Source organism: Piliocolobus tephrosceles, chromosome 3 (assembly GCF_002776525.5).
Source record: "Piliocolobus tephrosceles isolate RC106 chromosome 3, ASM277652v3, whole genome shotgun sequence".
In the NCBI taxonomy this organism is placed as follows: Eukaryota; Metazoa; Chordata; class Mammalia; order Primates; family Cercopithecidae; genus Piliocolobus; species Piliocolobus tephrosceles.
Window position 1 is genome coordinate 46,401,377 of NC_045436.1, and position 70,489 is coordinate 46,471,865.

Below are 70,489 nucleotides of genomic sequence, written 5' to 3' on the forward strand. Positions count from 1 at the left end.
CTGGAGCTGTTCTGTGGGGAAAATGGAACATGAGGGAGCTGGTGTTTTGTCCTGTTGGCCTCTTGCTTATACAATTGCAGTCAGTGAACAAAAGCTTAATGGTTACTTTCAACTTGGCTTGTTATCTTAATTGGCCACATGAACACCTGTCAGCTCGCACTGTCCAACTCAGTTCCTGACGGTAATTAGATATCAAACTTTGGAACAGAGACACAATTTACACTTCTTATTGTGGGTGAATGGATATTCATCCATAAAAATCAGGCAGCTTCTCTGAATTCCAGAGTTCCCCTGCTATCGAGGAGACTTGAAAGTCATCATCGTTTCATGTACAGGACACAGAACAACAACAAAAAAAGTCAGAGATCCTGAGTTCCAATGTAATTGAACCTTGTGTAGTTTGGACATAAACCCATTGTCCACATTTGCTTGGTTTTTGTTTTCTTGATTGTAAAGAGAAGAACTCTGGATGAGTTGATATCTAAGATGCCTTTTACTCTGGTTTTATGAAGAGAGTGCTCACCTGGGTCCTCACTTGAGTCCTCGTCTCTTCACTTTTGGATGCAGGTTAGAGTATCTATCCAGACTTAACTACGATGTGGGAGCAATGGAGTGGGGAGGTTGAGGCTGGTATGGTTTGAATGTGTGTCCTCTGCAAAATTTATGTGGAAACTTACTCTTCATTGTGATAGTAATATAAGGAGGGGCTTTTTGGGAAATGATTATGTCTTGAGGGTTTTATCCTCATGAATGGATTAGTCACTTATGTAAGGGCTGGAGGGAACTAATTTAGGTTTCCCCTTTTGCCTTTCTGTTCCTCCTCCGTGTGAGGACACAGCATTTGTCCCCTCCCAAGGTGCAACAACAAGGTGCCATCTTAGAAGGAGAGATTGGACCCTCACCAGACACAGACTATGCTGGTGCCTCCATCTTGGACTTCCAGCCTCTAGAACTGTGAGAAATAAGTTTCTGTTGTTTATAAATGCCCATTCTAAAGTGTTTTGTTATAGCAACACAGAAAAGCTAAGACAAAGACCCACAGCATAATCCTTAGTGCCTTCAGGAACAATTGCCCCAGTCGTGGGTCATCTGGTGGGAAGCTGTAGATCTCAGGTAAAAATTTGGTTTGTCTCTAATATGAGCACAGGAGTAATTTGGCCTGGGAATTATAATACTTTATGCTATTTCCCAGAGGAGACAAGCCCAATTTTAGGGCAGTGGTCCCCAACCTTTTTGGCTGCAGGGTCCAGTTTTGTGGAAGACAATTTTTCCAGGCACCGGGGGTGGGGGTGGTTTTGGGATGATTCAAGTGCATTAAATTTATTGTGCACTTTATTTCCATTATTATTATATTGTAATATATAATGAAATAATTATACAACTCACCATAACGTAGACTTAGTAGGAGGCTTGAGTTTGTTTTCCTGCAACTAGATGATCTGATCTGGGGCTAATGGGAGACTGATCATGAGGGATTAGATTCTTACAAGGAGACCACAACCTAGATACCTTGCATGCACAGTGCACAGGAGGGTTCCTGTTCCTATGAGAATCTAATGCCACTGCTGAACGGACAGGGGCAGAGCTCAGGTGGTAATGCAAGCAATGGGGAGTGGCTGTAAATACTGATGACGCCTTGCTTGCTCTCCCACCACTTACCTCCTGCTGTGTGGCCCGGTTCCTAACCAGTACTGGTCCATGGCCTGGGGTTTGGGGGCCCTGTTTTAGGGCATTCTAACGTTTCCAGACTCTTGGTAAATGAATACTTTTCTCTGTATATGGAATAGGGGCTTACCTCTAGAATAACCTATTCTAGGGAATTGGCAAATACCTCTATAAATACCCTGTTATCCTAGTATTTACTACATATGTAGATTTTGAACAAACACAGGTGTTATGGATTGAATTGTTTCCCTGCTTCCTAAATTCATAAGTTGAGTCCTAACCCCTAATGTGACTATATTTGGAGGTGGGGCCTTTACTAGTGTAATTAAGTTTATATGAAGTCATGAGGGTAGGGTCCTAATCCCATAGGGCTAGTGTCCTTAATGGAGAGGAAGAGACATCAGAGATCTCTCTTTCCATGCATTATAGAGGAAGGTCCATGTGAGGACACACTGAGCAGGTGGTTGTCTGTAAGCCAGGCAGAGAGGCCTCCCTAGGAACTGACCCTATTGGCATCTTGATGTTGAACTTCCAGCCTTCAAAATTGTGAGATAATAAATTTCTTTTGTTTAAACTACTTAATCTGTGGTGTTTTATGACAGCCTGAATAGACTAATATAACAGGGGAAAATAATCTGTACAAAATGCATTGTCTAAATATGAAGAAACAAAAAATCTGGCATGGCATTGAACAATTGATGGGATGTAAGAAGAGAATACCCATTTGGCTTTGACTTTGGAAAAAGTTCATTCAAGCAGTATACGATTTTGACCTATGATTATGTTTCACTCTTTGTGGGCCCTAGTATATCAATTGTTCTGCTAAGAATAGTATTTCCTGAATCATCATATTTTAAATATTCATAATTGTTTTTCAGCTTTGGCCTTTAGAAAAACTTTAGGACGTTTATTTGTAATAATTACATGTATGTACCTATGTGTAAGTCTACATAAAATAAAAATATTATAAACATTAATAGTGTAAGACTTAGAGCTAATAAACTGGAAGGTGGTAGAGGGGAAATTTTGGAGCAAAATGTAGGGAACTAATTGCTCAGTTTATAAATTGGAGCACTGAGAATACTATCTGAAGTAGATACAAAAAGAGAAGATAAAGAGTTCTTTAAAGTTACAAAGATTACCAGTGGTGTAACCACTCAACAAGTTCTTCCTGCCTGCTGTACAAAGACCACACTATTGCAGTAAAGAAAGTTTAATTGACCTGAGGCCAGCCATGCCATGCAGAAGACAGAGTTATTACTCAAATCAATCTCCCTGAAAATTTAGAGACTGGAGTTTTTTAAGGATAATTTGGTAGGTAGGGGGCCTGGGAGTGGAGAGTATTGATTGGTTGGGTCAGAGATGAAATCGTAGTGAGTCAAAGCTGTCCCCTTGCACTGAGTCAGCTCCTGGGTGGGGACCACAAGATCAGATGAGCCATTTTCATCAATCTCGGTGATGCCAGAGTCTGAAAAATAACTTGAGCACCAATCTTAGGTTTTCTAATAGTGTTATTACCCCTAGGAACAATTGAGGAGGTTTTGAATCTTGTGACTTCTAGCTGCATGATTCCTAAACCATGATTTCTAATATTATAGCTAATTTATTAGTCCTACAAAGGCAGCCTGGTCCCCAGGCAAGAAGAGGGCTTGTTTCAGGAAAGGGGTGTTATCATCTTTGTTTCAAAGTTAAACTATAAATTAAGTTCCTCCCAAAGTGAGTTTGGCCTACACCCAGGAATGAACAAGGACACCTTGGAGGTTAGAAACAGGATGGAGTTGGTTAGGTTAGATCTCTTTCACTGTCATAATTTTCTCGCTGTTAACATTTCTGTAAAGGCAGTTTCAGTGGTAGAGCTAAAACTAAAAAATGCTAATTTTTTGGAGAAGAAGTAGCCAGTTAGTGAGCTAGATCCCTCCTTATTTACAAAGTAGGACCAATAGATACTCCAAAAGCTGACACATCAAGAAATAGAGTTGTAAGTATATTCTTTTGAATTGAAATCTCAAACAGTCATAAATAGGTGTTATTGAAGCCTCTGAAGGGAGCCAGTCCTCTTCCACATTCAGTTTCTGAACAAATCAAGGAATAAGGCAAGGAATAAGGTTGATAGAAGATTCAAATGTTTACTTTATTATTAATAAAATCTAAGTTCGAGAACATGACTTGCTGTGAGAGCTAAAAGGCATAATAAGTTCCTTTAGTAGAAGGAACTTTATCCAGGCAGTTATAAAAGTGCTGAACCAGGGCAGCCCTTCCCACATTTTGGGAAAAGCCTGCACCTGGAAAAGCAGCAAACATGTTCTCCCTCGGGGTGCCAGCTCCCAGGTGAAAGAAAGGAAGGAGCTGAGCCAGGAATGCACGGGTTTGGCTTTTTATTTTCCCTGAAGTTTGCTACTCAGATGAAGCCACATTTTAAAGTGAATTCCATTGTAGAATGGAGAGAGGCCAGGAATATCACATCTCCACGTGGAAGGAAGCATTAAGACTAAGGAGTTTCCCCTTCCAACTTGCATGAGATGTGGGGTAGATAGGAGAATAATTTTACTTTTCATTTTATATCCCTTTGTCTCTTTATACCTGTGTGAAGCTTGTAATTATATTTTAAAAAAACTTGGGAAGAATATGAATAGAAGGTGGGAGGTGAATGAAGGTTTACTGTGTGCCTTACCTTTTCTTTGGCTTATTTTTGTCCTTATTCTACCCCACTTTCATTCCCCCTAGAAATTTAGTTTGAACCAAATAAGAAAGGGAGATTATGAAAAGAGTAAAGAAGAAAGGATTAAATGCCAGCCCAATACTGTAAGTCAGTTCTCCTAAATTTTATCTTCAAATGCGCATTGTCTCTAATGCAGCAGCCACATCTCAAGCCACTCCTATAGCGTTATTTTTATTTTGCCCACCAAGACTTAGGCCTGAGATGACATCTCAGCCACCCTGTCCTGTTTTTCGGATTCTCAATACCTTTTTCTTTTCTTCTATGTGAATAAGTTCTAACAAGAGAGAGAATTTGGGAAGGCTCTTAGGGCTCCCCAGACTCCTGCAGTTTACTCCAACAGCACTGATTTGATGCCCATGACTCCTCATTCCCTTTACTCTCCCTACTCCATTGCACTGGAGAAAAATTTCTCTAACTCACTCTAAATATCCCTTCTTCTTCCATTTACCAGGTGATCAAGAACTTGGGATTCATGGTGTCTTGATCTGTGTGGTAGTTACACAGGTATATACATATGTGAAAATTTATTGAGTTGGATACTTAAGATGAGTGCCCTTTATTCCATTTGCTATATGTGTATTACTCATCAATTAAAAAAAAAAAAAGCTAGCCTTTAATTTTTTGGCAGTTTCTACCTCTGCCTAAAACCAGCACAAGAACAAGTGAGGCCTTTCCACTAACCTTTTATTCTGGCAGCACCTTGAAAGTGGGGCTTTCAAACACTCCATAATCTACCAGTGTTTCTTGGTCTTTTAAATATTTCTTTTCCCCCAAACTTACTAAATATTTTCAGTGCACAATTAAATTTTATCTTCCCCAGATATTTCTAATTGTGACTGGAATCCAGAAAATCTAGAATCCGGAAAAAAAGATTGTTACATTTTGCTGCATTACAAAACAACAACAACAACTTCTGCATGGCAGAAACACCATGGGTAAAATAGAAATATGCATGAAAGGTAGATAAAAATGGAGAAAAGTATTCACAACCCAAATCACAGGCAAAGGGTTCTGCCCCTAATATAGAATTCTAACCAGTTTATAAAGGAACAACAACCCAATAGAAAAATGGGCAAGGGATATGAACAAACAATCTCATGAAATATAGAGCCCCAAATACATAAACAGATGCTTATCCCCACTCACAAGAAGATAAATGAAAGTAGAAACTACACTGAAATGTTATTTTTCAAGCTGTCAGACTGAATAAAATCCAAAGGTTACATACCACGTGGTGTTAGCAAGGCTGGAGGAAACAGACTCTACCATGCATTACTTGGGAAGGTACATTTTCTTGCTTTCATAGGGGGCAGTTTAATAGTACCTATCAGTATTACAAATATATATGCCTTTGACCCAGAGGTTCCATTCCTAGGAATTTAAGTGGCAAATACACTTTAGACAGGCAAAATTATGCTTATTCAAGGTAGCATTATTGTTTGTAATCGTAAAATATTATCAATTACTTAAATGTTTATGAAAGTGGTCTGGTTAAATAATGATACACGTTTACAATAGAAAACTAGTCAGTTACCAAAAAAAAGGGGAGGAAAGTTCTTTTTGTTTTAATATGAAAACCGTCTAAGTTTTTGTTGAGTGAAAAAAAAAAGATTAGTAGAACAATGTGCAAGGGTATGGTAATACTTGTGTAAAGAAGGAGGGTAGAAGAGTATATGTGTATATCTATCTTAACCCATTTATGCCTGAGGTTGCAATTTTTTTGAATTTTTGCAATCAGACCTTGTCAATGACCTTAAGCAGTAGGATGTAAATAACTCCCACATGCTTAGTGTTCCAATAATGGAACACTAGGCATAAATGAGTTTTAATATGTGCATAAAATTACTCTGGAAGTATAATGAAGAAATGAAATAAAGGTATTGCCCATGGGGGTATAAGGGAAAGACATTTCATTTAATTTTTTAAAAAATATTTAAACCATATGAATGTATTACCTATTCAAGACAAAAACAAACAAAAACTATCTTGACACTTGTAACCCTCCTTTGTGGCCCATAATGGCTGAAATATGTGCAGACTTATGTTAGGTTCTAACTGAAGTCTGAGAGGAGTTGGTAGGTGAGTGGCAGGTAGCTGGAAAAACACTTGAGGAATCATAGACAATTTTGACAGGGCTTTACTCTCTGGGCACAAGTGAGCTATATGTACAGCATTAGCAGGGTAATTATACCTTTTACAGACGATAGTGACTCTGAGCCAACCACAAACCCACATGGGTGATCACCTAATGCACTTCGCGTGGCATGGTTACCTGGTGTGGGGGGTTGTGCACCTGTACTCCAAACCCGCTGAGTCATGCTTTGCTGGAAAGCAGCCTTGGACTACTCCTGATTAAAGCACAACTTAGTTTATCACCAGAAAGCCCAGCCTGGCCAACATGCTGAAACCCTGTCTCTACTAAAAATACAAAAATTATCTGGGTGTGGTGGCACATGCCTGTAATCCCAGTTACTTGGGAGGCAGAGGCAGGAAAATCACTTGAACCCAGGAGGCGGAGGTTGCAGTGAGCTGAGATCGCGCTGCTGCACTCCAGCTTGGGTGTCAGAGTGAGACTCTGTCTCAAAAAAAGCAAAAGCAAATGCATCACAATAGACCATTGCAATGCAAAAGCACTCAGCAAGCCCGCTGTATTTATTATTGTTTGTTTTTGAACTGTGTAGTAGAAGGTGTGCTTTACAATTTTCTCCTTGCAAATACTTATTCCTTGACTTAACCCACTACCACAATGACAGCTATCACTCACTGATTCACCAAAAATTGGGTAAATAATTATCTTCCTTTTAAAAATAATGTTTCTTAAATGTATTTATAGCTCACATTGATTTCAATGTTTAATATTAGAAGTGTTTTGGATCTTTATTTAGAAGTTTGCTAATTTTTTTTGACAAGAAATATGCTGTAGGAACTTACCTCTTGTTTACATCAACTAACCTATGGTAAAATTGGTTTTATTATACATAATTTCCCTTAAAATTGCAGTTTCTGGCTGGGCGCGGTGGCTCAAGCCTGTAATCCCAGCACTTTGGGGGGCCGAGATGGGCAGATCACGAGGTCAGGAGATTGAGACCATGCTCGCTAACACGGTGAAACCCCGTCTCTGCTAAAAAAAAAAAAACACAAAAAACTAGCCGGGCAAGGTGGCGGGCGCCTGTAGTCCCAGTTACTCTGGAGGCTGAGGCAGGAGAACAGCGGGAACCCGGGAGGCGGAGCTTGCAGTGAGCTGAGATCCAGCCACTGCACTCCAGCCTGGGCGACAGAGCAAGACTCCGTCTCAAAAAAAAAAAAAAAAAAAATTGCAGTTTCTGAGAACCTATCAAAAACATTAAGTGAGAATTAACAGTACTACTATTAACAGTACTACTATGGAATTAGTTCCAAGATATACGTTTAAAAAGGTAAAGTGGGTAAAATAATGTATAATGTGCTACCATGTATCTAAGGGAGGGCTATAATTACATATATACTTAAAACAAAAACAAAAACAAAAACAAAAAAAACCCAAGAGAATTCCCTCTGGCCAAGAGAATCAACTAGAAAATTAAACAAAATGGTTACTAATGGAGAAGGAATAGAAATTGGTTGTCTTTAAATATAACTTGTTTTGACGTTTTTTATTTTGGATTCATGTATGTTTTATACAATTTTAAAATAAAAATTATATTAAAAAACAACTTCTGGCCAAACACGGTGGCTCATGCCTATAATTCTAGCACTCGAGGAGGCTGAGTGTGCAGGTCGCTTGAGCTCAGGAGTTTGAGACCAGCCTGGGCAATATGGCAAGACCTCATCTCTAGAAAAAATACAAAGATTAGCCAGGCGTGGTGGTGCATGCCTGTAGTCCCAGCTACTCTGGAGGCTGAGATGGGAGGATTGCTTGAGTCCAGGAGGCCGAGGTTGCAGTGAGCTGAGATTGTGCCACTGTACTCTAGCCTGGGTGTCAAAGTGTGACCCTGTCTCAAACACACACACACACACACAGACACACACAGAACTCCAAAAAAATAGAAATTAAGAAAAAAAAAATGAATCTAACTCTGTATCAAATTAGAGGCATAACCATATAGCAAGTAAGATTTTAAGTATCTTACTAAGAGTCATCTGGTTATAATCTCTACAGGATATATTCTACAGGAAACTATAGAACAAGGAAACTGATTTCTTCGACAATGATGACAAAATCGTAAGAAAAATAAAACAGAGGTCGAGCACGGTGACTCATGCCTGTAATCCCAGCAGTTTGGGAGGCCAAGGAGGGTGGATCAGCTGATGTCAGGAGTTCAAGACCAGCCTGGTCAACGTAGTGAAACTGCATGTCTTCTAAAAATACAAAAATTAGTAGGGCGTGGTGGCAGTCACCTGAAATTTCAGCTACTTGGAGGGCTGAGGCAGGAGAATCGCTTGAACCCGGGAGGCGGAGGTTGCAGTGAGCCGAGATCATGCCATTGCACTCCAGCCTGGGCGACAAGAGTGAGACTCCATCTCAAAAAAAAAAAAAAAAGAAAGAAAAAGAGAGCAAGAGCCATACACTTAAAGGGTCCAAGGAGGCATATCATTTTGTTGCAATATATGGACCATCCATATTTGGAGCCTGATACAAACAAACTCTATAACAATGAAACTGTCTAAAACAATTTTGGAAATCTGGATGTTAACTGAAAATTTGATGGTGTTAAGAAACTGCCATTAATTTTTTAGATGTGTTGATGTGCAAATGCATAACCTACTGAAAAGGACACAGTCCCTTGGAGATGTAAACTTCATTGGCATTTTGGAAAGTCTAAATTCTCTATGCTTTGAGAGTAAATTTGCTATGCTCAGTAAGAGGTTTAACCATTTGAGGCAAATACACTTAATTCATTCCATTTAAGAAGCACAATTTAATTCAACTATCCTTTTAAAAGTGAGTTTTACTTGACTCTTGAATAAAATTTTAAAATCAAAGCTAGAAAATATTTATTTGTGTCTGTACATTTATGTGTACATGTCTGTATTTGTATATTGTCTACATGGTATCAAATTGGCTTATAAACAAATGAGTGCTATAAATGAGTAAGCCCAACTATTTCCCAAGTTCATATAACTTAAATAAATTTTTGCTAAATAAGGCTAGTTTAATATTGTTGATTTAATAAAAACAACTACCTTCTGAGTTATCTGCAAAATACCATTATATTTAAGTTTCTTAAGTGAACACGTAATGTTCACAGATTATAAAAATGGCTAAAAGGAGTATATTTTGAAATGGTGACTAGCTTTGATAAATATCTCAGTTCCCGTAAATAATCTAGGGAAACTGGTAAAAATTAATAGATTAGGTAAATGTAAATGAGATAAATGTCTGTAAATGGAGTTTTCCTGTAATTTAAAATCTTAAAGTTATGTTAAATTAAATAATAGATGCTCGTTAAATATCTGGGTCATTTCCAATTAAGATAAAAAATTATAAGAAAACATGTTTCTGAAAATTATAAAATGGTTCTTATTTATAAAATACTGAGATGTGACAGTTTAAAATTGCTTGCTAAAATGTAAGGTTACTAAGAGTTAAAAATTCTTTTTTTTTTTGGTTCACTGCAACCTCCACCTCCTGGGTTCAAGCAATTCTCCTGCCTCAGCCTCCCCAGTAGCTGGAATTATAGGCATGCATTACCACACTGGGCTAATTTTTGTAATTTTAGTGGAGACGGGTTTCATCGTGCGGCCCAAGCTGGTCTCAAGCTTTTGGCCTCAAGGGAGCTGCCTGCCTCAGCCTCCCAAAGTGTTGAGATTACAGGCATGAGCTACTGCTCAGCCTGAAAATTCTAATTTGTATATAATTTCATATGTAAAATGTGGCCAGAAAAGTAAGTTTTTTTTTTTTTTTTTTTTTTTTTGGAAAATAATTACAAGATGGCATTAAAATGTGGGCTTTATTGAGAAAAAATAATTTTATGTAATTTGGAGGTTGTTTAAAGGTTGCTCAAAATATGGATTTAGGAAAGAAATAGAAACAAGATAGAAAGAAACCAGTAATAGGAAAGAGAGATGTAAAGAAATTTATGGATATGACACTATACGTTTGCTTAAAAAAGTGAAAAAGAGAAAAATAATTTTACAGGAAAATAAATCTTGTATGATAAATTTCTGTCTTAACTAAAATGAATGGTTACTGAAGAAAGAGGAAGCATAGCACAGAGCAGAAAGTCCAAGCATGTCATTGGTGCACTAAGTCAAGATAAAGTTCATGAAAAAACTTTATGAAATAAATTTTGTATGTGATCCAGTTGGCTTTAATTAAAAGGAAATTATTTATGTGTTCCTAAAGATTGAGTTTTGATATTAAAAGTACATTAATACGAAACTAGAAATTTTGGTCTCCTATGTTAGAACGGCAAGATTTTCTTAAATTATTGATTTGATCTTAAGAAAACTGCAAGAGGTTTTGTTTTCTTTTCTTCTCTCTTTTTTTTTTTTTTGAGATGGAGTTTCACTCTTATTGGCCAGGCTGGAATGCAGTGGTGTGATCTTGGCTCACTGCAACCTCTACTGTCCACCAGGTTCAAGTGATTCTCCTGCCTCAGCTTCCTGAGTAGCTGGGATTACAGATGCCCACCACCATGCCCTGCTAATTTTTGTAATGTTAGTAGAGACGGGGTTTCTCCATGTTGGTCAGGCTGGTCTCAAATTCCCGACTTCAGGTGATCCACCCACCTCAGCCTCCCAGAGTGTTGGGATTACAGACGTGAGCCCGGCCGATGTTTCAATTTCTAATTCTGAAATCTATTCCTTTCTGAAACTTGTTTTTATCAAGATAATTCCCACATTATCTCTGTTAGATTTTTGATTAGGAAAATGAAGCTTTAAAAGGATTGATTTTTACATCCATGCAACTTTTTGTATTGCTTCTGAAGTCTTCTGATTATCACCCTGATTAAATGAATAACTATTATTTAACAATAAGCTGTGATTCTGTTATGGTCAACTGTTTTGAATCTTTTGACCTCTTTGGCAGGTTTCCCCAGGATCAAAATCCTAAGTTAAGCCTTATTGGCTTAAACTTAATTTTAAGATTATCTAGTTGGGCCCCTGGAGATTTTCAAAGAATATATCTCTCATCTTATAGAGAGAGCAAATGATTTGACTTATTTGGTAAATTGTATGGGAGACATTGTCAAATGATAAATAATACCAAATTTTCTCAGTTACATTTATCAGTATGTTACTGATGTCAATGTTATAAAAGTATGCAGATTCATAGTAATATAATGTAATATTAGTAGTCATAATTGTGGTTTTGTTAAATCTTTTCTAAAGTTATATTTGTATGGCTATGTTATTAATGTGAATATTCAAGAGTATGTGAAACTTATTAAAATCTGATAGTCCTGATGTGATGTTATCAGTTATGATTCTGGGTATTATCTGAAAATGCTGCATGTAATAGAAATAACTAAATTTCCTTGTCAATTGGGAACTTTCACCAGATTTTAACCATGACTCTTTTAGGTTTTTGTCACCCACAGTTATTGTTTTGAATTCTTATCTAAAAGCACTGGCAACCAACTACAGTCCAAAATTACTTTCATGAAAAGACTGACAAGTGCTCTTGAATACAGGCTTCTGGTAACTTTGGAAATGATATCATTGAACTAGATAAAACCTTCCAGAACTCTAATAAAAAAAAAAATGACGTGTTCATGAAGATTGCTAACACGATACCAAGCAGAACAAGAAGTACACGGGACTGAACTGATGAGGGAATAAAGTGATTTTTATGACTTTTTCTTTGAAATATTGCTGATTCTTTTTAAATTTTGTTTTTCAGAATCAAGAAAACTTGTCTTTTGAGCAATTTGTATCTTATAGTAATTGGTATTCTTTTGCAAGCAAAATTGAAAAATTTACCTTTCTCTCTCTACCTGAATTCTCCAGGATTTGGAAAGTATTCATAAGCATTCTTATTTTACTTCAATATAGTTACTTGAATAAGTTCAACAAGAAACTATTTTCTTTTGTTATAGGACACATTAGAAGCACTGGTTATTTTACCAAGGCTGTGACTGGAATATTATATTTTCAAATATGGCAAGACTGCTTTGAAAGACTGAGAGTGAAATTATAAAGCCAGTATAAAGAGGAAGACTGGCCTGATACCTGGTCTGCACAGTTAACTTACAGGGTCCCTGACCTCGCGGTAAGTAAAGAATGTCACTTTCTGGGTGGGCACAGTGGCTCACGCCTGTAAGCCCAGTACTTTGGGAGGCTGAGGTAGGCAGATTATTTGAGCCCAGAGTTTGAGACCAATCTGGGCAACATGGTGAAACCCTATCTGTACCAAAAAAAGCTTAAAAATGAGCTGGGTATGGTAGTGCGTACTTGTAAACCCAGCTACCTAGGAGGCTGAGGTGGGAAGATCACTTGAGCATGGGAGGTTGAGGCTGCTGTGGGCTGTGACCACACCACTGCACTCCAGCCTGGGCAACAGAGTGAGACCTTGTTTTAAAAGAAAAAAATAAGGCCAACCACAGTGGCTCAAAGTGCTATAATCCCAGCACTTGGAGAGACTGACACTGGAGGATGGCTCAAGCCCAGGAGTTCAAGACCAGCTTGGGCAATGTGGTGAGACCATATCTTTAAAAAAAAAAAAATTAGCTGGGCGTGGTGGCATGCACCTGTAAGTCCCAGCTACTCTGGAGGCTGAGGTGGGAGGATAACTTGAGACTGGGAGGTTGAAGCTACTGTGAACCATAATCATGCCATTGCACTCCAGCCTGGGTAACAGAACAAGACCCTGTCTCACACACAAAAAAAGATGTCACTTTCTGATAGGCCCAAGAATGTCAAGATATTTGGGGGACTTTAAGAAGAAAGGAATTCACCCCATTTGCACAGGTATTACATGCATGTTCTCATGATGAATCCTTGATACGACCTGCTAGCCTTGAGAGGCTTTTAAAAGTCTAATCCAAAATCCCTTATGAAAAAATTCCAGCAAAGCCAACTTAAAAAGGATCCTATGTGGGCAATGGCTATTCTTTTTATGCTTTATGCAAATAATCAGGCCAAGTATAATAAGACTAAAATGTATATTGAGAATAAATCGGTGTCGCTATGATTTCTCTTTAATAGAAAAGGGGGACTGAAGAAAGAAAAATAATGTTTCAGCAGAAAACTATAGCACACCTGTTATTAGATTGTAGCCCTCACCATTGATTTTGAGTTTTTTATTGCTTGCCTGCAATTTGAACTGAATACTAGATCATTTTTTGGCTATAAGAAATCTCTAAAGAAGAACCTGGATTTAATTTTCTTCATGATGTTTTTAGTTGACTCCCTAGTGGAATCAGTTCTTTTTTTTTTTTGTTTTTTTTCATTTTGGCATACAAATTCTCTTTTTGATTATAATTCTTATGTGCAATATATTCCTACTATTCAAATTATTAATGCTGTGTATATCTTGTTGTTTTGCTTTCACAAGAAAACAAAAATCATGAAATTCCAAAGACTAAAGGTGATTCAACAAATGATAGCAGCTATAAATTGATGACTTGTTTAGTCATCCCTTGGGACTAAGTTCTGTATTTTGTTCTGGTTTTCAAGTTCTTATTATTAAAATCATAAACATGGTTGTGATTTTTCTGGCTACTTCGTGTTATCTTTTTTTTTTTTTTTTTTTTTTTTTTGAGACGGAGTCTCGCTCTGTTGCCCAGGCTGGAGTGCAGTGGCCAGATCTCAGCTCACTGCAAGCTCCGCCTCCCGGGTTCACGCCATTCTCCTGCCTCAGCCTCCAGAGTAGCTGGGACTACAGGCACTCGCCACCTCACCCGGCTAGTTTTTTGTATTTTTAGTAGAGACGGGGTTTCACCGTGTTAGCCCGGATGGTCTCAATCTCCTGACCTCGTGATCCGCCCGTCTCGGCCTCCCAAAGTGCTGGGATTACAGGCTTGAGCCACCGCGCCCGGCCCTTCGTGTTATCTTTATGAGAAAGACCCTGGAAGGGTTTTCTCACCAGGTTATACTTAATAAACATAATGAACCCACCCTGAAAAATCATAGGCTTAACAGCCAACCAAACTAAACAGAGGTTACAAAAATGCATCATGCTAAAGGCCAAAGAGTCCATGAAGTAAATAAATGCCAAAAGAAGTCCACAGGAATTTAAATATAACTAAAAGTGGCCAGGCACAGTGGCTTATGCATGTAATCCCAGCAGTTTGGGAGGGTGAAGTAGACTGATTGAGCCTAGGAGTTTGAGGCCACTCTGGGCAACATGGTGAAACCTGTCTCTATTTTAAAATAATAATAATAACAACAACAACAATAATAATAATAAAACTAAAATTGCTAAACAAAGGGACCCCTCCTCTATGGATTTTACCTCTGTACTGTAATTAAATAGATTAAGGCACAGTTGAATCATATGTTTTCTCTAAAAAGCCTAGTGCCTATTCTTCACAAATTGACATTTTTATACCTTGTTGTATTCTGCCATTTCCAAATGCTATAGCCCTAAAAAATCCAATATATATATTTGATATTATTTGCCACATTGTGGGAATCATAAACTATTTGATCTGATAGAGATCTCTTTCCAGGGTTTTTAATTCAAAATTCAAGAAAATACATAAATTATAATTTAAAAAATTACAGGGTTATCATTGGATTCTAAAAATGTCTCCTGTCAAGAGCATACTCTGGGCTCAAAACGTTTTTTTTTTTTCTGAAGGGAAGTATCCCAATATTTTGCTTTAGGACTCTGTCTTATTTGCACAAGTGCTGTATCTTGCTAAATTAATCTTTCTCCTGCCCATGCCCTCTATCATAAGGGTATATTAAGATGTCATAGTAACTCTGTTGTCCTTCTATTATGTGCAATTGTGTTTTGCAGCAATGGTATTGCCTGCAGCGGACTCTGAGGTGTCTCTAGGGCCAACATTTGGTGTTATAAGTCGATCTTGGATTTGTGTTTTCAGTGATTTCACATGGTAGGAAAGTTATCACTACGAATATATGATGTGAGAGAATCAATGCTTGGCATTTTGGTTAAGATAAAATTTCATTAAAACAAACTTTAATGCTGGCTTACAAGGGAGAAGAAGACATAGAAGCCTATACCAGTTTTCTCTGTACTTAATCACGTATGTACCTGTGTCAAGGGATATTGGTGGCTCTACCTACTCAACTTGGTGGAGGAAGGGATAGGTGGGAAAAGTGGGGTAAAGTGGTTTTCTAAGACAATTCCATGTATTTATATGATCCTTAGGCTTTTTTTTTTTTTTTTTTTTTCTTTACCAGTTGTCACAGTTGCTGTTTCACTTTGGCCAATGTACTTTATTTCACCTAGCCTCAATTATGGTGTGTAAACTAGGAATAATGATACCTGTTAGAGTGATTGTATTGATAGAATTATAAATGTAAACCACCTAGCTGATCGGTTTAGTTGAAGTTATCTTAGTGCAAATATTAGAAACTCATTGAAATAACTTCAGAGGAAATAAAGGCTTATTAAGGAATACAAATATATGGGAACCAAGGAAGAATTAGACAACCAGGGAGGAGAGGAACTGGTTTGTCTCTAAGAATTAGCCCTTCTCTGTCTCTCTTTTTCTTGTTTTTTTTTTTTTTTTTTTTTTTTTTTCTGCCCCTCCCAGGTCTGCTTTTTGTCCTCCTTCTGTCAACCAGCTTTCTTATTTTACAAATTACTCCAATGGCCTAATCTCCAGCCTATATAGTCACCTGGAACTAACACCCACCACTAACAGGTAATCCTCTACGTCTCTTTATTTTACTTGTAGAGATTCTTCATTGTCCAAATTCATCTTTTAGAGCAAAGAAAGAAGTCCTGGCTTGTTGATCATGCCCTGAATGGATTGTCTTTGAGGCCAGTATTTCCTGATTCAAAAGCAATAGAAGGGAGGTGCAGCATCTGGTGGGATGTTTCCTATGGAATGGACTCTGGGTGGGGCAGACAGTGATAGATAACTGTATAGGGATGTTTATTTTTAGCACTCCATAAGTGTCGGCTCTCCTTATTGCCTTTCCTCTTCCCCATCTCCTGAGTCATTTTCTTCCTAACACCAAGGTTCTAAGGAGGGAATTACAGGCTCAGGATTACTGATGAAGGATGCCTGGGAGATAGGCCTCTGTGGAGTACATACTCCTCATTTTCTATGCCAGTGAAGGAGGCTCGTTGTGAAATAATAAGCAATACTCATGCACTTTTTGCTGCACTATAGCCGGAATAGATCTATCCTGTTGTAAGTAATCTTCTGCAATGTCATGGGCAGCAGGAGCTGTGATTAATAAATTGAAAACAGACCATAAATTCTATAACAGTTATCAAGTGATTATGACAAGATATCTCTTGAAATCTGGTGAAATATATAATTATTAGGCTTCTAGGACCCCTTTAGATATTTGCTCTTGCCGTGTGTAAGCGTAGCACCTCATATTTCCCCTATGACTATAATTACTGGTTTATTTCCCTTCCCTGCCAGACTCTGAGCTACAAAATAGAGGGTTGGGGCTGTGTCCACTTTGTTCAAGTTCAACTTCATAACCTTGCTACCTAGCATTGTACCTAGCACATAGTAGATGCTAAGAAATATTTTCTTAATGATAAACAAACTTACATGACAGACTTACAAATGCAGCTGGTTTCTGTGAGACAATCACTGAATCATTGATGTACTTACAAATTATGTTTTGCTCCATTAAAGCTGACAGTTATTATATTTACCTTCTTTAAACTTCAAGTAAACTCAGGTTGTCTCCTGAGCATCTTGTTTTTGAGAACTGCCCATTCAGGACAGTGGTATACATTGTATAAGTTTTGCCTGAAAAAGAGCACCCAGATGATTGTGTTTGAAAAGGGGTTGAAATTCAGCCCCCAAGAAATACAGTCTTGATTCGCATCAAGCCTCTTGGTATAGACTTCATTAGCTTAGAGCAAGAGACATTTATTTCTTTTCAATTGTCCAAATGGGGCTGGTGCCTTTTTCTAATTGTCATAGAGGCACTATATGCACTAGGACAGCTTGGCCCACTCCATCATGGTGAACTCTTGATAGCTGGATTGCCTGGAAAATGGAGATATGAATTTTTTAAGGCATTTATTCCGAGTCAACAGTAGATCTGGGAAGATAATTTATTTGCCAAATGGCAGCCAATTTATTATTTTGCCTCTAGTATTTAACACAAACTTAGCTCTTTATATAAGTGCGTAACCATGATGGCCCAATCATCATGTTCCAAAAAGGATAGTGACGTATGGAATAACTGTTCCAGACAATTGCTGGCCTGTTTATATTGGCAGCCTGAGTCCTTGCTGAAGATAGAATATTCTGGAGAATCACTTTCCAAAGCCAGATTTTAAGGGTAGTTATAATGTTTTCTCTATTCTAAGGCAGTGAAGATTGAGAAGCAAGTTTTTATTATTATTATTTTACTTTTGGTTTTGTGTTCATCTTAGCCATGAGTGAGGAAAGTAATAAACTTGTGTCTATTGGCTAATCTGCTTACGTAGTTGCTTCTGCTATTACTGAAAGCCAAGAGGGTGGAAATTACCCAATTCAAGAAATTATTCAGCAGAAACCTACAGAGGTGTATCATTGATTTGAACTGCAAATTATTTTTCCATGTTCTGAGCCTCGATTTCAATATTTTCCTCATTAACACTAGACTATGGTTTGAGAATAAACTGCTCCATACAGAACCAAATTAAGGTCAAGCCTGTCATTCACATCTAAAAATGAAGTTCTCTGGAAATATAAGCTGCCAAAAATATAGATGAGTAGTATTTATAAACATGTATCTGGGACTTAGCCAAGTATAGATCATCCTGGAGAAGTTGAAGGTCAATAGTGCTAGTGCTCTGGACTGAAATATTGTGATTTTGATATCAAGACCATAACAACCACAAGACAGGCATCCTGAAAAATACTCACCTCTATTATTGTGTGTTTCAAGAAACTAGGATCGGCCGGGCACAGTGGCTCATCACGCCTGTAATCCTAGTACCTTGGGAGGCCAAGGTGGGTGGATCATGAGGGCAGGAGATCGAGAACATTCTGGCTAACATGGTGAAACCCCGTCTCTACTGAAAATACACAAAATTAGCTGGGCGTGGTGGTCCGTCCCTGTAGTACCAGCTACTCGGGAGGCTGAGGCAGGAGAATTGCTCGAACCTGGGAGGTGGAGGTTGCCGGGAGCCGAGATTGTGCCACTGCACTCCAGTCTGGGTGACAGAGCAAAACTCTGTCTAAAAAAACTCCAAAAAACAAAAAACCAAAAACCAAAAACAAAAAAACTAGGATCAGTGGTAGGAAGTGGAGGACTGAGTATAAACCAAGACCCAAGAAATAAACTTAAAAAGAAGACAAGATGTTCTAATAGGATCTAGCAAGCAGACAGACTGGTTAATAAGTGGACAATAGCAGCAACTTAAAAAAAAAAAGTTTATTGGTCTGTTGTCTTAACAGTAGGGGAAACCATTAATAATATTGTAAGTTCTTCTTTCAGAAGTCACAGATGGTCCATTCTCTAAATGGAATTAAGCCTGAAGTTTCCAGGAAGATAGGTGCCCAGATTTTTTTCGTAGCATTTTCATTTATTTCAGTAATTACATAACATATGTGTTTAATTTTTAAAGGGTCCCCAAATAATGGACAGGATGGGAAGGAGGCATACAATGATCAAATGTAGTTTATCACCATTATGGCTTATCACTAGAGTTGTGCTGTTCATTATCATGGCCATGAGCCTCATGGCTCATGAGCATCTAAAATGTGGCTAGTGCACCAGAGTAGCTGACATTTAAACAAGCAAAACATGATAACATGAGCTCTATGAAGATAAAAACAACTGCAGGTCATAACAGACATTGACGAGAGCTGGCAATACACTTGGCTGACTTCTTAGATTCTATTTTTAATGTTAAGTCCACACTGGTTATGTAACAGTGGGGCTAATGGTTTTATATAATAACTTCTTTTGAATTTGTGAAACCTAGATTGCTGATTTTATGAAAATCTTGATTATCATTTCTTTAAAAATTATTTCTATACAAATTTCTTCATATGGGAAAGCTTTTTTTTTTTAAACAAGCTAGTTTTTTAAAGCTGTTTGTTTTTTTAATCCCCCATTCATTTTAAGGTTCGTTCACTTCTAAAAAAGCACTCTAAGAATATTAACTTAGGCTAACACTGAAGATACATAACAGTTTGATAAAACTTAAGAATATACATATGAAACAGCTTATATTTTAGAATTATTTGTTTTTTCTGGGATAGTAACTTTTAATTCAAATTTCCTTACTGTTGAACTTTAACCTCTTAGTTATAGGTTAGCATTATCTAAGATTTAACCTTACTCCTCTGGGTGATGTTACTGAGTTGCTAACAACAACCAGTTAGCATTTCCTAGTATGTTTTGGTAAAATGTGAATAACTTTTCTCTACCTCAGGAATATTTAGTTTCAGAAATCTAAACTCATTAGAAAAAATGTATGATGAAAGGATATATAAACTATCGCATTTGTATGAGAAAAAATACTATAAATGTACAGTATTTTTGAAATACTCATTTTAAAAGAGCTCTTTATATGGAATGTATCATGTGAAGTACACAATCATAGGAAAAGACAGACTGAGAATTAAAGACCTGGAACAAAGTACAAAGCATCAAAATGAAGATTTCCAGTAACTGGAGAAACTATGCCAATTATTTTTTTCCTAAACCGTGCTGGGCGCAAAATAAGCATCCAATTCCACTTATTATAAGATGATAGCTTGAAAGAGGTAGTATACGAAAAGAAGACAACTACTTTTGTAAATATTATCATACAAAGAACAGAACTGAAGAGAAAAAAAATTATAGATTTGAACTTAAGACTTAGCTTGAACATTTTTATTCTTTCCAAATGTGCATTATATGTAATAGGCTGTTTGAACCTTTCACATGGACCCCCCAATACCTCTAGACATCATAATGGATTTTTATCTCTACATCCAAAGGATCTATCAACAATTTAAGGTATGGAGATAAAAGTCAGGGATCTCCAGGCATATGCTGCCCTGCTTCTCTGATTATTTAGCTGGAAGAGAGGCAGGCAGTGGGAAGATGCTTGAATGGAGAATGAGCTAGAATCCTTCTTCCAATTTGAGATATGTTAATGCCACAAATCAGAGTTGCCTAGGCACCTGCTTAGTGGATAGGTTATCGGAGCTTGTGTGACATCATGTATATTTCCTTCTTTGCGTATCTCTAAACAATTTTTTACTTTAATTGTGTCAAAAAACATCTTTAAAAGAAACAGACTCAGATTTACAGTTTTTCATTTTTGCTAGCAGTGAAGCCTAATGCTTCTTAGCAGTAATAAGCAACTTCATTTAAACTGATCACTCTGGACTAAAGGAAAGACAAACAGCAATAGCACTCTACTCAGTCTTCAGAGTTAAATCTCACAAGAGTTGGAGCTAAGCACAAGGGTTAGGAATATGGGAGAAAGAAAAGACCTAATATGACAAATAAAACTGTAATTAAGTCACAGGGATCTATCTGTTAGAATCAGAGCAGTCCTGAGTATCACCTTACTAAAAAAGTTCAGCTGCACAGGTTTTGAATGAAGTTTCTGATTATTCTGGTTCCAAATATTTTGAATTCAACAAATCATGTAAAAGGTTACTATATTTTTAATGTTAAAATTAAGTCTTCAAGTTTTTGGTACTGGTATGAAGTTATTTGAATACTCTCAGTGTTACTATATTCAGTCAGCTTTCCATATCCTCAGGCTCTGTATCCATAGATTCAAACAACTTTGGATAGAAAATTTAAAAAAACAATAAATGTAATAAAAAATAGCACAAATGAAAAAACAATATAGTATAACAACTACATAGCACAATGTAAGTGCTATGCAATCATATCTCATCATGTAGAGATTAAAGTATATGGGAGGATGTGCATAGGTTATATACAAATTCTGTGCTATTTTATATAAGTAAGGGACTTGAGCATCTGTGGATTTTAATATTGGGGGATGGTGTTCTGGAACCAATCCACTGCAGATACCAAGGAAAGACTCTAACTAGAATTCATTTTATCATTTAAAAAAGTCAATACATATTATCTTGATACATAAAATCCTTGAGAGATCTGATTGATATTCATAGATAAAGCTGCGTAAGTCTAATTGCTTTTATGAAAGTTGCTAGAAGCATCTTAGCTCAATATCAATCTATCAAGTATTAAATCACTTTACCAATTTCAATAAATGCCAAGACTGATATAATCTGATCATAAGTTGCTATCAAGTAAGTGGATAACTGAATACACAGGATAGCTCAGAAATTCACTATTGGGATAAGAAGACCACCGAAAAGCATGATAACTGGTTCATTCATTTATAAGGAGGAGAACCTTGATTAAATCTGCAAAGAATTTTCAGTTTTTAATCTAATCCGCCTTCCTAATCTTCCTGGTGACTGGAAACAGGTTAGGAATGGGAGGTAGTGGAATAAACATGAGGATTTCTGTTTTTTTAACCACTGCCATAAAAGCTTGGGAAAAAGATAAACCCCAAATCATCGAAGAACATTCTTTTCCTTAAAATGTTTTCAAAATAAATATGAGACCAATCTTGAGAACAATGAACAACTGTGGATAAGTTAAAACCTTTAGGAAGGGGGATAACTGGGATAACTCTTGAGTACTGTATAATCAAGAACCAGGAGAACTGACATGTTTCCAGTTTCCTGGCAAAAGAAAGTGTAGGAAGGTAGGGTTTGGCATTTTAACATTTTATCTAGAACTATGAAAACAGAAACAACGGTGCAAAACATATGACTGAAACAAACAAAAAACTCAAATGTACAACTCTAAAAATATGTGATCAATGTTTAATATTCTGAGGAATAAGTAACAAAATCAAGAAAGATTTTATACTTAGCTGGGTTCATTTCCTCTGAATTCTTCTAAGAGTTAAAAATGAACTATCACATTGATTGATTTAGAACCATCAGATTTTACTTCTGGAAAATCTATTACCTTTCAAAAAGTTATAATTTTAATGTTAGCACAAAAATTACTTCCTAACATTTCATTTAAAAAAAAAAAAAACAAAAAAACATTTCGCAGCCAAAGATTCCTATTTTTGAATTACAGTACTGCAAGGCACATACAGAACTCACCTCCTTCAAAACACACAGAAGATATACTCCCTGAAATAGAATTTTAAAATCCTTGAACAATTAGAAATACTACAAAGTTAGCATTTTTTAGGTAAAAATGTTGCTCTTACAGGATCATGCAACTTTCTTAAAATCAATTCAGCACATATGTATAAAGAATCCTTTTTAAAAACATTTGTACTTGAAATACAGATACAGTGATGCTGAAGACACTACACAAAAACTGAAAAGTACTATATCTTGATAAATTTTGTTATTGCCTTCCTTAGAGACTATCATCTCCAGTTGATTTTTAAAGACTTGAATTTAATAATGGGATAATTACACAAGACGTAAAGGATTTTTTAAAAACAAGTATTTTTTTTTTTTTTTTACCTCTAGCATTAATTCTTTTATAAAGAATGCTAAATAAATTACATTTTTTGTTCAGTAAAACTGAAGATAGACCATTTAAATGCTTCTACCAAATTTAATGCAGCTTAATTAGGGACCAGGTACATATTTTCTTCTGAACATTTTTGGTCAAGCATGTCTAACCATAAAAGCAAATGGAATTTTAAGAGGTAGATTTTTTTTCCATGATGCATTTTGTTAATAAATGTGTCAAGAAAATAAAAACAAGCACTGAATGTGTTCTCTTGAAGTATAAGGGTCTAATGAAAAATAAAAGATAGATATTTGTTATAGTCTGTGACATTTTAACAGTCATAGTAGTAGATGTTTCGTGACCAGTGCATTTTGGACTCTCTCAGGATCAAAATACGAGTCTGCCAACTGTATTAAATCCTCCTCCACCCCCTCCACCAGTTGGTCCACAGCTTCCTGGTGGGTCATTGTCATCAAATCCATTGGGCCGAAATGAACATGAAGCAGATGCAGCTTGTAGGGCCCGGGCTCGAGCATTCAACTCTTGTTCCTAAAATTAAAAATAATTTTTATGAAATTAAAATGCTAAATACAATGGTTATATCATCTATAGAAATATTTTAAAACTACCTTAATCCGTATAAGCATTCTTCAAATCTCAATAACTTTGAAACTAAAGCACCTAAGAAAAAAAAATTTCTCTAAGAAAATATTACAGTTCCTGCAACCCCCTAAAACATATTGGAATAGATCCTTTTCTAATATATTTAACATAGAATTCAAAGATTATCGCAATAGATTATCTATTCTCCAGCAATTGGGGCTATTTTGGAAGTGGGTGATTACAGTTAAACGTATGAATAAAGGAAGAAGAATGAATTTTTTTTCTGCCCTTTCCATAGACTATTTCTCAATAAATAGTAAGACAGGTCTCAAAAAACACTGACAAGTAAAATGAAGCCTACCTCCTCACAGTAATATCTAAAACGTGTCCTTATCAGGAAAACTTTTATCAGAACTCAGTCATATTTATCTAGATGCCAGGCATATATTAGGTATTCAATAAATATTAATGATCTCAGATTAGAATACTATTAGGTGCTTAGCTTCAAAGGGAGCAAATGTGAATAAATACTGGCAAATTCATTTGGCAAGGTGTACAACTGGATTCTGAAACTGGGACCCACAAACTCTTTGGAAAAATATGCAAAATATTCCGGCATGTGCCTATTTTTCTGGGAGAGGATCTACAGATTTCAAATGGGGTTGGTAAAAATAAGGTCTAACAGTTACTGGTCACAGCATACCTGAACTTGTTAGCATAATCATCCTGAAGGGCTTTCAAAATACAGTTAACATTAATAACAAAAACACTATGATTTCAATTTTTCAACTTAAGGCCTAGTGCTTTTGTTCCATCTGGCAAGGTAATACTATTTTATAATTTCTAGCTAAAATGATTTAGTTTATTATTATTCCCTCTTCACAAAATGCTCAATTTTTCATTACGAAGAAAAGACCTAGGCATACCGACACCTATCTGTCACATTATGGATACTTTATTTTTCAGTAGCATATAGCATCTTCTGTTCAAGTCCCAGTACACAAAATGATCAAGAATCACCTATTTTTATGGCTGAAAGGGACCTTTGACAAATCCTTGTAACAAAATGGCTTAACTAACCAGTCTCTGATAGCGCTTTTAGAACTTAATTTGCAGGATATTTCTTAAAAACATTTTTGTGATCTACAGTGTCATTTACAACAATTGCTGGCTCATTGGTATAATGTCTACCTACAAAGTATTTTTAAGGTGATATATGTATTAATTTATCCTTGATCTATAAAATTAAAGTAGGAATTACAAATGTTTTACAGATTGAAATTAAGTGCCAAAAGTAACATCAGAAACAGACACAACCCCCCGCCCCAGCTACAAATCCTCATTGTTCTAGCTCTATAACCTATTAAACTATCCAAACAAGCAATGAAACTATGACTCTGTATCTGAGAAACAACACACGGTTTCAGATACATAGATAATGTTCCCTAATGAATTAAAACTGAACAGACATATAAGGTAGAGTTCAAGAAGTTCTCCTTGAACTTCTGCTACTAAAAGATATGGCAAATTTTGCATAGACGTTTTTGTACAGTGATTCCCTTAAAGAAACTATGTCGAATGACATAAAATATAAAATTAGTAACTCCATTGCATGTGTACCCATGAAACCTATATTGTATTTCAAGATATACAGCATCCCAAAAAAGTAATATTCTTTTTCTGCTTTATTATTTATAGAAATATATGGCTGACAGAAAAAAATGTGCAGTATTCTGTTTTCTGATGATAAGCTTAGACAATGGATAAAAATAGGAAAAACTGTCTTTCATTTTACTTAATATAGTTAAGAACATTGTGTACAATGTCAAAATTATGATTATCATAGAATGTGTAATTTATATCACAAATTTATATCAGTACTAAAGTTAATTCTAATTTCAGTAGTAGACTATAGATCTAGTCACAGGAAAGTTATTGCTCCTTGAGACAAATAATTTTTAGTGTATTTATATTTCTCATTCAAGTGAAACTGTTGACATTAATCCTTTTTTTTAAACTGCACATACATATTGAATATACTCTTCTGAATGTATGAAAAAGAAAAGAATTAAGAAGTTAAGAAGAACTACTACCTCCTCCAAAGAAACAAAGGAAATAAACCAAGCAAGAAAAGATAGGAAGCGGTCTGTGGCTGATGCGGGACAGATGGGTGGGTAATCTGGACCATGCAAGGATGATGTGTTACATAACCTCTCACTGTATCCTAACCAAAGGGTTAGTTTTTATATTCCAGACACTAAAACAATGGAGATACTCCTAATTTCGGGAGCTGGACTGAAGGGAAAGAAATATATGAAGAGAAAAGTCCTTTCAAAAATTTACTTTGAAATCCACAATTTGCATTGTTTTCCCAAATGTGAGGCTATAATACACAGAGTAGAAAATGGTTTGTCATATAAGATTTTTTGCCTGGGTTTTTCAAAACCACAGATCTTGCCAATACTCAAAAGAGCAACATTTTCTAACACTTGTAAATCTGGTTGTGGCTAGATTTAAAATTGAAAAATGAAATCCTAAAATGTAAAAATGAAATCCTAAAAAAAGCTTCTTAAAATTATCACAAGGTGAGTTTCTAATGTGATTATGAAGTATTAAAATGAAAGCAGCTACCCTGATATGTACTAAAATGTTAAATTCATTAGCAATATTGATCAAGAGCAGAGGAACTCAAAATGTTCACTTCACATCCTTACTTTTACAATTTAAGTTTTTATAACTGTTTTATAAATAGGTATAATGCTATTTCTTAAAGCTATAGTCCAGACATAGTAATCTATTATAAAGCATGACATAGAAGAATTATATCTGAAAAATGGATATAAAAACAAAATGATAGAATGAAAACATACATGTACATGCTCCAGGTGTTTAAAACTAAGAATTGATAGCTGAAAACTGCTGTATACATAATCTCAACACTATAGTTTTCTATTGCCTGGTAATTATGAGCACGTGTGCATTCACATAACAGAATAAACAACGTAGTCTCTCAACATGTACTTAAAATACCAGAATGAGCTGATTAAATGGTATGAAAAACTTCACAATTTGAGCCTTTATCAATCACTGTATTTAAAAGTAAATAGGCTGGGCACAGTGGCTCATGCCTGTAATCCTAGCACTTTGGGAGGCCAAGGTGGGCAGATCACTTGAGGCCAGGAGTTTGAGACCAGCCTGCCAACATGACGAAACTCATCTCTACTAAAAATAAAAAAAAATTTACCAGGCATGGTGGCGTATGCCTGTAATCCCAGCTACTTGGGTATCTGAGACCTGAGATTTGCTTGAACCCAGGAGTGGAGGTTGCAGTGAGCCGAGATCAAGCCACTGCACTCCAGCCTGGGTGACAGAGTGAGACTCTGTGTCAATCAATCAATCAATAAATGTAAATAATCACAATCTAAACATAAGTTCCTAATTGAGTTGATTATTGGGCCACATGCAGTGGCCTAGCACTTTGGGAGGTCGAGGAGGGAGGACTGCTTGAGCCCACGAGTTTGAGACTAGCCTGGGTAAAATAGCAAGACAATCTTTAAAAAAACTTTTTTTTAAAATTAGCCAGGCATGGTGACACATGCCTGTAGTCCTTAGCTACTCAGGAAGCTGAGGCAGGAGAATCACTTGAGCCCAGGAGTTCAAGGCTTCAGTAAACCGTGATCACGGCACTGAACTTCAACCTGGGTGATAGAATGAGACAATCTCCAGAAAAAAAAAAAAAAAAAAAAAAAAAATTGAATACTTATTATTTGTATTTTTGCTTTAAAAGGGTACTCTGATAATGAAACTCTGATTTACTACCTAGTCTTAATAAGGAAAATACCTTAATGTAAAATTTGGCGGTATCTTTTCTTGCATTAAACAACTTGTCAACATGAAACTTAAGACGGAATTTAGAACAACTGCGTAAAACTGAAAAACTGAATTAACAAAATACAGAATGCTTTTTCTTTATATTAAAGTAATATACTAGTCTTAAAATAATAAGAACAGTTCCTTACGCTCAAATATTGTATAATCAGAAAGTAATGAGGTATATGGCAAGATAAAATGGAAAATCACTTGGAGCTAAGCTATAAACAAGTAGTTGCTATGGCTGGCTATATAAGCATTTGGGATTCTAATCATAGAAATGAGAGTAGTTTTTTATCTTTCAAAACCCATATTTCTCCTTTGACTAATGTTTATATGATATCTAGTAAGAAGGACACAGTTGAATACAATCTATTTCTAGTATGTTGATCATAAGCCATCTGACTAGATGTTAGTCTTCAGTAATCAGATCAAACAAATATTCTGATTTTCTATTTTTTTCTGTAAACTTCATTGTTTTTGTCACTCAAGAACATTGCTATATTTCTTTAAAAATGTATTAGTATTTTATAATGCAGTAAATTTGAAGGCTTTTGAGAAAATTTCCCTCTAAAAATCACTACTATAGTGGTTCATTTCTTATTCTATCTGTATCTTTCAGGAGTGACTTTCAAACACAAAATTTTTTAAATGTACTCATTCAAACTCAAAATCACTTAGACCACCCAATTAATATACCTAGAATTTCACCTGTAATTTACTGCTAGCCCTGTATGTTGAGAACTGGCAAGTTTCAAAAACAACAACAAAAAATACTTACAGCAAGAATTTTAACTTTTTATTAGCCTTTAAGTAATAAAATCACTAACTCCTTGAAAAAAGTATATTTATGAATAAATTTATCTCATATAAAACCATTCCTTGGCTTTGATTTACAATTGTTCTATTATCTCCTTGGTTTTACTGCCCACATCCTCAAAGAATATGAATATCTTTTCTTTACATAGTCTACCTTTTAGTGTTTTTTTATCTTATCCACCTAAATATCAATAAATAGCCCTTAAAATATTTACACAAAGGTCTTACGGGCATAAACACCACATTTAGCAGTTGTTTCCTCTGGTGGGTGAGACTAAGGGGAAGAGGGAGGATATGTCGACTTTTGTAAACTTTCTGTGTTTTGTATGGCATGATTTCATAATGAGCCATCTTTTGTAATGAACAAATAAAATCTTCTGCATTACATCTGATTGCCACTTTTCATTTACATTGTCACAATATTAGAAAGGCAATTTAGTTATACAGGTAGAGAATACTTCATGTAAATCTAGACCTACATTTCAGAGTTTCATAAAAACTTGTAAGTCAGATTTCAAAATGAGGGTACTCATTTAACTATCTGTCAATTGTTTAATATTTTCAACAAATAAAGTATTTCCAACTTACCTGTAAATACAGTTTATTGTCTTTTGTTATAGCATCCATAAGTTCTTTCTGCAGAGGTGGGTCTCCATTTATCCAGAGTCCACTGGTTGGGTTATTACCACTTAAACCATTAGTACTATGCTGTTTTTTATACAAAAGCACATAAGCTGTGTCCTTTGGAAACCTACTTGTAATTTTCTGGACTGACTGAAATGAAGTAAATGTCACTCTACTATCATTAAATAAAAACCATTCTTTTGACATTTCCTTATTTTCCAAATCCTGTTCAAGAACTGCACTGGGACACTCTCTCCCTAGTAAATGACTCTGGGAGGATGCTAATGCCAGAGCCTCAGACTGGTGGTATATCTGATATGAAGACTCTGTACCTGTGATATTTCTGGCATAAGAATAGTAATGCCCACTTTCAGAGGATATACCAGAGTGAACCACAACAGAACTTAATACATAGGGCACCAATTTTGTGCAGGAAGCTTCATCAGTCCCTGAAGGCTTTAATTTTTTAGCAAGGTTCTCACTAAGATCAGTGAAGTCAACATCTACAGACCAACTTTCTGACAATGAAGAGTAAGAAGTAGTTCTTTTAACTGGCAACTCCAAAACCAGTGGCAGTGATACATTGTCTAAAATTTTCCTTCTCACATGATACTTCTGATCATATGAAAATCTCAGGAGAGTAAGAATAAGGTATTCAGGTTCCTCTGTGATTTGCATAGTTTTCTCAGCATTCTGCAGAGAGGCACAGTTTTCACAATAATATTGGTTATCACCAGTAAGAATCTCTGGAGCCAAAAAATAATTTAGTAAGTCAGTTACTGAAGGTGTGGTTTCACCTCCTGGTTTCTGAGGTACATCTTTATTAACAAGAATCCTGTTAGATTCGTTAGGGACAGAAGTGTTTTCAGAACAGTAAAACTCATTAGGAGGACTGCCTATGGTTCTTTCATTCACAACTGAGTCACAGATGAAGGCAGCTGTTGTTGGATTATAAACTACTGGTTCTTGTGAAGGACTGGGTACAGCGGCTTGCATTAGACCACCATCTTGTGTACTGGGTGATGATGCTGGATCTTGGAAAGACATGTTTTCCAAAGAAGAGGAAGGACAAAAGGCAAGCGAAAGATCCGTAAAGGCTTCCACTTTTTGTGAGGTACTCCTGCAGTTCAAACAACATATGTGAGTTCGTAATTTTCCTCCAAACATTTTTTCTATTAAAGTCTTCTCACTGTCAGTTGTACGAGGGGTCTCTGTTAGTACTGCTGCTTTACTAGCTACTTCCTGTAAAGAAGTTTCATTGCATTCCAGAATTTCAGAAGGCTTGTGTGAGGACTGAACTTTCAAGATCTTTTCTTCTTCATGGAGCCTGCAGAAGAGGATATCATTATATAGCTACTTAAATTAACTTCAAATGTCATTTCTATTTAAAAATATTAGTGGCTTCTATAAACTATTTTAATCAAATTTAATGTTTAATGTAAACAAATCAGGTTTTCCTGTTTTAATTAAAAGAAAATTGAATAGCTTGAGAATGCAGAAAAAAAGCTGGGTGGCTATTACTACTCTATATTCTCATTACACTTTCTTCATACTGCTACTTAATAGCACGTATTACATTGCAGTTAATTATAAACGTCCCTTAACTGTCTTATATATCTCTGTCTTCCTGACATCTCATAGAAAGTCAGGCACAAATAAACTACTGAATAGATTCTTAGCTGAATGGAAGGAAGGCTGCACATACCGAGCCCAACTAACTTTACTAGTCATTCCACAGAGCAGAACAAAGACAGGGAGATACAGATGATAACAGGTTTTATTAATTAAGTGGTCAGGCGACAATAAAATATACCAAACCCGTACAATTATGAATTGGTCTAAAGGAGTGGCTCTTAAATTTTTTGGTGCCAGGACCCGTTTAACCTCTTAAAAATAATTAAAAAACAAAGAGCTGTCCTTTATATGGGTTATATCTATTGATATTTACTGTCAGAACTGAGAAAATAAAATATTAACATTTAACAAACAATAATAAACCCATTATTTAATATTAGTAACATTTTAAAAATGAAAAAGTTGTATTTTCTAAAATCAAAAAAAAAAAAAGTAAGAATGGCAGTGTTTTACATTTTGAAAATATTTTAAGTATCTGGCTTAATAGAAGACAGCTGGAGTCTCATATCTTCTCTGCATTCTATTGTCATATGTTTTTTGGATGAAATATAGAAAGAAAATCTGGCCTCACACAGTTATGCTGCTGGGAAAGAGAAGACCTCACAGACTCCTGAAAGTGTTTTGGGAACCCGCAGGGGTCCTCGTATCACACTTTGAGAACAGCTGGTCTCAAGGAAGAAAATTCAAAAAAGGAAAACAAAAACAATATATAAAAAACATATAAGAAATGCAATAGTATTTTAAAGAGTGACATTTGAAATATGTTTTTAAAGGTAAAAGCAATATTAAGTAGAATTAAACTGTTATGAAAGACAACACTCAAATCACAATTTTAAGAATACATTTTACCTGTCAAGGAGAAATCTGAGGTATTCAGAACAGTCTTGCTGTGATCTGGGAGTAAACCATGGAGGTCTGGAAGCCTCAAAGAATATCCGAGGTGCATATGCTTCCCTCTTTTAATAGCAATTGAGAAAATATAAGGAAGTGATTCTTATAGCATGAACCAAGTAACTGAAATCTTAATATATAGTGTTTAATAAAGATTATTTACAGTTAACATCGCATCAGCCAAAAGGGCCAGACATGGCAACTCAGGGACAGATAAAATTATTTAGAAATAAAGTTAGGTAATCTTTAGTCATAACTGCTCACTCTGCAGAGCAGAATTGAGAGCTAGAGAAACATGTGACTTGTCCAGGGTCATATAGCCAAATGAGTGGCACAGGGCATTAAGATAGAACCCAGGTCTAACTCTTGATATAAAGCTCCTAGTATCATCCCTCTGTGACAGTCACATGTTTGAGTCCACAATTTTTTGATAAAAATCAAATCTAAAAAAGATTAATGTATATTTTGTTAGTGTATATTCTGAACAAAGTAATAAAGGAAATACTCTAGAGTCATGCATACCTACTTTAGGCGAAAATTTCCTTGAGTAGATACATGTCATAAATGTGCATTTATTGTGAGTACACTGGTCAGAAACCCTTGCTAATTTTTTTTTTTTAAGTATAGAAGCTGTTTAGTGATTAAATTGTCAACTCTGGAGCGATCCAGGTTCAAATCCTAGATTTTGCCATGATAAAAGAGAACTGAAAAGGCATCTCAAAGATGTGATTATAAGTTGAAACTTTGGAATTCTCTTGACATTGATTATTTGTGGCATAACTTCATAACAATGAAGTTCTCAGTTAAGAAAAATTTTACCCAAATTAAGGGTTTACAGCATTCTGAAGGAAGGAAGTTTAGCCTACATTAAACATGGGCTTCAGAGCTGTTTGGTTCATATCTCAATCCTGCTGCTTGTTTGCATGACCCTGAACAGGTAATGTAAGCCTGTTTTTTTCATCTGTAAAATGGGGATATACCTTATTACATGATAGACTGTTTTTGATGATTAAGACATAAAAGATTTAGACCAGGGGCTAAAAAAATGTAAATGTTCAATAAGTTTGTTTTATTAATTATAAGAAAAAAGGACTTTTCAATTATATGAGAAAATCTATCTGCCTAATATAATCTGTCAGGCTGCTACCAGAGAGAGTCTCAACTGTGACAGAAATTTAATCCGGCTCTTTTTAATTTCTATTTTTCTTTTCTTGGGAGGAGCAGGGAAACCTCCCCTAAGATTTTAAGTTAATACAGTATATATCTGCCTACATATACATATAAACATATATATTTTATACATAATAAATACAGACTAGTGATAAAGAAAGCACAAAAATCAATTTACGAGGAAACAACAGGGAGTGAGGAAGGAGATAGCTTTCATTTTCCTTGGTCTTGATATGGTAAATTTAATTTGTGAACATACTTTCCCCAGATAAACAATAATAAAATTATCTGAGTATATAACTACTCATAGGCCATTACTATCATCTCATATTAATCCTGTCTAGATTCTTTCCATTTAAGAAGTTATATCTGTGATATTTCTCAGCTTACAGAAAGAAAACAAAAGCATTCCCATCAACTGAATTCCATCAATTCTCGACCTATTGTTTCTTCTGGCCCTAACTACTACTCCTTTAGACCTCTGTGAGATAAAGGCAATGAAAGTAAAACCAGAAAAATAACATATTATAAATAATGATACATATGTAATTCATGTGTATAGGCTCAAAATCTAAACTAAAAGTTCTTTGAACATAAAGACTCTTTTTTTTTTTTTTTTTTTTTTTGAGGCAGGGGCTCGGTCTGTGGGCTAGGCTGGAGTGCAGTGGCATGATTTCCGCTCACTGCAAGCTCTGCCTCAATGGGCTCAAGCAATTCTCCTATCTCAGCCTCGTGAGTAGCTGGGATTACAGGCATGTGCCACCAAGCCCAGCTAAGTTTTGTATTTTTAGTAGAGATGGGGTTTCACCATGTTGGCCAGTCTGGTCTCAAACTCCTGACCTCAGGTAATCTGCCTGCCTCGGCCTCCAAGTGTTGGGATTACAGGTGTGAGCCACGGCGCCTGACCAAGACTCTTCCTTTAATGCTTACCATTGACTGCATATAGTGTCTCTTAATAAATGTGAATATTTACTATATATGACCACCTTGGTGCCATTAACATAAATTAATGACCCCGGATTAATGTGTGGACATAAAAGATCACCACAAAATTTTAAGCTCTAGAACTTAACAGATAAACAGAACTGCAGAGATCTTTAGTTATAATGAATGGGTATACATAAGAAAAGGGAAAAAAGCCCAGGCAACACAATATTATTTTAGTTGCTCATTATTGTACAAATCTATTAATTTAACATCAGGAAACAAAGATGCATTCAAAAATAATTCTTCATGAAGGAGCTTATTTATTGGATAGGAAATCATATTTTCTTTGTAAAAATTTCTAGATCAATGCGTCAGCATAATATTCAGCTACAATAATGGGAAGCAAGAGAAAAATATAAAAACTTAGGGCATATCCTGAAAATAGAAAAATATCTAGATATTTTAGGCAGTATCTCTTTAGCATTTCTAAGTGTATTTGTTGTACGGATGAGTATCTATTATATTATTTCATGAGTTAAAAAGGTTAGGTATAATGTAAAGTTTAATGAATATTACCACACAGTTAACATAAACATACTATACACACATACTCACCTGCGTATGAGCCAGAAAGGCAAAAAGATGCTGTAATTTTTTCATTAATGAATTGCACCCATTTAGATTTAAAGATAATACTTGTCTCCTGAAACTGAAAGAGAATATAATGATTTATGTATATGTGTGTACACACACACATGCATTTTTAAAAAGTTTTTTTATTTTTTTTGAGACAGAGTCTCCTTTTGTTGTCTAGGCTGGAGGGCAGTAGCGCAATCTCAGTTCACCGCAACCTCCACCTCCCAGGTTCAAGCGATTCTTGTGCCTCAGCCTCCTGAGTAGCTGGGAACACAGGCGCGTGCCAACGTGCCCAGCTAATTTTTGTATTTTTTTGTAGAGACAGGGTTTCACTATGTTGGCCAGGCTGGTCTCGAACTCCTGGTCTCAAATGATCTGCCCCCTCGGCCTCCCAAAGTGCTGGAATTACAGGCATAAGCCACTGTGTCTGGCCATTTAAAAGCATTTCTTAAAAGCTAAAAGCAAGTTAGTTCAAGAATTTATTGTCCTTAAAGTAAAACTTCATTTACCTATGGCCCTTTTCCTGAGGAAGTTACTTATCTAACAGTAAAGAAGGAAGGGAAGAATGACAATAAATTAACACTTACTGTAAAGTGTGCTAATGGACTATGTGCTATCACATGTTATTTCTATTTTCTGGATTAGCAAATAGAAATAGGTTAAGCCATTAATTTATAACATAAGTAAACAACTTAAATTCTTTCAAATCTTCATGAAATAAAAAAATATGCTGTCATTAAAACACATTATAAAGTTAAAGTCATTCAGAGTACAGCAAGGGAAAAGGATAAACTACTTAAAAAAAAAAAAAGTAAAGGGACAACTGGGTATCCATCTGGTAAAAAATGAAGTTACATAAGATTATACACCATCACAGATACCACAGGACTAATGAGCTAGATATAAAATACAAAACTACTGAAGTACTTAAAATAAAGAAAGAAGAAATTTAGAGGATAAAGGCCTTCAAAAGTCCAGATGCTATAAATGAAAAGTAGAAGACTGGGACACATAAAATAAAAAAATTATAAATAAAGCACCCCACAAATTTGAGTTGTGACTGGAAAAAAGCATGTAGCAAAGCATGATCATCCAGAGTATATATAAATCAACACGAAAACAAAAAAGACCCAACAAAAAGATGTACAAAACAAAGAATAGGTTATTTGGAAGAGAAACACAAATGAATGAAGAAAAATAAGAGAGGGAAAAAACTCTATAATTAGCAGCGATATGCAAATTAAAAGAGGCATTTTTCTTCATATTGGCAAAAAATTAAAAAGGCTGATTTGCTGCTAAAGATACAGGGTCTAGGTATAATCTTATATTAGTATCATAGTTCAAAATGCTATAGCTTTTCTGGAGAGCAATTTGAAAGATATTCAAAGGATATTCAAAGATATGGCGGATATTCAAAGAAAAATCCTCTATATCTGTATAAGGACAGAGAGATATTAATTATAAGCAAAACAACCTACTATTCATCAATAGGAGCATTATTAAGGGATTATTTATTAAATACTCATTTAATTTAATGAGTATTTAATAGATAAATGATGGCATACACATTTACTGGGAATGACACGGATCTGTATTGCCCCAACATGGGAGTATTTCAAATACAAATTATTGAATGATAAAAGCAAGTGGCTGGAAAATAATATATAAATAGGATTCTCTGCAAATTTTCTTTAACAAAATGCATTTGCTTTCATATTAAATACAAACATGCAACTGTACCAAAAAAGGTCTGGAACAATGTAAACTGTTAACAAAATTACCTTTGGAAATGGGAATGTCTGCTTTTTATTCTATATAAAATTTAACTATTTTTAAACTATGAAGAATTCATATATTACTTAAGAAATACAATGTGCTGTCTTCCTATTCAGAGATAATATTATTGGCCACTGTTCAGTAAGAGATAACCTTTTATTTGCTCTTGCTGTTACAACTGCTTTGGTTTTCTGTTTTCTCTGTCATCTGTAAAAGGAGATGTCTGGACTAGATTACCTCTGATGGTAAAACGGGGATTCTTTAATGCTAAACGAAACCAAAGACACCTGAGTGCTGGTATTATAATCTGGGGCCCAACAATAAAATAAAGCGAATTCTACATTTCTTTCTTTCTTTTTTTGTGAGATGGAGTCTCGCTCTGTCACCCAGGCTGGAGGGCAGTGGCGCGATCTTGGCTCACTGCAACCTCTGCCTCCCGAATTCAAGTGATTCTCCTGCCTCAGCCTCCTGAGTAGTTGGGATTACAGGCACTCGCCACCATGCCTGGCTAATTTTTGTATTTTTAGTAGAGACGGGTTTCACCATGTTAGTCAGGCCAGTCTCGAACTCCTGATTTCGTGATCCACCCACCTCACTCTCCCAAAGTGCTGGGATTATAGGTGCAAGCCACCGCGCCTGGCCATATTTGACATTTGATAGTTTAAGATTCCTGGCCGGGCGCGGTGGCTCAAGCCTGTAATCCCAGCACTTTGGGAGGCCGAGATGGGTGGATCACGAGGTCAGGAGATCCAGACCATCCTGGCTAACCCGGTGAAACCCCATCTCTACTAAAAAATACAAAAAACTAGCCGGGCAAGGTGGCGGGTGCCTGTAGTCCCAGCTACTCGGGAGGCTGAGGCAGGAGAATAGCGTAAACCCAGGAGGCGGAGGTTGCAGTGAGCTGAGATCTGGCCACTGCACTCCAGCCTGGGCGACAGAGCGGGACTCCGTCTCAAAAAAAAAAAAAAAAAAAAAAAAAAGATTCCTCTGGGCAGGTGTAACAACTTGGAAAAGCTTAGAACTCAATTTGTAAACCTCTTTGGGCAAGTTCTATGAATACTTTATTGGTATTCAGGAGAAAAATTCAGTCATGTTTTTGTCTTCAGGAAGAGTTTATCATTATTTTGTACCTTTGCAGATAGCATTCACATAACTAACAACTTCTGATTTCCTATTTGCTTAGGTGCAAAAGAAAACGGATTTGAAAGAAAATTCTTAAGAGAGGAAAGAAACATGTCTGTTTATACATGTGTTCAGCAATTATTGCCCTGGGGTAGAGCAGAACTTACAACTTCTTAAACAGCAATAAAGTTGTTGATCTGACAACAAAATACCAACGGGCAGATAAAATTATATATGACTTCCCTCAAAACAAATACAGGTTAAAAAAATTTTAGTCTCACAGGATAATAACAGTGAAGTACTCTAGCACACTTAAACTCTGGAATAGGTGCAATCAATCCTTCTTTTACACTGTTAAAAATCATCAGAGTAGCTGGGCGCGGTGGCTCATGCCTGTAATCCCAGCACTTTAGGAGGCCGTGGCAGGTGGATCACGAGGTCAGGAGATCCAGACCATCTTGGCTAACATGGTGAAACCCCGTCTCTACTAAAAATACAAAAAACTAGCTGGGCATGGTGGCAGGCACGTGTAGTTCCAGCTACTCAGGAGGCTGAGGCAGGAGAATGGCATCAACCCGGAAGGCGGAGGTTGCAGTGAGCTGAGATTGCGCCACTGCACTCCAGCCCAGGTGACAGTGTGAGACTCCATCTCAAAAAAAAAAAAAAAAATCGTCAGAGTAATTTCTTTAAAGTGGCATTTAAATGCAATGAATAATAAGCAGAATTAATGTTACCTTTTCTTATTTTGAGACTGAGTCTCACTCTGTCACCCAGGCTGGAGTGCAATGGAACGATCTTGGCTCACTGCAACCTCTACCTTCTGGGTTCAAGTAATTCTCCTGCCTCAGCCTCCCGAGTAGCCGGGATTACAGGCACCCGCCACCATGCCCGGCTACTTTTTGTATTTTTAGTAGTCATGGGGTTTTGCCATGTCGGCCAGGCTGTTGTTCTTGAACTCCTGACCTCAGGCGATCCACCTGCCTCGGCCTCCCAAAGTGCTGGGATTATAGGTGTGAACCACCACACCCAGCCTGATGTTAACGTTTTCATAGTTTCTGAGCACTAATAGCAATTTCATTTCTGAATAAGGCAATAAAAGTTAACATTTATGCCATTTATATGGAATAATGTGTAGACAATTCTATCATCTTATATTTCATCAGCATGCATCAACCTCTACAGTTAAAATGAAAAGATTCAAATTTAAACTTACTCTGTGGCCATAAACAAGGCTTGTATAACACTGTTCATATAACATGTATTTCCTAGGTTAATAAGACCTGTTTTCCCAGTTTCAGATTTTCCAGAAAGTCTAGACAAGCAAGACGCCAAAGAATTGGATTGAGAAGTCCAGGCACTTTGATTGAGAATTAACTTAATCTTCTCTTCACTGGGCTTAGGAAAATCCTATAGGTCATAAAGAAGAAAAACAGTTTAAAAGTAAAGTAAAACTTATTTTTGTTGTTTAATTAACAGCATTAAGATTCTTACATTGACATTTGAACTTTCTTTCCCCCCACTTAGTTTTGAAGTAACTGGTAGTACTTGGCTAGTCATCAAAATATCAAATTTAACTGTATGGCAAAAATAAATACTACCTAATAGCAGAGTTTATCAAGTTGAAAAATACTCAAAAGCTGGAAATTCAAGTCGCATTTGAACTATTTATGACTGCAGTGCTATTCAAAGGCAGTAGAATGAAGACTTAAATTTTAGCACACAGTTAAACATAAGCAAACAATTTGTTTTCAAATTTTGTAATAAAAATGTTTTCTTTTCATTAAATACTAATATTTACTCAGTATTAACCCTTAGAAATAAAATCGCAAAGTAATTAAGAAATGAGAAATGAAAGCATCTATGCACAATGACCTTTAAGAAAAATAAAACTTAATCTCATGTTACCCAGATAGAAAATTATTACAACATACGGATTTTTCTCATCAACTTGGTGAAGTATGAGATAACATTTCATGTGTAAATTATTTCAAGAATGAATAGAGCACTGGAGAGTTAAGGGAAGTTGGTAAAATCATTAGGGCTTATCCGGACTGCTATTAGCATCTGGCACTTAGACCTTAGCAAACAAACATTTTCTGAAGGAGTTTCAATCTTCTAATTTTTGTTGTTGTTGTTGACAGCTAAGAGTGCTTTCTTTGGGCTTAGAGCGAGCCCCTTGTTTCTTCTGAGCCTATATGAGTTATCAGAATTTTCAACATGAAAAACTCTGACGAACTAAAGAATGGCAATCAATTAACAAGTGCAGCAACTATCATCTATGGATCCAATGTAGAAAGAGATTAATATTACCATCACATCCACTCCACAATGCTCCTGTACATAATTTACTTCTGAAGTGTCAAAGTGTCACACCAGCAATATATATTAATTGCTTAACAGTCTGTGTTCTGAGCTCAACCAAAATAAGTTTGATTTAGTTAATGATACAGTAAAAAGAACTGTTTTTAATCCATCTCAGATACAGAAGTAAAGATAAGACCTTTATATTGAAATTCAGATCTCAAAAAAACAAAAAACCACCAATAGGATTGATTTCTAATAATTTCTGGATTAAGTTTGGCTGAGTTCAGTTCTCCAATTCTTTTGCTATACACTGATTATGCAGTAAGTTTACTGAGAGGAAAGTATGTTTACTGTGATCCATTCTTCAACACAAACAGAAGTGCTTTTTAGGCTAGGCACAGTGGCTCATGCCTGTAATCCCAGTACTTTGGGAGGACGAGGATCACTTGAGCCTAGGAATTCAAGACCAGCCTGAGCAACACAGTGAGGCCCCTTCTCTACAAAAAATAAAAAATTAGCGTGGCGTGGTGGTGTGCACCTGTAGTCCCAGCTACTTGGGAAGCTGAGGCAGGAGGGTCACTTGAGCTCAAGATGTAGAGACTGCAGTGAGCCATGACTATGCCATTGCACTTCAGCCTGGGCAACAGAGCACGACTGTCCAAAAAAAAAAGTGCTTTTTAGATCCATTTACATATAAAATTGAAACACAGTATAACTCCACAAATAATTCAAATAAAGATTCTAAACACTGATGAACAGTCCACAGCAAAAATATAATTCAAAAAGAGGTCAGGTGCAGTGGCTCACACCTGTAATCCCAGCACTTTGGAAGGCCGAGGCAGGCGGATTACTTGAGGTCAGGAGTTTGAGACCAGCCTGGCCAACATGGTGAAACCCTCTCTCTACTGAAAATACAAAAATTAGCCAGGTGTAGTGGCAGGTGCCTGTAGTCCCAGCTACTCAGGAGGCTGAGGCAGAAGAATTGCTTGAATCCGGGAGGCAAAGGTTGAAGTGAGCAGAAACTGCACCACTGCACTCCAGCCTGGGTGACAGAGCGAGATTCGGTCTCAAAAAGAAAAAAAAAAAAAAAAAAGAATTAAAAAGGGGAAGAAATCAAAGTCAAATATTTATTAAACTCCATTTCCTATATTCTAAGACATACTCTACATATACTTTAACACTTCTAATATTGGGGTGCAAATCTGATGCACGCGTTAATGTAACATTTCTTTTTAAACAAATTTCCCAAAAAGCTATTATAAATTTAAAGATATGCCTTATAATTGATGACACTGCAGAAATGAAGAAATATGGTTATTAATTTAGAATGGTGACAGCAGCAAGAAAGCAGTTACTCCCTAAGCATAAGTGAAACCTGATTCTAACTGTATTTTTCAAACAAAAAGCACATTACCATAAAATAGTAAATTGAGTAGCTGGTTATAAGAATGTTTCACCTTACTAATATAACACAACTCCACAAATATTGGTACAGCTATCATCATACCTTTATTGCTTCCAGAATAGTTTCATAGAGATCTGGAAATCCAGAATAATGATACATCATACAGTGTATCAATTCTGTTAATTGTACTAAGAAGGCTGTACTGGAAGGCAGACCATCATTTTTGAAAGAATGAACCAAATTAACCACATGAGGAACAATCTGAAGAGGAAAAAAGGATAAACAGTGCTGACTTTATACAAATTGGTAACACATTCTCTAGCCTACAAACAGAATACAAACAATATATGATCAGCAAATACTTTTCTGTATGTTCAGTCACAGAGTTTTTCTATTAAGTTAAACATTTCTAAAATATCAAGGTAAATCTAGTTTTCGAAGTCACATATGACTGTAATCCCATATATGACCCCTCTCCTCATCCTTACCATCTAAAACATAAACTAAGGTATAAAATACGAATCTTAGTCATTGCTACCATTCTGAAAAATGCTGTAGGTTGAAATTGTTAGGGTTATTATATTGATCAGATCATTCAATGGGAATAAACATTTAAAAAACAATCCTAGAATTAGCTAAAGAGCTCCATCTAGTGTGAATTTAAAATTTTTTACTTGAAAGAATTAAAAGTACACTGCACATTAAAGTCTACTTCAAGAAAATCTTTACATGTGTAACTAACATTGCAGCTCAGGTAATAAGATTACTTTTAGATAAGCACAGAGACTATGCCTTACGTTAGAGTGGCTATTCTTACTAACAAATCCCATTTCCCACCCTCCAAAAGATGAGATGGTTCTAAAAATAAATGGCATCAGAAACTTCTGTTAGTTTTAAAGGACTGGGGCTAAAAATAAAAGTGAAATCTACAATGATCATTGCTCATAAACATATAGAATATTGTTAATACTGATCATCAGCACAACCATCTTCTTTCATTGTAAAATTAAACTAAAAAGTCAATCAATCCAGAGCCAATCATATCTTTAGGAGGTTATTAAAATGAAACAACTTCTATTTTACAGACATGGCTCTTTCCATTAGCATGATACTATATTTTTTTCAATTAATTTTTAATTATAATCTGATACTACATATGTACACTTCTTATGGTAAAAGGTATTTTCTGTTCTATTTCTAGAACATTTTGGGGTTGCTAACTCATGGTAAAAAAACAAAGTTATAACTCTACTAGGGTCATACCATCAAACAGAAATAACAGCAATTATAGTAATAATTCATCAATTCCCTTTCCTTCCCACAAAAAGAACAATCATAGTCTTACAACACAGTGCTATTTCATTCTGCTCTGTCTTGCTTTACATTTGTGCTTAAATCACACTGTAGCTTTTGCACTACCTTCTTTTATCTTACCTCCATCACAGGCATTGATGTGACCATAAAACTACCAGTTCCTAGTGAGTTCATTCTATTGCTATCACCTTTACAGTTCTAAGCAAATATGAATTACACTTCTGTCGCACAAAGCCACATTTATCAGATATTCTCTTGCTAGAAGTCATACATCTAAATTATTTTGTTTTCTCAAAGGTGGAGACAGAAGAGGCAAAAATTTTAGAAGTGATTATTAAATTTATAATTCCAAATCTGTCAAATTAGATTAGGTCTTTGTAATCGGGTTATATGGTTGTCTATTAGCATATCCTAAATGGTCAACACTATCAAGACATGGAAATAAGACTTGGTCTTTCACAGTTATACAAATAAACTTCCAAGCAGGCTATTACCTTCTAAATGTGTGAAAGTTGATTTTTTTGAATAAGTGAAACTAAATGTTTTTTGACATTATTATAATACTAAAGTTTTTGAGGAAATGTTTAAAACTTAATTAGAAGCTTTTATTTTTTTTCTTTCTCCATTATTACTATCTGCCATGGTATCTGTTTAAAATAAATTTATTCTACTGGGTAAAATGCGTGAGAAAAGCAACCTGACCCATAACACCACATATTCTAACATCAACTTTGGTTTGCCCTAAGATATTCTCAATGTATAATGAATTATGATGCTGATTCTAGATTATTGCTCATACTTAGCAACTCCTAAGCCCAAGTTCTTTACTGAGTTATTTGGAGTTATAGGTGATCTAACTACCACTTTACCCACTACGAAATTAAGGAATGTCCTCAATGTGGGCAATAAACATTAGAATGAATGATAAAGTTATGTCAGAGAATCTCCTTCCTAGAAATTTGGAAAACATTTTGAGTTGATTTTTGTATATGGTGTAAGGAAGGGGTCCAGCTTCAATCTTCTTCATATGGCTAGCCAGTTGTCAAAGCACCATTTATTGAAGAGGAAGCCTTTTCCCCACTGCTTGTGTTGACAGCTTTGTCAAGATCAGATGGTCATAGATGTACAGCCTTGTCTGTGGAGTCTCTCTTCTGTTCCATTAGTCTATGTGCCTGTTTTTGTACCAGTACCATGCTGTTTTAATATACTACTATGGCCCTGTAGTATAATTTGAAGCTGGGTAATGTGATGGCTCCAGCTTTGTTCTTTTGCTTAGGATTGCTGTGGCTACTCAGGTTCTTCTTTGGTTCCATATGATTTTAAAATAGTGTTTCTTTAGTTCTGTGAAGAATGTCATTGGTAGTTTGATAGAAAGAGTACTGCATCTGTAAATTGCTTTGGGCAGTACGGCCATTTTAATGATATTGGTTCTTCCTATCCATAAGCATGGGATGTTTTTCCATTTGTTTGTGTCTTCTTGATTTCTTTGAGCACTGTTTTGTATTTCTCATTGTAGAGATCTTTAACCTCCCTGCTTAGCTGTATTTCTAGGTATTTTATTCTTTTTGTGGCAGTTGTGAATGGGATTGCCTTCCTAATTTGGCTCTTAGCTTGGCTGCTGTTGGTGTATAGGAATGCTAGTGATTTTTGTACATTAACTTTGTATCCTGAGACTTTGCTGAAGTTGTTTATCAGCTGAAGGAGCTTTTGGGCTGAGACTATGGGGTTTTCTAGATACAGAAACATATCATCTACAAATAGTTTCACTTCTTATCTTCCTATATGGATGTTCCATATTGCTTTCTCTTGCCTGACTGCTCTGGCTAGGACTTCCAGTACTATATCGATTAGGAATGATGAGAGAGGGCATCCTTGTCTTGTGCCGGTTTTCAAGGGGAATGCTTCCAGCTTTTGCCCATTGAGTATAATGTTAGTTGTGGGTTTGTTACAGATGCCTCTTATTATTTTTAGACATGTTTCTCTAATACCTAGTTTATCGAGAGTATTTAACATGAAGGCATGTTGAATTTATTGAAAGCTTTTTCTGCATCCATTGATATAACCATGTGGTTTTTGTCTTTATTTCTGTTTATGCGATTGATTTGTGTATGCTGAACCAACCTTGTATCCTAGAGATGAAGCCTACTTGATCATGATGGATTAGCTTTTTTGAAGTGCTGCTGGATTTGGTTTGCAAGTTGAGGATTTTTGTATCCATGTTCGTTACATCAAGGATAAGACTTAAATGTAAAACCCCAAACTATAAAAACCCTGGAAGACAACCTAGGCAAAACCATCCTGGACATAGGAACGGGCAAAGATTGCATGACAAAGACACCAAAAGCAATTGCAACAAAAGCGAAAATTGACAAACGGGATCTAATTAAACTTAAGAGCTTCTGCACAGCAAAAGAAACTATCAACAGAGTGAATAGACAACCTATGGAATGGGAGAAAATACTTAAAAACTATGCATCTGACAAAGGTCTAATATCCAGCATCTATAAGGAACTTAAACAAATTTACAAGAGAAAAACCCAATTAAAAAGTGGGCAAAGGACATGAACAGACGCTTTTCAAAATAAGACATATATGCAGCCAACAAGCTTACGAAAAAAAGCTCAATATTACTGATCAGCAAAGAAATGCTAATCAAAACCACAATGAGCTACCATCTTCCTACCAGTCAGAATGGCTATCATTAAAAAGTCAAGGTTCAAAAAAAAGGGGAACACTTATACACTTGGTGGGAGTATAAATTCGTTCAACCATTGTGGAAAGTACTACGGTGATTCTTCAAAGAGCTAAAAGCAGAACTAGCATTTGACCCAGCATTCCTATTACAGGGTATATGCCGAGAGGAATATAAATCATTCCACCATAAAGATACATGCACGTGAATTCACTGTAGCATTATTCACAATAGTAAAGACAGGGAATCAATCTAAATGCCCACCAGTGACAGACCAGATAAACAAAATGTGGTACATATACACCATGGAATACTATGGAGCCATAATAATGAGATCATGTCTTCTGCGGGAATACGGATGGAGGTGGAGGCTATTATCCTTAGCAAACTAACCCAGGAACAGAAAACCAAATACCCCATGTTTTCACTTGTAAGTGGGAGCAAAATGGTGAGAACTCATGAACACAAAAAAGGGGACAACAGACATTGAGGTCTACTTGAGCGGGGAGAGTGGGAGGAGACAGAGGAGCGGAAAAGATAACTATTGGGTACTGGGTTTAATAACTAGGTAATGCAATAATCTGTAAAACAAACCCATGTGACACGAGTTTACCTATGTAATAAACTTTCACATGTTTCCTTGAATCTAAAAGTTAAAAAAAATGTGGAAAACAAAGCCTTTTCTCAAATGTCTTACACATGATTGTGCCTGAAGACAAGGACAAATAATTGATGTTTTTTTCTTGGAAGACTTTGCTAGTACACCTGCTATCTTATTTCAAGTTTGAGTTTTGTTTTCTATTATACATATATAAGGTTATTGCTTGATGATTAAACTCACCAAAATTAGGGCAATTCACTGCAGAAATCACACATCCTAAGTGGTAATGTGTAATGTAATTACGTGCTAGTAAGGTTTACTTACTACAAAGCCTGTGGACTTTCCTTCAGTGGAAATGAGACATTGAGCAACCTATGTGAATATATTCTAGATAAATAAAAACAACTGGAATTCTGAACTTCACTAGTCTCCTCTGACGTTTGTTATGGTGAATCAGTATTCCTAAGATTTTTCCATTGTGGGTTTATTGATAATGAGTTTCTAGTCCTATAAAACAGGATTAGACTTTGGAAGAATTAAGTAACCACACAAAGGCACTGTTTTCCTATGATGCCCTAGGGTGGTAAATGGACAGTTGACCAAAATTACAATTTGTCATTTCTCATCTGCAGTAACTGATAATCAAATAATTGAAATCAAATAAAAGCCAATGATTCAGCTGGCTTAAAGTGGTAGGATTCTAGATGTATTTTAAAGGTCAGTCAACAGGATTTGTAGGATGTAGGCTGAGAGTGAATGAAAAGCTTGCAAAGACTGATGTGTTTTCATACTTTCAAAATTCTAAAGCAGTGCTTTTCAATCATTTTAATCCTTCTATACTGTTCATTTGTGCAACAGACATCCATCAGTGACATCTCCCATGTGAACAGTAACTCTCAACTGCTGGTTGTTGTTGCAAGTGGAGTAGTTTGAATAAGACACGAAAATACATTCTTAGAGGGAAATCTCACAATCTCAGTTTTCTAGGAAATCATAAAGCTACATGAAAACAGATTTGGGACTAACTTGCAATATTTTTACTACATAAAAATGTGACTCAATATTAAACTAAATTTTCAAAATGAGGCTTTTTCAAAGTGGAAAGCTTATGTCACAACTTACCAAATGGAACGCCTCTGGAGAATGCTGAAAGCTAAGCAGCATATGAGAAAGAACTGCAAGAGCACCAGGTCTCACAAGAGGAAACCAAAGTCGATTAAAAACCTTCAAAATAAGACAAGACACCACCTTAAGAATTTGTAGGAAAATCATTAATCCAACAGTGGTTATTTTCTTAGAGCTAAAAATTATTTATATGAATGTCCCCTTCCTGGAAAGTTCTAACAAAACGTATGTAATTAAACTTTGGGAGAAGGATGAAGTTAGGAAATAACAATGTGACAGAGATCAAGGGTAATGTAATTGGCCTAACCCAATTGTTAAAACTCCCCAACGAAATAAAAATTTGTCAAATTATGTTTACAAGGCGACAGCTCCCGAGTCCACCATTCATTCAATTCACTCAACAAATATTTGTTAAGCACATACTATTACTTGTCCTAGTTCTAGGAACTAGTGCTACAACAGTGGATCGAAATAAAAAAAAAATCTCTATCATACAGAGTTTACCATCTAGACGGTAGGTAGAAACAATAAAAAGTAATACATGGTGGTAAGTGTTATTAAGAAATTTAAAGCAGGATATGATGAATAGAGAATGCTGTGTAGCAAAAAAATCTGCTGTTTTACATAGTGTTCAATAAATGCCTCATGAAAGAAGTGATATCCAATTATAAAACTGAAGGAAGTGAATAAGCCTTGCAAATATCTGGGATAAGAGCATTACAGGCAAGGCAAACAGCACTGCAAAGGCCTTGAGGCCTTCAGGCTGGTGTGCTACAGATGAAGAAAAAAGGACAGTGTAAGTGAAGCAAGAGACCGAGGCAATAACAGTGGGAGATGGGACTAGAGAAAAAGTGGGCCAGAATACACAGGACCTTGTGTGATAAGTACAGGGGGCCAAGAACAGAAGCACAAAGGCTGCTGCAATCTTGCAGCAAGGGATGATGATGTAGGATCAGGGTGGTAGGATTCTGTGTGGATATATTCTAAACGTGGTGTCAGTAGAATTTGTAGGATATGGGCTGAGAGAGAATTAAAAAAAAAGATAAGAATAGCTTCAAGGTTTTTGGCTTGAGCAAATGAAAGAATAGAGGAGCCTCTAGGTCTGGGAGGGAAAAATCAGGAGTAAGATTGTAGATAAAGTGAATCTGACATTCACGTAAAGATAGATGGATACATGAATATGGAGTTCAAGGGAGAAAAATGGACTAAAAATATAAATCTGGCAGTCATCAAATTAGAGATGTTATTTAAAGCCACAGAACACCTATGCTGTGAGTATGCACTGGGAAGAAAATGGACCAAAGACTGAACTGTAAGGCATTCTAAAAGTTAGAGTAAGTACAGGAGACTGATATGCCTGTGAAGGAGGACAAAAATCAGGAGAGTATAATGTCCTAGAAACAAGAGGGAGTGACTGACTGTGTCAAATATTGCTGACAGGTCAAATGAGAAGAGGCCTGAGAAATGACTTGTGAGTTTAGCAACACTGGAAAGCACTGGTGTCAAAGGTAATTTTGGTAGAGTAATGGTGGTAAAAGCTTGATTAGGTGGACCCAAGAGATAATGGAAAGAATGTTTTCATATTGGATATCTGAAAATGAAAAAATTATTTTAATTACTTATACTTTTTTTTTTTTTTTTTTTTTTGAGACAGAGTCTTGCTCTGTCGTCCAGGCTGGAGTGCAGTGGTGCTATCTTGGCTCACTATGACCTCTGCCTCTCAGGTTCAAGTGATTCTCGTGCCTCAGCCTCCTGAGAAGCTGGGACTACAGGCATGAACCATCATGCCCAGCTAATTTTTGTATTTTTACTAGAGATGGGAGTTTTGCCATGTTGGCCAGGCTAGTCTTAAACTCCTGGCCTGAAGTGATCTGCCCGCCTTGTGATGGGATTACAGGGGTCAGCAACCATGCCCAGCGTAATTACTTATATTTAAATGACATTTAAAAGAATTTCTAAAGCCTATTCAAAACTGTTACTCCAAACAAACCAACAATAACATACTCAAAATTAGATGCTTTCAAGGATACCACCCAAAGATAAAAATATTGATTTTACGAGTCTATATATTCTAATAGATTTCCACACTCCCACTTACCAGTTCTATTTTCAGCAAAGTAACATCTATCAAAATAGTAAACTTCTGGACAGCTGCCAGTCCTTTCAGGAGTGCAATTACCCATGTATCCACATGCTGAGCCAATGGCCAGGATAGCCAGTCAATCATTCTGAAATTGAAGGAAAACGAAACAATCATTACTGAAAATGTTTTCATTGAGTTAGAGATAACAAGAGTTACAGTAGATAACCACTCACTTTGTGAATAAACATTTACTGAATTTGCTGGGGAAAAGCACTGACCAAGACGTGGAAGTGAATGTAACAGGTGCTTGTCCTCATGGAGTTTCCAATCTTGTAAACTGATAGTTTCTCCTATTCAACATATTTCCATAAAAATAATTTCTGATGAATTATTTTGCATAAATGCAAAACTTAAAATTTATGCTATATAGTGGCACGGGTTAAGTATTCCTTATCTGAAATGTTTGGAACCAGAAGTGCTTTGGATTTTCAATTATTTGCATTATATATTTACTGGTTGGGCATTTCAAATCCAAAAATTTGAAATCTGAAATGTCTCAATAAACATTTCCTTTGAGCATCATGTCAGCACTCAAAAAGTACTGGATTTTCGAACATTTCAAATTTGGGATGCTCAACCTGAATCAAAAATTTATTAGGCAAATTTACTCTAAAAAGAGCAGCCAAAATGTAATCTGAACTAAGATATATGAATATGAACCAAGATTCCTCCTTCCTGGTGACTACAATCTAATACGAAATGTACTGTTTAAAAAGCCTATATTTTGAATTGTGAAAGAGGTATCTTTATCTTTTTCAAAATCCTACTATACAAAGACAACAAAAAGAAACTTCAAATATATAAAAGAGCACTAAGTCTGTAAATATTGTAAAGGCCTCATTTTGCACTAATGAGTGCTTTTCTTGAATACCAACCCAATTTAGTGGAAAAAAAAGAAAGTAATATGGGATCTGACAGAGACACTCCCTAAAGTTAGATCTCTACCACAATGAAGATTGATACAACTCTTTCAGAAAGCAACTGAAGGATGGGCGCGGTGGCTCATGCCTGTAATCTCAGCACTCTGGGAGGCCAAGGTGGCTGGATCACCTGAGGTCAGAAGTTCAAGACCAGCCTGGCCAACATGGTGAAACCCCATCTCTACTAAAAATACAAAAATTAGCCAGGCATGGTGACCTTGGATTTCCCAGCCTCCAGAACTGTGGGAAATAAATTTCTGTTGTTCATAAATAACCCAATCTAAGATATTTTTTTACAGTAGCTCAAATAGACTAAGTGAGAAAGCATTGTGTTTGGTGCTGAGAATATAACAGTAAGGTATGGTTTCTGTCCTTAAAAAGGGAAGAAAAGTTAGGACATTTGTCAACAAGCACACAATTATCAAAAAATAGTACTGGCATTTAAACTAAGCTCTGCCAGTACAGAATGCAATGTTTTTTGCCACACTTTAATTATATTCCAGTTCCGTTTCAATTTGATTGGACTTGCACATGTCTGTTTCTTCTCCGGTACAGGTAGGCACTGCAGGATAAACTATTTTTATGGTTAACCATAGGAATCTTATCCACCATGGATCAGTGATTATCAATTTGAATTCTAAGGACACTTTCTTTTAACCCTAGTATACTGATTTAAGATCTTACTATTTAAATAACATTTAACTATATACTTGTTATTTACGTACTCCACGACCTGCCTCCTCCATTAGATTGTGAGCTTGACAGCAGTAATCTCTCATGTATCTTTGGATTCCCAGCACTTAGTGCCTGGCACTCAGTAGGAACTCAAATTTATTAACTAAATGAAAGCATTTCTTTATATAGCTAAAGAAAAATACATGCAACTTTAAAACCATAACAGTAAAACTGGCAAAATTATGAAAGACACCATAATCGTCTTGGTTTAATTGTAATTTATGGAGAATAACACCAATTTCCACTTTTACATGGCAGCTTGCAGGCTACAGGCAGCCTTCCCTTTTATTTGTCCCAATGTTTTAAACATTGGGAAATTTCACAAAGAAAACTGGATTTCAGGCTTCTTTTGAAAAATCAGATCAAACAAGACTGGATTCCAATTTCTTTGTATCAACAGACAACTGGAATTCATGATCAGTTTTCTCTTTTAGAAGGTACTTATGTATCCCATTCTCTAACATTTAACTTATACCTGGCCTATTTCATATTTTAATGTTACCTGTTTGGTCCTGGTATGGTATCTAGATTTACATTTGCATTTCTATGGAGTATAGAAAATGACTGTAAACATGATCACTGCTATGTTTGGGAAAGTATAGAGCACGGGGAGGTATAAAGTGGGAGGAGGATGGTAAAAACAAATATCACTATCCCTTTCAGTTACATTTTCTATATAAGAGTAATTACTTCAGGTAGATTATGGGTAAATAGGATCACGCAGGCTATACTGGAAATGTAATACAAAAACTGGGTACAACTCCCCATAGAAACAAATAGGTAAAAACTAGTTTCCAAATACATCTTGAAAAAAAATTCCTAAATTGGGTACTACAACTGTTTTTGAAGAGGCTTGAAAATTAAGAGGACAGAATGCCAAGAAGTGGAATATGAATTCAACTTAGTAGGTAGTGGAAGTCACTACAATGTCTTGATTGAAAGAGAAAAATCAGGAGTCCAGATGATTAAGATAAGAAAAGTAAGTCACTGCTAGCAAAAAGACGAACTAAAAAACTGTGCAACGAGGACTGATTTCTTCAGGGCAGTGGGAATAGAATAAGCGTCATTTTAAGAAATGTCCTAAAGAAATAATCCAATGGACTTATTAATTATGTTAATCAAAGGGAATGAAAGAAAGGATGGAGTTGAAAATTGCTTATAGGTTTGTGACCATATTTCTAGAATTAGTGTCAATTTAAGTAAACAAAGAGAAAAAAATAAACACTAATATCAGGCCATGAAGAAGTTCTGCCTCTAAGAGAGTGGCCCTAAGTGAGAAACTTGACTACCCTGGTTTGTGTCTTCATGGGTGACTATCTCATAACCGGGAGCCAGATTTAAGTTCAAATACCGGATTCACTGTTTACTACCTGAATGAGCTTGGGTAAACAATTTAACCTCTCAGTTTCCTCAATTATGAGATGTGGCCAATAACAGTACCTACTTCAAAAGACTGTGGTGAGTATTAAATAGTTTATGTCACGTAAAGAAAATCTGCTACTATTACCCCATGCAATGAAAGTGATGGACCAACTAATTTCTAATTTCACTTCCAGCTGTAAAATCTGTAATTCTCTGCATTTGTTTTACTAGGAGGAAATAAAAGTTATAATACATTCATCCCAAAGGGAAAGACACTTTAGTGCTGTTACAGTCACACTGACAAAAGTGTGCTGCTGCTAAATAGGGCACAGAAGGAGTTACATTATGAAGAGATGAAAAAGGTAAGAGTTTCTTAAAAGTAAATGAACAACGAGAACTTTACATAAAGACTTGGAAGTCAGCCACATACAGATCAGAATTGATAGTGATGATAATAATGGGAAGGAAGAAAATAAAAATAATAGATACAGAAAGAAATTCCTAACAGTATGGTGTCAGATAAGAATTTCAAGAACAATGAATACAAAGATATCAAGGAGATGAGAATAAAAATACAGATTATCAAACACAGCAAGGGGGATCATCAGAAATGAAAAGCAATGGGGGTAGAGGTCACACAACAGGAAAAACATTTACATAAGAGTTTTCTCATACATACAAAGCACTTTCACAAATTTCTGAAAGTCAAAGAGGAAATGAACACTATGAAACTGGAAGTAAAAGTTACAGATAAATTGATTCAATAATGTTTAAGAGCACAAGAAGAAAGAAGAAATGCTAGAAGAGGAAGACCTTTTTAAACAATGAAGTGAAAAGCGTTAGGATAAGGTAGAGAAAATCTAAGTCCCTAGAGTTTGTGTTATAGAGAGTGAAGTTAGTACAAATGTAGCTGAGAATTTAATATGAATACCTCAGTTTATATGTTACCTTATAATTATAATTTTATAACAGGAGCACAGAAACCCTTTTGTCCAAATCCTTATATTGTATTTAAATGTGCTTAATATACACACACACACAGGAAAAGAATTAAAAAACAAAAACAGTCAGGTATTAAATAAGAACAGGCAGACACAAAAAACTCAATTAGAAAAAAATAGTCATTGAAATAAAGAAACTCAGTAAGTAAGCTCTACAGATGAGCACCTTTGAAGAGAAAATTAGTGAACTATAAAACAGTATTGATATTCTTCCCCTCAGATATCCACAGGTTTGCTTCTTCACATCCTTCATGCCTTCACTTCACGGTTACCTTAGTGAAGACTTCTTCATCCATTAATTCTCCCACGCTAAGTGCATGTCAGTTGTGGAGAACACATAGCAAAAAGAGCCGTACGCTCTTTACAGATACTAATGTCAAGAGTTAAACCTCCTCAGGTTCAACCTGTGATAAAAGACCAGTGTTTCCCACTACCTGCATGGGGTTTGCTATTTATAATTTTCTTGGGAGTATCACAGGAAAATCACAGTTATACCACTTTAGACCCTATGTGTAGCAGGTCACAACATACCCTTGTGTGTTTAGATGTGTATGGAATACCTGTATACATTAGTGAAAGCTGTTTACTGTAACGGGGAAAACCAGATTCCTTGCATCTGGGCCCTCTACTGATTGTTAAAGGAGTTCGTCACCTGCTCTCCCCAGTGCATGCGTCTGTCCACCTGGCTAACTTTTAATATGTGTATTTTTACATTATGTAAATTCTTAACTGGCCTGTCTCGTTTAGACTGTATACATCATATCTGACATTATTGTAACTACTGTGTGATCAGTAAGATTCCTATAAGAAATACTGTTTTTAAAAAAAAAAGTAACATGCTGAGGGGTGACCTATACCCCATGTGAGTGGTCACTTTATTTATAGGATCTTTAAAACAAGTACATTTTTAATGAACTAACGAATAAAGGCACAATTAAAAACTCAAAAAAAAAAAAAAAAAATTGCAAACCACTTCCCCACAATCTGTTCCCCTTCCTGTCTACTCCTATCCCTCTTTTTGTCTGCTTTTTTTCAAACACGTATCACTATCTAACATACTAAATTATTTTACTTATTATATTTAATCAAATCTAAAACAAATTCAATTTTAAGATGCATAATTAGCTTATGTACCACCAAGGCAAGAAAAGTCATGCCAATTTAACTAGGACACGAATGACTGGGCATTTCTACATTTAAACATCTTTGAAATTAGAAGACATGTTGGAATCAATGAAGTGTGTTATTAAATTACTGTCTGCCTCCCCAAGTAGAATGTAAGCCTATAGGACAGATATTTTTATCAGTTTGTTTGAGGACATTTTGAACACTGCCTGGCATTCATGGTAAGTACTCAATAAGTGTGGTTTGAATAAATGAATGAATGACTGAATAAAAGTGCCAAAGTGCTGAGAAGGGCAAATAATATTAAGATTATACCTAGAAATGTAAGAATAAAATTATAGAACATTAGGGATAAAGAGAACATAAAAGTTTCCAGAAAAGCTGACTACTCACAAAGGTATGAGTCAGATTGACAGGTGACTTCCCACCGGCAACAATAGATGCCCAAAGGTAATACAGTATTATTTTTAAAATGCTAAGAGAAAATGGCTATCAAATTAGAATTCTGTATCTTGCCAAATCTGAGAAACTGATTTAAAACTGAGAAAGAAAAAAAATACAAACAGGCAAAGGCAAACAGTGTATTACACATTGAGCCTGGTTGAGAGAGAAAGTAAAGTATATACTTACTAAGGAAGAAAAAAAAAACGCAGAAGAAAAATAGGTTGCAGGAAACCATGATGAGCAACGAAATTAGTGAAATACTGTATACTGATAATCCAATCAGCATCTGCGTATGTGTGTGTATATTTTGGGAATTAAAGTTGAACTGAAAATAGATTTGTGAATTATTGGGATGCCTGGCAACGCTATAAGGTAAACAATTCCAATCTATTTGGATAATATTTACATATGTCATTCCATGATTTTAGTTTTAAACATTCATAAGTTTTTCATTACTCACAAAATACAAAGTATTTCCTCTTCCCAAATCTACAATTACCATTAATAGTGTCATGAAGAAGTACCTGCAAAGGGCTTGGGTCATACTTGCATCTTTTACATTTGGATCTGTAGTAAGGCTCCTGATGAGAACTGTAATCATCTGAAGAGGAATATGCTGCACAAGGCTTGCCAATGCTACAGAAGGTTCAAATGATGCATCTGTTTTTTCAATTAAAAAGAAAAGGGAACATGGCAAGTACGTTCAAGTATTTAAAAAGAACAACACTTTACAAAAAAAAAAGTAATTGCAGCAAAGGTGTTAATTAGGAAGGATTATTATGCTACACCCTCATGCGTAGACTCTAATTTACAAGGAATGTTAAATTACAGGAATGAAAGATTAAGAGTGAGCAGCAATGATCACTCATACTATAGACAGAATACTAAAATATATTGCTATAGTCCATAAGTTACTTTAATTTTTCATAATCTATCGACTTACTGTTGTGCTAAAATATTAACTTGTAAATTACTAATCAGAAAGGAAATATAAAGAAACATAAAGTATCATTTCAACTTCTACTTCAGACTCTCCAAAATAACTTAAAACTTATTGATCATTACATCTCTCTAAGGAAGATTTAAAAAAATCTCTTAAAGTAGAAATTAAGGTGACTTTTGGGGGCACTTAAGTATCATTTCAACTCTCACTTCAGACCCTCCAGAATAACTTAAAACTAATCATTATTACATTGCTCTAAGGAAGATTTTAAAAAATCTCTTAAAGTAGAAATTAAGGTGACTTTTGGGGAGACTTTGCTTAAACTGGATACAAATTAAGCAAATCCAAGACAAGTACCTTTACTGCTACAGTTGAAAAAATTTGGCAAGAACCTGACAGTTATGACAACACAGGCAATAAAAGTAAAATTACAATAAGAAAAGAAAAACCAACTCAGACACTGCAAATACATCGTTTGTAATTCTTTCATAAATATATTAAATTCATCAGAACATAGAATGCTTGTTAAAACTCCACCTTTACTTCTGGTTCTTAAGATAAAAAGAGGACACGTCCCTCACAAGTTCAATCTGAACAGCCAGACAGTCCCCACTGGTGGTATAAATGAAGGAGAATGCTTGTACCAAGTAGAGCGGAAATGAACACGGTTTTGAATCTATTCAGACCTGAAAGGTCCAAGACAGAACAAGGAAGGTAGAGGTACTGGTAAAATTCCTGGGCGAGAAAGCATTTTCTAGGCAAGTATCATGTGACCCTTCTCTGCTTTCTGAGAATGCAGTTCATGGGCACTAAAACAAATATTTAAATCCTCGTGCTCTTTTTCCTTCCCTCATTCTATCTGTATCCCTCCTTTGTCTACTAGATACTGTAGACAAAAAATGTCAGTATTTCAAAACTTCATAGTTAACTGGGATAATCCAGTAATAAAACAAACTGCACAATCCATTAATTCAAAAATGAGGAAATACAAAAATGGGGGAAAAACTCATTACAAAGGGAGAGAGACACGAACAATAAATACTATGGTAAACATCACGCTACCATTAGTCACTAACGAATGGAAGCTTTCTGCAGTAGCTGTCATCCTCAAAGCATTCCAAATAACTCGAGCAGAGGCTGGGTAATTAAGTAACTTGTTTAGTGCCAAAGGTCTTAGACCTGGACGTTCTCAACCTTTAAAATGGGAACGCTGCCTGTTTTTAAAGTACGAAGTGACGTCCTGAATAAGGTAGTGAATGTGAATAAATCTGGGATGAGGGTATTAGGATTTGCTCTCCCTTAAGAATGTTTTCAGGGCAGTAGGAAAACATAGTGTGAATGTGTGTGTTCAAGAGAGACATATACTGAATTTTTATGAGATATTTTGAAAGATAATGACCCTTACCTGTGGAAGAGATGCTTGCAAAAACTTCCTGCAGAGAAGGCAGCAGTGTGGTAGGCTCAGCCTTCCAGATGTTCTGCAGCAAGTTACTCACTTTTGTCACCTGGGAGACATATTCCCGCAGCTCCCTCTCCTGGGTGGACACGCACTGGAAGTGGCCTATCGTTCGAACCAGCTGTTGACAGAACGTGATGGACAATTTCCCCTTGGGGATGCATTGCACGAAGTCGGTCAGAAGGTCGCTCAGTCGGGCACAGAGCTGCGGCTCCGGTCTCTCACACACCATCCGTAACACCTCTACCTGCAGGAGGCTGAAAAGATCCAGCACCGACGGACAGCTCATAATCAGCTTCAGGCCGTTATGAATGTAGTCAAGGATGGCTACATCCTTCCTGTCCAGAGAGTGGTAGCCCTGATGAAGGAGGCCCAACACGAAGGTCTTGTTGAAGAAGGACTCGAACTCTGGCCGGTGGTATCGTGCGTAGGCCTCCAGCACCTGGTGCCCCACCTGCCGCTGGAAAGGGTCCTGGCCCTCCAGGATGAGCCGGGTCGTCAGGTCAAACATGGCCTCGCACTGCGCCTCGTCTAGCCAGTGCTCCGCCGATTCCACCACCTTCCGCACAATCACCCTCTTGAGGGGCAGGGGATGCGAAGAACTCACAAGGCCCTCCAGGATCTTGTCCATTGTCGCCACGCAGCAAGGCCAGGGCCAGAGGATAAGGAGCGGGTGGCGGCAGCCCCGAGGTGGGGCAGGAGAGCCCCGGGGCGGAGGTGAACTTGGAGCGCCGCAGCAGCAGCGTGACGGGCCACCGCCACCGCCGCCTCAGCAGCCACATTTATGGGGCAGGGAGACCCATCCACGCTGGGGCGAGAGCTGGCGAGCCTGGAGAGCGTAAGAACCGACACCTGCGGCTGGCCTAAGGCGCCAGAGGCCCGTACTCCGCCGCCGCCCCGGGCCCTCGATCCCTCTCAGCATCAGCGTGGAGAGGCCTGTCGGGACCCCCGGCGGCGTCGGCGGGCGCTCAGGGCCCGGGGCTGCTAGCCGGTGGGTGGAGGAAGCGCGCCTCCAAGTTCCGGGTCAGGTGTGGGCGTCCAGGCTTCAGCAGATCGTGAGAAGAAGCCGGCTGTCGGCTGAGTCAGGAGTCGCTGTCACGGAGGGTGCTGGGATCAGCCGGGTAAAAGAGACCGAAGCGACACCCTTTGACCCGGATTTTGAAGTGCCGGCAAACAGGAAGTGAAGGACCTTGGAACCTCCGGCAAAGACCGCCCCTCCGGCAAGGACCGCCCCTCCACCCGTCTCTTCCTCCCTTCTCTCTCTCTCTCTCTCTCCCTGCTTCCCCAACTTCCCTCCGGAGTCGTAGACTCCGTTCCCCCGGCACTCGGAGCCTCCTTCCCGCCCCGCCGCGCAGGTGCGGCGACTGCCGCGTCACTGGAGAGTGTGTCGAGTCACAGGCGGTCTTCCGCACGGAGCGTCCCCGGCGGACGCTGCGCAGATGGCTGCGACCGTAGGATTCTCGCCGGCTAGTCTCCGTCGGTTCCGCCTGCGTCAGGTTACTCGTGAAAACTCGAGAAAGTGCTATTGATGTGAAATCTGAGGAAAAGAGCATTTGGGGGAAAAGTAAGGAAAACTCAAAACTCGGATTGAGAAGACTTTGCCTTGGCTCATTAATTAAGAATTGCGCTTGCGCGCCTAAATGTCACTGCCTTTATCCTGCGACGTCGGTATTGAAGTAAGAGCAATACCGGCGGCATACCTAGCATTTAGCGGCCATCAGTATCAGTAGCAGGCCTCTAGCAAAAAACCAGTTAGTGAGCCTTTGTACACATATCGAAAATTATAAGCCGTCCAAAAAAGTGTGAGGAGAGTAAGGAAAATGGCAGATTAGAATTCAAGTATTTTTATTCCTGTGTCATGCAAAAGAGTACTTTGAAATTAGAAAACCAGGTGGAAATACCACAAAACTCATTGTGTATGTTGACACTGAAGATGGTTTACAATACGGAAGAACAGATGCAATCATGCTTGTTCTCTTTCAGGCCAAATTCCAAAGATTCACAATAAGAGTTTAAACTTCAATCAGAGGTCTTTATATTGGAAAATATTGCCTAACTATAGCGCCCTTCAGGCTTGGTTAATATAGTTGTGAAACTAGACATTAAGGCCCTGTAATACAGACAAAATAGGTCATTTAAAATGTCCCGTAGAAAAATGAACAAAAATCTGTTACTTCAGTTTGCTAGAGTGTGTTTTTTTAATACCAAGTTACAAACACGATTATACTAACATATTTAACACGTTGATTATGGTAGTCTTACGAAGAGCGGTTTAGAGGAGACAGGAGCTGAGTAAAAGGGAACTTAAGACCAAGTTGAGTTGTAGGAAGATACCGAAGATAAAAGAGAATTGAGCTAATTGATCTATCCATCATGCTAGAGACAGGAATGATTTTGGAACTTTCCTTTTCCAATAGGCAGGAGGTGAAGGTACAGGTACAGAGATATTTGTCTTTACTGGGAATAATGCCACAGTGGAAGACAAAAATAATATAGAAAATAAACTATTAAGAAGAAATTAAGTATTAAGAAGGAGTGTGGATTTGAGGTGGAGTGGAGGAAATTTGGAATTAGTCTTTGTGCTAAGAAACTAACAGGATGAATGAAGATAGCTGAATGGTACCAGTGAAGTGATTATTTCAAAGTAGACAAGAAAAAAATATTGGTAAATTTAAAACTTGACAGATTACTTTGAATTGTCTGTAACATTTTCTTCTTTCTGTTAATACTAGGTCTTGAAAAATTGAGTATTACAAAATAAGATGTTTAAGAGAACATAATGCTATTAATTCATATAAATTACATAACGTCATAATATTAGACTTCCAAAAGCACCATGACTGTATTTTAAAAATACCTCTTGAATGACAGATGTATGAAATGAAATATTAGGTTTTTATACCAAGATATTCAAAACTTATTTCCTTCTTTTGCCACTAGTTAAAAAAATGTGTATAATACTCTCTTTTATAAGATTTCAATTGAAAGTGGCCAATTTTAAATTTATTTTATAGCATAACTAAAAATTCTGTAATAATACCATGGTCCTTTTTAACATTTTAAAATATTTTCAGAAGTCTGTGGAAGATTTTTTTTTGCAGTGAGTCATGCCACTAATCATTGGATTAGTGGGTGCTATCGTAATGGGCATTAAAATTTTGTATAAAGTTTTAGTCTAAGGCCTCAATTGCTAATTACATGGTTTTACAAATATGTTAGATCTGAGAATGGGAGCTGAGTGATGGGGATAAAAGAAAAAAAGCACAGGATAGGGAGTGATTGTTTATTGAGCAACCTCTGTGTTCCTGGAACTCAATATATTATACTTTACCCTTAGTTCTCAAAACAGGGTTTTGGAAGTAGATGTTAATAGCTGCATTTTATAGATAAGATACTGAAGCCAAAGGAGGTTAAAAAAAAATCACGTCTGACTCTAGAGTCTCTATTATTTCCATCATACTATTAGATGAAAAGTGTGTGTGTGTTTATATTTGTGATAAGCAAAGAGAAAAGGCAGTTCCAAAAGCAGTGGTTAGAGTTGGTCAACTGCAATAACATTATTGTGAGGTTACTTTTCTCCTAGGAAATTTATATTATACCACCTTATAGAATCAAAAGCAAACTGATTGTATAGAGGGGACTGTGATTAATAAACCATCATATGAAGTAATTACAAATAATCCCTGACTTTATGAAATTTATGTTCATGTATGTTTTTTAAGTTGTAAAGAAAATAAGACAGGAAAGAAACATACCAACCACTTTGATATGGTTTTTGTTTTAATGACTTAAAATGGACACCAAGCTAATCTCATGACCCTATTTCATTTAATTTTTTTCACAGTGCAAAGTGAAAGCAAGTTTATTAAGAAAGTAAATGAATAAAAGAAAATTAAAAATTAAAAATATACCATTGGCTACTTCATAGGCAGAGCAGCCTCACTACCCTATTTTAAATCTTCCAGTGCATATCATCTTAAAATTCAAATGGCTACTGTTGACTTTAAGGCCCTCCATAAAGTTGCTCTTGTGTCTTTTCCTACCGTTCTCCTCATTTATTATATGTTTACAGCCTTTTTCTGTCCTCTAGAATCTAAGCTTCGTGAGGTCCAAAAACAAACCCCGTAATTTTCTTAGTTACCTCTATATCTAGCAGCTAGAACACTAAACAGTCTAACAATTTTGTGTGTGTGTGTGTGTGAGATGGAGTCTCACTCTGTTGCCCAGGCTGGAGTGCAGTGGTGTGATCTCAGCTCACTGCAACCTCCTGGGTTCAAGTGATTCTCCTGCCTCAGCCTTCTGAGTAGCTGGGATTACAGGCACTCACCACCACACCTGGCTAATTTTTGTATTTTTAGTAGAGATGGGGTTTCACCATGTTGGCCAGGCTGGTCTTTAACTCCTGACCACAAATGGTCTTCCCACCTCAGCATCCCAGAGTGCTGGGATTACAGGCATGAGCCACCGTGCCCAGCTTAATCTAACAATTTTTTGAACGAATGAACTTTTAAAAAATGGAATGAAAAACATGGTTAAAAAGAAGTCCTAAGGAATCGACACAATAATTTCTAGAACTAAAAAACTCAGCAGGGTTTCAGAACATAAGAGAATAGACAAAAATCAATTGTACTTTTATGTACTAGCAATGAACACATGGAAACCAAAATTAAAAATATAGCATTGATAATTGCTCAAAATAAAAACTATGTAGATGTAAATCTGACAGTGTATGTACAGGACTCATGCTGAAAACAACAAAACACTGATGAAAGAAATCAAAGATCTAAATAAATGACCATGTACAAGGATTGGAAGACTCACTGTAGTGTAGATGTTAATGATCTCTAAATCGATATGCAGGTTTAATACAATTCCTATTAAAACTCCAGCAGGGTTTTTTGTTTTCTTCTTTGTGCACAGGCAAGATTATTCTAAAATGTATTTGGGAAAACAAATCAGAGTAGCTACAACAATTCTGAAAAGGAGGAATTAAGTGAGAGGGATCATTTTACCTGTGTTACTTTGTTCTTATGCTGCTAATAAAGACATATCTGGGACTGAGTAATTTATAAAGAAAGGTTTAATTGACTTACAGTTCAGCATGGCTGGCAGGCCTCAGGAAACTTACACTTATGGTGGAAGGGGAAGCAAACATGTCCTTCTTCACATGGCAGCAGGAAGGAGAAGAATGAGAGCTGAGCTAAAGGGGGAAGCCTGTTATGAAATCACCAGATCTCGTGAGAACTTATATCATGAGAACAGGATGGGAGAACCTGCTCCCATGATTCAATTATTTCCACCTGTTTCTTCCCTCAACGCATGGGGATTACGGGCACTACAATTCAAGATGAGATTTGGGTGGGGACACAGCCAAATGATAGCACTAATCAAATATAATACTCATTATATGCCAGGGTAATTAAGACAGTATGGTGATGGCAGAGAGGTGGACACATAGATCAGTGAAATGGACAACAATAACCTAGACCTACAGAAATATACCCAACTGATTTTTGACAGAGATTCAAAAGCCATTCAATGGAGGAAGGATAGTGTTTTCAACAAATGGTGCTGGAGTAATTGAATGTTCATAGGCAAAAAAGAAATGAGAAAACAACAGTATCACTGGACTGTTCTGCTACAAGATTTCACAGAAGCCCTAAACTTATTTTGTCAAATCTTAGTCCTGGAGGAATTCCAACTTTCCAGGGCCCAGTTGTTAGAAAATGTGGATGAACTTTTAATTTCTGGCAAAAGGAAGGCCGAGGTATCAGAAACCACCAAAATCCTGCCGTATTTTCTTTGAGAAAGGGTATTGTGAGTCTCTAAGAACAAATTGCAGTTTGCAGAAAAAGAAGTTAAATATTTAGGATGCCTGATTAGTGAAGGGAAGTGGATATTAAACCCAGAGAGAATATTGGGAATAGTGGGTTTGCCTTTGCCTAAGACAAAGAGAAAACTCCAAAAATTTTTAGGTTTAACTGGCTATTTAGGTTATGGATTGACTCATATGCTTAAAAGACAAAATTCTGTATCTCAAGTTACTAGAAGAGGAGCTTGATACCTTGCAATGGCCCCCAGAGGAAATTCAGGCAGTGAAAGAGCTAAAGCAGGCCCTCACTACAGCCCTGGTCCTGGCCCTCCCGTCTTTAGAGAAAGCATTCCATCTGTAACAGTAGGCTGGGGCATGGCCCTTGGGGTGCTCACTCAAACCTGGGGAGTGAAGAGGCAACCTGTTGCTTTTGTCTCCAAGCTTCTCAATCCTGTCTCTCAGGGGTGATCTGAATGTGTGCAAGCAGTAGCTGTGACAGCCCAGGTGGTAGAGGAGAGTTGAAAGCTACCCTTTGGTGGGGCCCTAATAGTAAACACCCCACACCAGGTCAGGAATATATTAAATCAAAAAGCTGGGAGATGGTTGTTGGATTCTCACATTCTAAAATATGAAGCCATATTACTAGAAAAAGATTGTTTGGTAACACCTGATACTTACCTTAATCCAGCCAGTTTCCTATGGAAAGGAGACAAGAACAAAGAGACATCAGACTGTAACTGCTTAGATATCATAGAATACCAAGCCAAAGTTAGACCAGACCTTAGGGAAGCTCCACTACTTAATGGGATTAGACTGTTTGTGGATGGGTCATCCAGAGTGATAGATGGCAAGGGACATAATGGTTATGCTATCTTTGATGGAAATAAGCACTCATTATGTGAGAAAGGTAGATTACCTAATGGCTGGTCAGCCCAAACCTGTGAATTACATGCTCTTGACCCCTAAAGCTCCTTGAAGGCCAAGAAGGGACTATATATACTGATTCTAAATGTGCCTATGGGGTGGTACACAACTTTTGGAAAAATCTGGACAGAGCGGGGCCTAATAAATAGCAGGAGAAAATAATTGGTACATGGGGAACTGGGGAAACAGGTTTTAGAAAGTCTCCTGCTTCCAGCAGAGGTAGCCATAGTTCATGTAAATGATCATCAGAAAGAGAACACTAGAGAAGCTGTAGGAAACAGGTTTGCAGATGAAGCTGCTAGGCAAGCCTCCCTGGGGGAAGAAATTATAGACTATTTAGTCTGATACCAGACATCCCTAAGGTAGTATTAAGGTCTCAGTTTACCAGAGAGGAGAAGGAAGAATTAGACAGGATAGGGGTCACTCAAAGTGAAGATGGGAAATGGGTACTTCCTGATGGGAAAGAAATGATAAGTAAACCCCTGATGAGAGAAGTGATGTCTGTATTACTCCCCAAAGGGAGTCATTGGGGACCCCAGAGTCTGCATGATGCAATACTTAAGAATTATGGGTGTATAGGGATTTATACCCTCGTTAAATTAAGTATGTGGAAGTTGTGTAACTTGTCAAAGGATAAACAAAGAGGTGATTAGAAAACAGTTCACAGGAGGAAGACCTCCTGGACTAAGACCACTTCAGAGCATTCAAGTAGATTTCACATAAATACCCAAAGTAGGAAGATTGAAGTATTTATTTACTGGTAATCGTGGGTCACCTTTCCAGCTGAGTGGAAGCCTTTCCCCTTCTGACAGCCACCCCCAGGAATGTGGTCAAAATAATATTATAACTTTATAATATTATATATATATATAATATATATATTTAATATAAAATATAATATTATAACAGACTTTATCTAGATTTGGCCTGGTGAAAAACATTGATTCAGACAATGGCAGCCACTTCACCTCCAGGGTGTTAAGGGGAATTATGGAAGGTTTACAAATTAGATGGGATTATTACACCCCTTGGCATCCCTCTTCCTCTGAAAAGGTAGAAAGAATGAATCAAACTCTCAAAAAGCGTTTCACCAAACTAATAAACTAAAATGCCTTGGACCAAATGTCTCCCAGTAGCACTCCTTAGGATTAGGACAGTCCCAAGAAAAGACTTGAGATTGTTCCCCTACAAGTTATTATATGGGCTCCTGTATTCAGGCACAGCTATGGATATTCCTACTATGGAAACCAAGAATCAATTCTTAAGAAATTATATACAGGTATTATCCTCCACCCTGTAATCCCTTAGGTTAGAAAGACTTCTGACTCAAACTCCGCCTCTTGAGTTAGCAGTTCACTGCTTCCAGCCTGGCAACTAGGTGCTGATTAAGACTTGGAAAGAAGACAAGCTCCATCCAAGCTGAGAAGGTCCCTATCAAGTGCTGCTGACCCTGGAGATGGCCATGTGTACAGCTGAATGGGGGTGGACTCACTATACTTGTCAGGGGACTGGTAAAAGAGACCCTGGAAGGATGGGGAAAAGACCAGTGGAAAGTACATGGGTCACTTGAGGAACCCTTAAAGTTAACTCTGAGATGAATCTAAAAAGAAAACAGGGGCTGGTCCCTTTTCTGGAAGCTAATATGGCTGGGATGGGCTACTCTACGAAGAGAAGAAGGTCAAAGTAGAAACTGACAGGAGACTCCTCTCTACCCACTCAGGTTGGTAATTAATGTAACCAAGATGGTGGCACCCAAGACTATAAGATTTGATGACTGCCAGGTTTTACCTTGTGAGAATTTGGAAAATCAGAGACAGTGCTCACATGTGGATAAATATCCACTTCATATTAGCTGCTTGGAATAGTCAAATTAGAGGTTTCTAGGGCCTAGAGAGAAAATAGATGGGGCGTTATTGTTTAATAGGTACGGAGTTTCTGTTTCAAAGGATGAAAAGTTCTGTAAATGGATAGTGGTGATGATTGCACAACAGTGTGAATGGACTTAATGCCACCGAACTGTACACTTCAGAATGATAAATTTTGGGTTATATTTTACCACAATAAAAAATTAAAATCAACAGTAAAAAAGTCAATCCAATTAAAAATGGGCAAAAGACTTCAAAATACATTTCAATGAAGAGGATATACAGATGGCAAACAAATGAAAAGTTGTTCAACATTACTAGCTAATAGGGAAATGCAAATTAAGACCATGAGATATTATTACACACTTATTAGAGAACTGCTAAAATAAAAAATGGTGACAACATTAATGCTGGCAGAGATGCAGACAGACTGATTTCTCATACATTGCAAGTGGAAATGCAAAATGGTGTAATCACTCTGGAGAATTGCTTGACAGTTTCTTAAAAATTAAACATGCAGCTATCATATGATCAAACTGTTGAACTACTGGGTATTTATTCCAGAGAAATGAAAATTTATGTTCACACAAATACATATACGCAAATGTCCAAAGCAGCGTTATTGCAATAGCCAACAACCAAAAACATTCAAAATGGTCATCAGTAGGTGAATGGCTAAACAAACTGTGGTCATCAGTAGGTTGAATGGCTAAACAAACTGGTACATTCTTACTGTGGAATATTACTTAGCAATAAAAAGAAACTATTGATGGACACAACTTGGATGGATTTCAAGGGCATTATGCCAAGTGAAAAAAGCTAATCTCAAAAGTCACATACTATGTGATTCCATTTGTATGACATTCTCAACATGAGGAAATTTTAGAGATGAAGAACAGATTAGTGGTTGCCAAGGGCTAGGTATAGATAGAAGAGGCAGAGGGATGAGTAGAACTTTTAATTAAGGGGTAGCATGAGGGTAATCCTTGTGGTGATAGAATAGTTGTGTACCTTGATTGCGACTGTTGTATGACTCCACACATGTAGTAAAATGGCATGGAACTATACAAACTTTGTATCGATATCAATTTCCTGATTTTGATACTATGCTATAGTTATATAACAGGTAATGTTGAGGTGTAACTGAGTGAAGAGTACAGAGGATTTCTCTGTATTATCTTTGCAACTTCCTGTGAATCTATAATGATTTCAAAATTAAAAAGTTTAAAACAAAACACCCCTTAAAAAACCAACCCTGGCCATGAGTGGCCTGTACTTTCAATTAGGTGACTTTAGTCTGCCCTGTTTGATCTTCCCCACCAAAACAAACCCCAAACTCCATAATATTTAGAAACTAAGAGATGAAAACTTCCAGGATCATGTTATTTATTTATTTATTTATTTATTTTTGAGACAGAGTCTCGCTCTGTCGCCCAGGCTGGAATGAAGTGGCATGATCTCGGTTCACTGCAACCTCCACCTCCTGGGTTCAATAAATTCTCCTCCCTCAGCCTCCCAAGTAGCTGGGATTACAGGCATGCACCACCATGCCTGGCTAATTTTTGTATTTTTAGTGGAGACAGGGTTTCAACAGGCTGGTCTTGAAGTTGGCCAGGTTGGCCTTGGAACTTGTGGCCTCAGGTGATCCGCCTGCATCAGCCTCCCAAAGTGTTGGGATTACAGGTGTGAGCCACTGTGCCCAGCCAGGATTATGTTTTAAGAGGCAAATGGATTCATGACTATGCATAGACAGTGGCCTGTGCAGCCTGTGAGGCCTACTACACGTTAATTCTTGCTCTTAACTAACTAGATGTAAATGGGAAACAAGTTATTAATCATGGTTGCTAGAAATAAAGGTTTTAGTTCTAGTATTTATTAAATAAGATTAAAAAGTAAGGATTATTTATATATCTATTTGAATTCTGTGTAATAAAAATTCCAACATGGGCCCTCTATCAGCTGGAATTGCTATGACAGATTCTTTATGAAAAATAATCTAGAGAGTAATTATCTCAGTCTGCCCAGGCTGCCATAACAAAATACCATAGACTGGGTGGCTTAAACAGCAGAAATTTACCTTCTAACTGTTCTGGAGGCTGAAAGTCCAAGATCAAGATGCCAGTAGGGTTGGTTTCTGGTGAGTGCTCTCTTCCTAAATTGCAGATGGCTGTCTTCTTGCTATGTTTTCACATGGCTTCTCCTCTGCATGAGAGGAGAGAGAAGGATCTCAGGTTTCTCTTTTTATAAGAACAGTGGTTTTATTGGATTAGGCCCCACCTTTATGACCTGATTTAACCTCAGTTACCTCCTTAAAGGTTCTATCTTCAAATGCCTATTGAGGCTTAAGGCTTCATTTTTTGGTGAGGGGAGGGAGGAAAAAATTCAGTCCATAATAGAAACCAATTTTTTTTTTCCTGTGGATTGCATTCTTGCTATTATCTAATAAACTTTAAGTTAGTTTTTCTCAATGAAACTCCTAAAAGTGAGGTGACTTTTTTGAGTTGTTACCAGATCTATTAATTAAAATTTTAATTGGGATAGGGCACAGAAATCTGTGTTGTTAGTAGACCCCAGTTGATTCTTCTGCTTTACCACGTTTGAGTACATTAAGCAAACCCTCTCCCCACATTAAATTACGGGTGAGAAACTAGGTGGAGAAAAGTTAGGCATCTTATTGACACAGCTGTAACTCGACTAGGTTATGAATTTCTCAGTGTATAGTGGATTTCACTAAAGACTTTGGAGGGATGGTATAAAAAGAAACTTGCTTTGAGAGACTTAAATATTGAAGGCATCTTAGACTGCTGGCAAAAGCCAGAACTGAAGAAGCAAGGAGACTAGGATTTAAATTCAAGCATTGTGAACCTCTGTGAGCCTCCATCTCTCTGATGCTAAATATTTCATCTTAACTAGATTAGTAACCTGAGACTTGATATTATAAGGAAGGGCAATTTAGGTAGTGATAATACTTACAAGATCTGCTTCAGATAGAGTTGGTCTAAACAAAGTTTGTTAGAATACTAAATTGTTTTTTAAATTAAAAAAATACAATTGTTGGTTGACAATTTAATTCTCTGTGGGGACATGGAATTTACATTCAATATGATCCAAAGATGCATGATAAGTAAAACATATAGTGTGCTAGTTGGTGTAAAGTGCTATAAGGAAAAGTAATTCAGGGAAGGGAGTGATAGTAATTACAGTTTTAAGTAGTATGATCAAGAAATGCTTGTTAAGAGTGGTGACATTTGAGCAAAGCTCCAAAGGACCCTGCAAACATTTGGGGGAAAGAGTAGTCCCACAGAAGAACCAGCAACTGCTGTGGCTGGTGTGGCTGGAGTGATTTCAAGGGAAGGCTATTAGGAACAGAAGTCAAATAGCATGGGGTATTGCAAACACCTTGGCTTGTACTTCAAGTGAGGTAGAGAGACATTGGAGGGTTTTAAGCAGAGAGATGGCATGATTTGACTTGATGTTTTAAAATCATCAGTCTGCAATATTATAAAAGTCAATTATTTCATAAGTTATTTATTTTTTTTTGGAAATTTAATACAATGACAACTGCAGTGCCACTAGGTAATTTTTTTCATGGAGTTAAACCTGTGTTCAATATACAATTTAATTGGAAAAATTAAATGTGTTTAAGTTAATTTAAATTTAAATGAAATAAAACTGTACAAGTACTAGAAAACCTAGATGAATTAATTTTAATCTAGAAGTGAGGAAACCTTGCTATTACTTAAAATCCAGATAAAATAAGGAAAAACATGGAAAAGTTTTATTATATAAAAATAATTGGTATGGGAGGAAAGAAGAAAAATAGAAGATAAATTACAAGTTAGGAAAAAACATTTGCAGGTTAGTCATAGGAAAGAAAGGAGTTCGATATGCCTGCTGTATAAAGAGCTCCTGAAAATAGATTGGCAAAAGGCCAGCAACTCCATAGAAAAATGGGCTAGAACAGTTTACAAAGAGATGGCCACACACCATGTGAAGAGATACACATCACTTTTAATAAAATAAATGTAAATTAAAATTATGCTTAAATGTATTTCTGATGTATCAGACAAAAACTTCAAAGTTTGACCACATGCTTTGTTGCTGAGGCTGTGGAGAAACAAGCATTCTCATGCATTGCTGATGGGAATGTAAAATGATATGACTCATATAGAGGTGAATCTGGCAATAATAAAATTACATACATTTACCATGTGATCCAGCAATGTTACCTGAGGGAATCTATCCTTAAAATATACTGATAAAAATATGAAAACACATATACTATATGTGTGCAAGTCTTCTTATGATAGCAGTCTTTGTAGTAACCAAAGACTACTGTAAGTAAATGAAGTTTCCATGAGTAGGCGAATGGCTGATAAAGTAAACCTACACAATTGTGTCCCTTAAAAAAAAAAGAGAGAGCGATCTTCAGAATATACTATTAATTTTAAAAAGTATGGTAGGAAAAGAGGCTCTATTGGTATTTATTAGAAGCTATCTTTTATCTCCAAAGGCATGGGGGTGGAAATACACACACACACACACACACACACACACACACACACACACACACACGTATTTGCTTATTTTTTTAAATGAAAGAATAAGCCCTAAAAAGGATACACATAAGGGAAGAAAAACATATGACTTTCTTTGAAAATTTCTTGTTTTGCATGTTTGATTTTAGGACCAAGTAAATATTTTACGTAATTATAGAACACAATAAAGGAAAAAGAAGAAATCTCTAAAATATGAAATAAAATGAAACAAACTTACTTGTGTAATATAGTACTTTGGTTCATACCACACAAAAAGGAAATATTCCTATTGATTTTTTTTTTTTTTTTTTGAGACAGCCTCACTCTCTTGCCTAGACTGAAGTGCACTGGCATGGATCATTTGACTCACTGGAATTTCTGCCTCCTGGGTTCAAGCAGTTCTCCTGCCTCAGCTCTCAAGTAGCTGGGATCCAGGTGCATGTCACCATGCGTGGCTAACTTTTGTATTTTTAATAGAGATGGGGTTTTACCATGTTGACCAGGCTGGTCTCGAACTCCTGGCCTCAAGTGAGGTGGGAATATTGCTTGAGCCCAGCAGTTTGAGACTAGCCGGGGCAATAGTGAGGGGCTCCATTTCCATTTTAAAAAATTTAAAAAGGCGGGGCGCGGTGGCTCAAGTCTGTAATCCCAGCACTTTGGGAGGCCGAGATGGGCGGATCATGAGGTCAGGAGATCGAGACCACCCTGGCTAACACGGTGAAACCCCATCTCTACTAAAAAATACAAAAAAAAAAAAAAAAAAAAAAA

At 36.7% G+C, this 70,489-nt stretch overlaps 1 protein-coding gene across 1 annotated transcript; it reads right to left on the reverse strand.

Annotated features, from left to right (window-relative positions):
• Positions 1-21,770: 21,770 nt before the first annotated feature.
• USP38 (ubiquitin specific peptidase 38) lies at positions 21,771-57,960 on the reverse strand. Its single transcript, XM_023225974.2, has 10 exons — positions 56,532-57,960; positions 54,708-54,843; positions 48,552-48,681; positions 46,451-46,552; positions 40,824-40,982; positions 38,226-38,419; positions 34,094-34,187; positions 31,340-31,446; positions 28,820-30,182; positions 21,771-23,488 (listed from the first exon to the last, which is right to left on the reverse strand). Exons 1-10 carry the CDS (start codon positions 57,211-57,213, stop codon positions 23,327-23,329), a joined length of 3,129 nt encoding a protein of 1,042 aa, XP_023081742.1. The 5' UTR covers positions 57,214-57,960; the 3' UTR covers positions 21,771-23,326.
• Positions 57,961-70,489: the final 12,529 nt, after the last annotated feature.

Coding starts and splice junctions, on each gene's coding strand:
- USP38 (XM_023225974.2), bottom strand. CDS start 57,213: ATGGACAAGATCCTGGAGGGCCTTGTGAGTTCTTCGCATCCCCTGCCC. Junction 48,682..54,707: donor ATGACCCAAGCCCTTTGCAG/GTACTTCTTCAT, acceptor CTTCAATTTCAG/AATGATTGACTGGCTATCCT. Junction 31,447..34,093: donor CCTTTCTGGCTCATACGCAG/GTGAGTATGTGT, acceptor TGCTATTAAAAG/AGGGAAGCATATGCACCTCG.